Here is a 72,089-nt window from a genome sequence, read left to right as displayed (position 1 = left end):
TTTATCATGCGATGATAGATTTAGGTGAACTTAAATGAACATAAGGCGTTTGTTAGACAACCTAGTATAGTGAAATTGTTTCATAAACTTAATAATAATATTATGAATACAATCATGAGATTCTTGTGTTTATGAAACACGTAATTGAATATGAATTTTCGATATGAGAGAAAGGATGATTCTGTCAACAACAGATTTCTATCTGTAAGAAAGGGTTATTAAGTGGCGCCTCTTGACAATGCTCCACCCGATCTGGGAATCATCTGATTATTGATTATTGATTTGAAATATTTAATTTAAAAGGAAGAATCTCTTTATAATATGATTATGATTGTAACGTAATATAATGCCTCTAAAATTAAATAATATCAAGTAGTAATTGGCCAATGACACAACGGGCTTGTGTCGGTCATAGTCTTCCAACATGATAGAAAGTAGTTCTTATTTTTAAATCATTGTCATTTCGTGCCACAGCCGAGGGCTTTGATTTTGAAATAAGAAATACTTGTGTATTACATAGAGATGTGTACATTGAATAAGAATCTAAAGGTCGTTACGTGCCACAGCCGTGGGCCTTTGGGGACTGATTCAATTGTACGGAATGTTGGGTTAGACTTGACTTAAAATATTGAGTTTGTCATGCCACAGCCGTGACTCAATTATTCAAGAGGCTAAAGTTTGATTAGGGAATAACATTAGATGTAATTGACAAGAGTTGTCTGCCTATTAAATATTACATGGCGTTTCGTGCCACAACCGGGGTTGTGTAATGGAATATAGGATCCCTATTCCCACTAGCATTATGAATGCTTAATTTTTCACGTAGGGTGTTGAATAAATTAGATAAACTAGTGGGAGCCACTTATGAATAAAGACCCGATTCATATAGTGTTTTGAAATGAAATTGAATATTTGCTAAGTGTTGTTATGTGTTTATCATTTACAGATTTACAATATACATTATGTCTTCTGCACTATCACTAAGGAGCATACTAGATGCTCACAAGTTGACTGATCCTAATTATGGTGACTGGCTTCGAAACTTGAGAATTGTTCTCAGGATTGAGAAGCTGGAATACGTGATTGACTCACCTAAGCCTAGTGAACCTGCTAGCGATGCGCATAATGATGAACATGTTGTGTATCATAAGTGGATAGATGATGCAAATGTTGCTCAATGCATCATGCTAGCTTCCATGAACATTGAGCTACAGAAGCAACCTGAGCATATGGATGCTCACACTATCCTCATGCATCTACAAGAGTTGTATGATGTGGCGGGGAGGACAGCTCGATATGAGATATCGAAGGAGTTGTTCGATTGTAGGATGTCTGAGGGATCATCTGTGAATGACCATGTACTTAAGATGATCAATTTGATTGAACGTCTTGGATAACTTGGTTTTGCCATGGATGGGGAGCTGAGCCAAGACCTGGTCTTGCAATCGCTTCTGAGTTCGTTCTCGCAGTTTGTTGTGAACTTTCACATGAATAAGTTGGATGTCAGCCTGCCTGAACTCCACAACATGTTGAAGACTGCGGAATCAAATTTTTCCCCTAAGAAGAGTTCTGTTCTTCTAATTGGTGAAGGTTCCAATCCTAAGAAAAGGAAGAGGAACCCTTCCAAGAAGAAGAAAGTAGGTGAGAAAATGCCGGTTCCACCAAAAGCTGAAGACCCCAAGAGCAAAGTTGTTTGCTTTCACAATGTAACAAGGTGGGGCACTGGAAGAGGAACTGCAAGGTTTACCTTGCAGAATTGAAGAAGAAGAAGGGTACTGAGACTGCTGCTTCTGATTCAGGTATGTTCATGATAGAAGTGAATATGTCATTAAGCCAAATTTCTACTTGGGTATTAGATACCGCCTGTGGTTCTCAAATCTGCAATTTGTTGTAGGGACTAAGGAGAAGTAGGACTCTTGAGGAAGAGGAGGTGATTCTACTGATGGGAAATGGAGCAAGAGTTACTGCTGAAGATGTAGAATCATTTCATTACATATGCCTACGGGCAAGACTATTGTTTTTAAATAATTGTTATTTTGTTCCCTCGATTTTGAGGAATATTATTCCCATGTTAGACTTGGCTGGATTTTCATTTATTATTGAGAATAATGAATGTTCTATTCTTAGAGATAATATTCTTTATGGACGTGGTGCTTTAAATAATGGTCTGTATATATGTGACATAATTTACTTCAGATTGAACAAACTAATAAAAGAAAAGGGATGATGAAAATCTCACTTTATAGTGGCACTACAGTCTCCATTTAGAAGACATGGAGAAAGGACTGCAAATTTGCTAGGAATGGTACACACAGATGTATGTGGACCAATGTCTAAGCAAGCCATGGGTGGATTTTCATACTTCATTACTTTCATAGATGATAGATCTAGATTCGGATATGTGTTTGATGAAACACAAGTCTGAAGCCTTTGAAAAGTTCAAAGAGTATAAGTATGAAGTGGAGAAACAAACCAAACATAGTATTATAATTCTTCGATTAGATCGAGGTGGTGAATACTTGAATGGAGAGTTTCTGGATTATCTCAAAGTAAATGGTATAGTCTCCCAGTGGACTCCTCCAGATTGGTATCTGAAAGGAGAAATCGAACTTTGTTAGACATAGTTCGGTCCATGATGAGCTATGCAAATCTTCCAGTATTCCTATGGGGTTATGCATTGGAAACCTCAGCATATTTACTGAATAAGGTGCCTTCCAAATCTGTTCCTCAAACTCCGTATGAGATATGGAAAGAAAGGAAACTGAGTCTTAAACACGTTAAGATTTGGGGATGTCCAGCTTATGTCAAGAAAGTTGACCCAGATAAGCTGGAATATCGATCCGTAAAATGTAGTTTTGTGGGATATCCTAAAGAGACTTTAGGGTATTACTTTTACACCGATCATCGGGAGATTGTCTCCAGACATGCTACTTTCTTGGAAAAGGAGTTTATCCTTGAAGGAAACAGTGGGAGCAAAATTGAACTTGGTAAAGTTCAAGAAGCACAAACTACTACGGATCAAGTGGAAACACCTGTTCTGACTGAACAACCTTTTGTGGAACAGCCCATTCATAGAACATGGAGAGTGTCTCGCCAACCTGAGAGGTAATATGGTCTTGTCATTAAGAATGACAATGAGTTGTCGATCATTGATGATGACGACCCTGTGACCTATAATGAGGCTATGAGTAATGTTGACTCAGAGAAATGGCAAAGTGCCATGAAATCCGGAATGGAATCTATGTATACGGTATATGAAAGAATGATTAGAGCAGATGGCCAGGTGGAGACCTATAAGGCCAGGCTTTTGGGAAAAGGATTTAAACAAAGGCAATGGATTGACTTTGATGAAACCTTTTACCTGTAGCCCTGTTAAAATCAGTTCGGATTTTGCTTGCGATTGCTGCTTACTACGACTATGAGATTTGGCAATTAGCCAGATGGTTTTCTTTCCAAGGGAAATGAAAACCTAGTGTGTAAGCTACTGCGAACCATATATGGTTTAGAGCAAGCTTCTCGAAAGATGGAACATTCGTTTTGATGAGACAATCAAAGAGTTTGATTTTATCAAAAACGTAGATGAACCATGTGTCTACAAAAGGGTTAGTGGGAGCGCGGTAACATTTCTTGTATTGTATTGAAATAGAGTTGACATACATAACAACATAGCAGACCCACTCACAAAGCTACTTTATGAAAGTCACTTTGATCGTCATAAAGACTAGATGGGTATTAGATACCAGAGTGATTGGCTTTAGTACAAGTGGGAGATTGAAAGGAATATATCCTAAGTCCAATCATGTATTAGGATTTAGGAATAACTTTTATGTAATCTGTTTTGATTTCATTGATATTAATAAAAGACTTGTTTTGTTTTTATTACAGGCTCTATCTATTTAAGTGTTTAAATAAGATATACCATAGTTTAGAGTAAAGCTTTTTATGGATTATGATGAGATCATAATAGTGAGACCTAAAAGATGATAACTCTAAACTTAAATTGTTTCTGATTATAGGATTACTAACTGGTAATTAATAATCCGCAAAGATCGGTACATACTATGTTTGCTTCATTATGAAGGATGTCTGTTCTCATAGACATTTGTGTGGTGACATTATAGCTAGTATGTAGGTGCTTATTATAGAATAAGTTCACTGAACATGACTCGCACAGCTAAACAACTGATGGAGTTCACTCACGTGTCAGCAGTTGTTCACATAGTGATAGTTGTACAAGTATCCTTAGACTTGAGGTCATCATAGTCATCTTGTGTACACTGAACTATGCTTTGGTTTAGTTCTTAGTCTCCAGGGACAATTATTAGGGCTCTACTGGGTATAGAAATTTGTACACGAAGATAGTGTATGATCAATAAAGGATCTACCCCTTCCAGTGAAGGAAGTGAATGTTCAAGGCTGATCCACTTATGCTAGTTCAGGAATCTCTGGCGAGAGTGAATGAAATTAGAAAGGAGTTTCTAATTTGCATAGAACTAAGCATAGTAAATGGTAAGCAAGTGATTAAATTAGATAGGCTTGACACGAGATCCATACCTTGTATTTAATCGGGACATTGTAGGGTAGAAGGAGTTTATTGTACGGTAACTATTCACTGAATAGTTTCTTGGTATTCTAAGCAGTGAATTCGTATTATCCGGATAGTCGCGATATGGTGAGAAGTATCCCTCACGATGTAGAATAAATGTGATTAATTAATTAATCATATTTAATAAATTAGAGAATTTATATAAATAATGATAAAATAGTTTTATTATTATTTATTTCTACTACCGGCTTAATATTGAACCTACAGGGTCACACCATAAAAAGAGAATCATTTAATGGTGGAGGAATTAATTAATAATGGCTAATAATTATTTATTTGTGAAATAAATAATTAATTGGCAAATTTAATAATTGATTAAATGAGATTTAATTGATTATAAATTAATTAAGAAAAGTTCTTAATATTATTAATTAAGGATTTAATTTTTTGGAAATTAAATCAAGAGAGAGAATTATTTCTAAAGTGTTTAGAAAAAGGATTAATAATTAAAAAGTGTTTTAATTATTAATTAGAATAATAAATGGGATAATAATAATAATATTTATGGGAAAATTTCAGCTGAAAATTTTGCCTATAAATATACTATTATAAACCCTATTTTTATTCAAACCCCAAAATTTTATAAAATCTAATTCTCTCCACCTCCTCCTCCTCCTTAACGTCGTTTTCTTGGTGGATACCGGTGGAGTGCTTCACGTTTGAGGAGCAGCTGCTAAGGATCTCCGATCGTTGCTTTTGGATCACATATTAAAGGTTAGTAATCGATCCCTATGTTTTTACCACGATTTATATGCTTTTATTTGGATTTTATATGTGTAAAAGTGTTTTACCATGCCTCCGCTGCGATTAAAATCCAACAAAACTTGGGATTATGGTATCCTAAGAGAACAGGTTTTGAAGCTGTTGGATACACAGATGCAGATTTTGGTGGATGCAGGGTTGACAGAAAGAGCACTAGTGAAAGATGTCAATTTCTTGGACAAAGACTTGTATCCTGGTATAGCAAGAAATAACAATCTATGTCAACTTCCTTAGCTGAAGCTGAGTACATAGCTGTTGGAAGTTGTTGTGCTCAAGTACTTTGGATTAGAAATCAACTAATGGACTATGGCCTAGGGTTACACAAAATTTCAATTATGTGTGATAATACTAGTGCTATATCCATTGTGGCTAATCCAGTAAATCTTTCTAGAATAAAGCACATTAATATAAGGTACCATTTTATTAGAGAACATGTTGCTAATGGTACCATTGAGCTCAATTTTGTTCCAATAGAAAAATAATTAGCTGACATTTTTACTAAACCTTTGGATGAAGCAATTTGCACTAGACTTGTAGGTGAAATTGGAATGCTAAATTCTTCATCCTAAAGGCAAGAACTCGGCTAATATGTTGCAGCAGATTGATTTCTAATAAATAAAAATTAATTTGATTTAATTGGAAATTAACTGGAATATGAGTTATAAATATTTCAGAATTCTCTTTATATTTATTTTTTAAAATTCAAAATTTAGCTTGGAATTTTTTAATTCTAAGAAAACTTTCTAAATGCTAATTTACATTTCCAATATGTAAAATTAGTATAAGACATAATCAAAAAGAACAAAAGTATATAGAGAACTGAGTTCTCGATAAGTCTAAATGACTTCTCGACAAGTCATTTTAAGACTTCTCGAGTGAGTTCTCGATAAGTCATTTTTCTGACTTCTCGAAGGACTTCTCGACAAGCATTATTATGACTTCTCGATAAGTCATTGTAGAGATCTTGATAAGTGATAAATCACAAAGTTCTCTACATGTATGAATTTTAGACTTACCAACAACTAAGAACTGGGATAATTTAATTTAATAAATTATTTTGGTAAAATACTTTTGATAAAATCACTCTGATTTTTTTTTAATTACTTAAAATAAAATTGGAAAACTTTTAGTCCATTCAGGACAAACTGGGTATTTATTTGACATCTCGATAAGTCATTTTCTAGTTCTCGATAAAAGTAAGGAAAATAACATATCGATATGTATCTATTCTCTCAAAATGACTTCTCGATAAGCAAATCCCAAACATTTATTTTGAGTTATCAATAAGTCATTTACCTTTTACTATAAATACCCGGACATCTCGACATACACCTCTTTACGCCTTCGAGATCTCTAAGTGACCTAATTATTCCAAATCTAAACCGTTTTCTCTCATTTCAAGCTCTTTCTCTCTATTTTTTCTTACCCACTCAAATTCAAACACTTCAAATGGCATCAAACACAGTTACACCTTTTATCCCAAAAGAAGGAACCAACCATATTGCATTTACAGATGCAAACCAAGCTCATGATAACTTCAAGAGCTTTGTAAAGTTTCTTTTTGAAACATACTTTACAGGTGCTCTAAGTGCAAATCCAGTACTGTACTTGGATGTTCTTAGGGATTTCCGGAACATAACTATGATAAGGACAATGGTACATAAGAACCAAGCTATGTCCATGGGGGTTAATTGCTCTATTCAAGGCCAACCTGTGGAGTTTTCAGAAGATGATGTAAATGTGGCTTTGGGCATCCCTACTAACAATTTGGTGGAGGTTCCAACACAAGATGAGTTAGCCGAGTTCATGGACTTCATAAACTACAGTAAAAGAATCAACTTGGCTAGCCTGAACAAGAAGTACTTGAAGAGGGAATGGTCATTCCTTTTTTATTCAATTATGAGGGCATTCACCTGTAGGAAGGCAGGGTGATGAAAATATTTCAAGTGTTGTTCAAAAGATGGTGTTCTCTATGGCTCACAACAGACACCTCAATATAGGACACCTAATAATAGAGACGCTCAACAATAGGCTAATAATGCCTTTGACATCAAGATAAGGAAATCTTTCTTCCTTATAATGTCTATTTTAAATCATAAAGTACATGAAATTCATATGCTTAATGGTATAGATAGAACTAAAATAGGCAACTGTAAACAAATGTCCAAAGTTCTATTTGGCTGACTCACAACAAAGAACAAGGTACCTGTAAGTCTTAGAATCACTCAATTTATGTTAGAGAGATTCAGGGATTACCATTACCTTATTCCTGACAGGAGATCTACAATCACGTATAGTACATTAATGGCTCATGTACCTGTGGAAGAACAAATACAGGAACACCAACATGGGCCTTCCCAAACTGAGACCTCTCTTTCTTTACCAATAGAAGCTAGGAAACCAACCACTTCATCCTCTCAAAAGGGTGAAGTGAGTAAAAAGAAGAGAAAGCAGGCAACCCTAACTATTATCAATGAGAGTGGTGAGGATCAAACTTAAATAGAGTCCACCCTGGTCAAGAAACCAAAGAAGGCCAAGAAATCTGAGTCGACCACTTAAGCTATTCTCTCAACAGGCTGTTTCTATTGAAAAGAGCACTCTCCCTAGTGCACCCTGTAAAGAGTCTGCACCAACACTTGAACACATTTAAGTGTATGAAAGAAGGATTAAGGATGGCACACACACACAGAACACATCTTTTGAAGCTCCCTCATCTATTTATGGGGAGCTACCAACACTCAATCCTAAAATTACTAATCTTATATCTAAAATTTCTTCCTCATAAAATGAAAACATGAATCTAACTCTCAAGTGTTCCAAAATCAAGTGACATGGTTCAAGAAACTATGCTCACCACCCAGGAACCACATCCAGTAGGTGAGAGGCTACAGTCTGGGGTAGACCTTGATGACACCAACATAAACACATGGGTTTCATCAGTTTTTACTGAAGACCTACTCAAGCACCTTCATGTGCTAAACAATCTTCACAGATTGATAGGTTTGAGGGTAGTACTCCTGAGCGGGAGCTATTTAAATCCCTTCAATTCAATTGGAGGTTCCTCATGAAGGGACAACTTCCCTCAAAACCCTAGCTAAAATTGCCTTAACAATTGAAGCTAGGAGTCCAATTGCCAATGAGCCTGTTATAGGAGAGGAAAGTCAGGCACATTCAAGTGCTAGCTCTTTACAAGAAGGGTAAGGGTTTGAGGCCATGGTATATGACAGTAACCTGGTAAAATCCCCTTCAGTTTAATTGAGGATTCCCATAAGTGGTGAACAACACAGTATCATAACCACAGTTCTAACTGTGAGTCAAAGTGTGGCATCTGTCACAGGAAATTTACTGAACATTAACCATCAACCTCAACCCAAACAGACATACCTTCTATATCAAACCTTTCTCAACAACCATCACACCTTATGTGGCGCCCTCCAAACCCCGGTCAGAAGTTTGGGGTCCACAACACACACATACCATATATAAATCTGTTTACGAAAATAATATATGCAATGACCCTACTTAGCATAATTCACGGATCCCAACAGTTTAAAGTATGCCCACAAGTCACAACCTTATTTATATTACAACATACCAAAATCCCAAATTTATTTATCTTATAACTGAAAGTAAAACAGTCTTACAAACTTTCCACATAAACTAGGTCTAATATATCATGCTAGCTTATTCCATTCAACCTGTAAACCTAGCTTGCACACTTGTCTGGGGATCCTCGATATCACTAGTTTTTTTTTACCTGGAAAAGAACATAAACTGATTTGCAAGAGTGAGCTAACTAGCTCAGCAAGTCATAATGACAACATTGAGATTCATAATAATCAATTGGAATGATATAAGGAATTAAGTTTTCGGATAAGCAATGATTAGAATTGGATATTCACTTTTATTTTAAAAACCAAGGTTAGGTTGCTGATCAGTCACGCACTAACCCCGAGCAAGACTCACAGCTCTACTCTTTATACCAGATCCAAGGCACACATTGGCCTATCATGACTACAAATCTGGTCCATATTTGAAAACAATCCAATTCTATAATAGTACATGATAAACAATGTAGATCAATAAGTTGAATCATAAACAACATTTATCTCGGAGCATAGGGTAATTCATAACACTATGAAGGTATAACAAGGTAAACATGAAGATTGGCTATCAGCCAATAAAAGAATCAGAAAATAGAAGACCAAAGGTCTAATGCTTACAAGGAATGGTCTTCTGTTATACAAGGTATACAGGTTTGTATATTAAGCAATTTCATATCAAGGATGAGTATATGGTATATATGTATTTGTGGAGTAGTATCGTATATATGTGGTTCGTATATGAGAATTCAACAATCAATGGTTTACAATGAATAAGGCTTATAGCTCAAGATCAATAGAAAGAATCAGGGTTTAGGGTTAATTACTTCAAATTACTTGCAATATAACAAGAATGAACAGAAATACTTGCAACATATATGAAGAGAGTTCGAAGATACTTGCCTTATTTCAATTCGCTTTCACTTTATTTGTACTCGTCTACTGATTCTCACACACTGACCACTTGATTTCCTTTTCTACGTATCGCTTCCCCTATTAGACATCACATGTATTTATCAATACATATTCTCATCTCATTCTATTCGTTACCAGCTTCTATCTACCCTTCGTTTCACCCAAATCCGACTTACGAATTGAAAGTTACGTTAAAACCATCAAACAATACCCACACAGTCATATTATATGTTAATCTGATCACATATAGCACATAGCACGTAAGATATTCGATCAAGATAATTTTTCAGAGAATATTCGGGGTTAAAATGATTTTCCAAGTATTTAATACGAATTTTTGAACATTTTTCCGAATTATAACAGGTCTCCGAATCATTTTAAAATTAAATAATAGGGTTCGAACACCTAAATATGACTTTAAAATGATTTAATATTATTTATCGAGCCTTGAAAATAATTTAAAATAATATTTTAAATCTCAAAACTATTTTTCAAAAATTTTGAATCCAAATAAACAATTAAATCTAATTAAATAATCAATTAAAATTATTTAATAACTAATTAAGTCAATTAATCAATTAATATTTAAATTAATTGACTAATTAAATTATTAATTATCAAATAAAATTAAATATTTAAATAATTTATATTTATTTTTGAATTAAAAATAATTTTCAGAATAATAGATAATGAATTTTTAAATTTTAAAATAATAAAAAATAATTTCTGAAAATAATTATAAAAAGAAAATACAATTTTTGAAAATAATTCAAACATAAATCTTATTTTTATGAATTTCCAAAACTACAAGGACTGAAATATAGATTTTTGCAAAATAGGGGCGCCAAAATGAAATTTAACCACCCCGTTTCCTCTCCGGCGAGCTGCCGCCGGCCAGTCGCCGAGCTTTTCCGGCCAGTGCAAAACCTGCCCAGAAACGTGCCAAACTTTCAGGAATTAAAGTTCGCGTTCCCAGGAACCAATCTGCAGCAGCAAAACAAACAAGCGACCAACGAATCGAACGAAAAATCCGTCGAAAAATCTCGTCGCCGTTAACTTCGATTTTCCGATCATCCCCTTCCAGTTATCGTTTGTTCACCATATATATCAATACATTCATTTTTCAATGATATATTCAGTGGTACAATCAATTTTAATCAATAACCCCCAACAAACAAACGCCTAAATTTGATTGAAAACATTCAAAAACATATAAACCCTAATTTCAGTATTTCGAAAATTAAACCGACTTTTCTACATGATATTGAACTCCAAATTCATCATATAATATACCAAAATGACCAGGAAAAAATTATCTACAAGATTCAGCCATCAAATCACACAAACAACATCCACATCAAAATTTCTTATTTTAATCATAAATTAATTCGAAATAAAATAATTAAATAACAAAATAACCTTGATTTTTGCACTGAAAGTGATGATTGATTCTGAAAGCGCTTTTCGAGAGCTTCGATTTGGTATATGGCACACTTGATTCCGAGTTCGGTAACGCTTTCGTTTTTGGGTTTGATTCTCAAGAACGCGACGGGTTTTCGGGTTTTTCTCTGTAAATTCTCGGTTTTTACTTTTCAATTATGATTATAAGATTAAAATGAAATAAGAAAAAGATTATTTATATTTATGGAATATTAATACCCGTTGGATCGTGTTGGATCGAAAAATAGGTTACTTAGCCGCTAAGTAACTGCAAAAACGATCCGATTTGATACCCATTTTGGATAATTATCAAAACTGGGTTTCTTATTAAACATTTAATACGAAAATAATTTAATATTATACCGTATTTCGAGAATACGGGTTTTATTGATCTATAAAAATGATTATCATATCAAAAATTTTGCGCCGGGACGCGTACGGGTCAAAACACGGAAAATGTCCGGAATAATCAAATTAGGTTAGCTAAGAGTTTTTCGAAGAGTTTCGGGTTGTAAAAACGCAAAAACGGTTGAAGTTGGATGATTCCCGATTTTATAAAATAGTTTTATAATTATACAGAAAATAATTAATAACTTTATAAATTCTTATAAAATCATATAACAATCCAAAAATTACCAGAAAAATACCATAATTATCTATACTTTATTCTGGACATAGTAAAACTAACATACTCACATTTTATCACACATAAACATCTAAATATCAATATCAATCATCAGACAATTTATCAAAATTCACATAATAATCGCATAATAATTATTTATTCATAAAAATAATTACACGCTATGTCCCGGATATTACATCCTTCCCCCTTAAAAGGATTCCGTCCTCAGAATCTCCTAAGTAAATAACTGAGGGTACTTTTCTCGCATATCACTTTCCAACTTCCAGGTTGACTCTTCAACCTTTGGGTTTCTCCATAGTACTCTTACTAAGTTTACAACTTTATTCCTTAATACATTCTCTTTCCTTTCTAAAATCTCTATTGGATTCTCTATATACGATAAATCTTCCTTAAGTTCTATCGGCTCATACTCGATTACATGTGTAGAGTCTGGATTGCACTTATTAAGCATCAATACGTGAAATATATTATGAATCTGCACCATGTGCGGAAGTAACACTAATTCATATGCTACCTTGCCGACACATTTCAAAATTTCAAAAGGTCCAACGTATCTGATACTCGGCTTTCCTTTCTTTCCAAAGGTAGTCAATCCTTTCCACGATAACACTTTTAGTAACACTAGATCCCCTTCTTTTAATTCCATATCCTTTCTAGATTGATCTGCATATTTCCTCTAACGATCCTGTGCTGCAATTAATCTCTTCTTAATGACTTCAACAACTTCCTTTGTCTGCTACACCAATTCAGGTCCAAGTATCTTACGTTCTCCAACTTCATCCCATTATACTGATGATCGACATTTGCGTCCATAAAGAGCTTCGTAGGGAAGCATTTCGATGCTAGCATGATAACTGTTATTGTAAGCAAACTCCACTAAGGGCAAATGTTCATCCCAATTTCCTTTGAAATCAATGGCACAAACACATAACATATCTTCAGTGGTCTAGATCATTCTCTCACTTTAGTCGTCTGCCTGTGGATGATATGCAATACTCATATTCAATTTAGTTCCCAAGCATTCTTGAAAACTTCTCCAAAATCTTGAATTAAATTGTGGATCTCGATCTGATACAATAGACACATGCACTCCATGACGAACTACTATTTCCTTTAAATACATATGAACCAATTTGTTCAGTGAAAATCTTTCATTAATGGGCAAGAAAGGAGCTGATTTAGTTAGTTTGTCCACTATAACCCAAATGGCATCGTAGTTCGCTTTCGTCCTTGGCAATCCAACTATAAAGTCCATAGCAATGTGCTCCCACTTCCATTCTGGAATCTCTAACGGTTGTAAAAATCCACTCGGTCTCTGGTGCTCCGCCTTAACTCTTTAACACGTGTAACATTTGCTAACCCATTCCGCAATTTCTCTTTTCATATCTGGCCACCAATAATTCTCTTTTAAATATTTGTACATCTTGATCCTTCCTGGATGGATGGAATACCTTGAGTTGTGAGCTTCCTATAGAATTTCATTTTTCAACTCTGCTACTGGTGGAATCCAAATTCTGGAAGAAAATCCGAGGATACCTCGATCATCCTTTTGAGTGCATAACTCTTCTCCTACCAATAGATTAATATCTTAATCCATTATTTCCTCTTGACATTTCTTTATCTTCTCTAACAATTCTGGCTGAAAAGTCATACTATACATCTTTGCTTCATCAGGTTTGCAAATTCTGACTTCCAATTACAACTTCTGAAATTCCTTATATAACTCTTCAGGTACTGTTAATACATTCAATCTTTCCTTTCTATTTAACGCGTCTTCCACCATATTTGCTTTTCCTGGGTGATAGTTAATCTTGCAATCATAGTCCTTGATTAACTTCAACCATCTTCGTTGTGTCATATTAAGTTCCTTTTGCGTGAATATGTACTTCAAACTCTTATGGTCCGTATAGATCTCGCATTTTTCTCCATATAGATAATGTCTCCAAATCTTTAAGGCGAATACTATTGCCGTTAGTTCCAAGTCATGAATATGATACTTCTGCTTATGAAGTTTAGTTGTCTAGACGCATATGCAATAACTTTATTATGTTGCGTCAAAATATAACCTAATCCCTTATGAGAAGCATCACTATAGATTACAAAATTTCCTTGATCATCTAGAAGTAACAAAACAGGTGTCGTGATCGATCTTTTCTTCAATTCTTGAAAAATTTCTTCACATTTCTCATTCCATATAAACTTCTCATTTTTCCTGGTAAGCTTTGTCAAAGGTGTCACGATCTTCGAGAAATCTTGAACAAATCTTCGATAATATCCCGCTAATCCCAAGAAACTTCTCACTTCTGTTGGTGTTTTTGGCCTTTCCCAATTCATAATAGATTCAATCTTTGCTGGGTCTACTTTGATCCCTTCATTACTTACTATGTGCCCTAAAAATTGAACTTCTTGTAACCAAAACTCACACTCTGAAAACTTGGCATACAACTTTTCCTTTCTCAAAATTTTCAAAGATATCCTTAAATGTTCCCGTTAGGAATACGTTGTGCACTTGATGATAACTTAATCAAAACACTAAGTAGATTTCAGTTAAGTGATTTTGTAGCTTTCAACAGATGACCATTTCAACATTCGTTGAAAATGTAGCTTATGTAACAATAAGTTTAGTAGCACATTTCTGCATACTTAAATGGCTTAGTGAACTAAATGTTATAGAATGTTTAAGTCATGTTGACTACTAGATTGATATGCAAGGTAGGTTGGATAATTGTAAATATTAGATGCCTTGTAATCTTGTATAAATGAAATGGAGATAACTGAATAGAAGATAGTCTCAACGGATGATTCACAAAGCTTCAACGAATGATCAACATAAGTCTCGACGGATGATCAAACAGAGTTTCAACGGATGATCAATCTGAGTTTCAACGGATGATCAAATTCAAAAGAGCAGTTAACAGTGACTTGACATTCACATGCGTTGATTGTATGCAAATGGAATATGGCAACCTAATTCAGGTTTTAGAGAATAAAGAAGCATTTCCACTTCCCTGCTAAACTGAAGATTTTCAAAGATGCTGGAAAGAGAAGTGTAGTAGCATGAAATTAGACTATAAATAGTTTGTCTTATTAACTTGTCTTTTTATCATGTAACTTGGTAATATATATAAACCAAGGGTAGCAAGTTGAATAGTATCCAAGTAAGTAAGCAATTACCAGACATGTAACTTGGTAATATATATAAACCAAGGGTAGCAAGTTGAATAGTATCCAAGTAAGTAAGCAATTACCAGAGAAATAGATAACACAAAATTTGTAAAGAATTTCTCTATTCTTGTAGTTCAACTTGTAAGCAGCTGTGTACATTTTTGTAAAACAGAGTTCTCTACTTAATATATATCTCTGGTGGAAAAGTTTAATCCACCAGAAAGTTTTTAATTACTTGTATTTAAATGCTTTCTGTTTTGATTTCTATTTTACTTTCATTCCGCACTATTACAAAATCAAACACGGTTATTTATTTCTAGAAGAATTGTTCTTGAAATCTAAAATGAAGGCAGAATTCCATTCAAACCCCCTTCTGTAATTCTTGTTTAGATTGTTTGGGAATAACAGTTCTGCATGGTCTTCTGTTGACTTGGAGTAGATCAAAATATCATCGATTAATACAATGACAAACTTGTTCAGATATTCCTTGAAAATTCTGTTCATCAAGTCCATAAATGTTGATGGGGCATTGGTCAATCCAAAAGACATCACTAAGAATTCATAATGACAGTACCTTATTCTGAAAGCTGTCTTTGGTATATCTTCGGGCTGAATCTTTAGTTGGTGATATTCAGATCTCAGATCAATCTTGGAGAAATACTTGGCTCCTTTTAACTGATAAAACAAATCATCAATTCGAGCTAATGGATACTTGTTCTTGATCATAAGCTTATTGAGTTATCGATAGTTGATGCATAATCTCATGATTCCGTATTTCTTCCTAAAAAATAGTACCGGTGCACCCCATGGGGATACACTCGGTCTAATCACTCCTTTTTCCAATAACTCTTGTAATTGATTTGCTAACTCCTTCATTTCAACTGGCGCCATTCTGTACGGGGCCTTAGATACTGGTTCCGTTCCAGGTGCTAAGTCGATTGTAAACTCAATTTCTCTATCTGGAGGAAGTCCTGGTAACTCCTCTGGAAACACGTATGGAAATTCATTTACCACTGGAATGTCTTCCAATTTTACTAGCTCCTGACTTCGATCTATCATAAAAGAAATGAAATGCTCACATCCTTGTCGTAGTAATTTCTTAGCTTCAATCATCATCAAGAATTTCTTTGCTTGCCTCTGACCTTTAAACGTTACCACTTTCTCGTTTGGCGTCTTTAAGATTACCTTCTTATTACGATAGTCTATATGAGCATCATGCTTAGCTAGCCATTTCATTCCTAAAATAACGCCAAACTCTCCTAACTTAAATGGTATCAAGTCAGCACCAAACTTATTACCATAAATCTCAATATCACAGTCCATACACACTTGATTAACAAATACAAGCTCTTGATTTGCTAATTCTACCGTCATAATCTCACTTACCAATTCAAATGCACAATTCAACTTATCAACAAAACCTTGAGAAATAAATGATAGAGTTGCTTCCGAATCTACTAGCACTTTAGCACATAAAGAATTCACAGTAAGCGTACCTGCCACAACATCGGTGTCCATGATTGTTAGTCCCTAACAATACAACAAAAATTACAGAAGGGGGGGGGGTTGAATGTAATTCTGACTACTTTTTGAGATTAATGAAAAATGGTTCTAACTTAATAATATATAAGTTTTTGATTTGCAAAGTGCGGAATGAAGAGTTAGATAAATCAAAACATAAGTAATAAAAACACAAGTCTTTAAAAACTTTTTGGTGGTTTTGAATGTATCCACCAGAGATATATATATATATATATATATATATATATATCAAGAGAACCCTGTGAAGCTTGAATAGCTCACAGCTGCTTACAAATATGAACAACTAAACTTATAGAGAAATGCTACAGGATTCAGCTTACAATTGTTTCTCTGAAAATGTATTTGCTTAGTCTTCTGTTGTTCTACTTGCTACTCTTGGTTTATATATCACCAAGATTACATAGTAACAAGACAAGATAATAAAACAAAACCTATCAAGTCTAATACCATGATGCTTCACTACTATTTTCCAACATATTTGAAAATCTTCTTAACTTGCATGGAAATGGTAATGCTTCTTTGTTCTTCATTTCCTGTTATACAGGCTCCCACATTCCTTTTGTAAACACCCAACGCATATGACTGTGTTGTCACTGTCAACAGATGTTTAAATTGATCATCCGTCGGGTACATGCTTGTCATCCGTCGGGTTGCCTTGTTGATCATCCGTCGGGTAGCTTTGTTGATCATCCGTCGGGTAACTATTGGGCACTTGACTTCATTTCACTTATGCAGAATTATAAGATATCTTATATTTATAATTATTCGACCTATTCTGCATATCTAATAGTAGTCAACATTGTAATAACCCCAATTTTTGGGAAATTTTGAAACCCTTAGGAATAGTATTTTTGCTGAATGAGAAAACTTTTAATGCCACACTATGTAGGGGTTCTGATATGGATATTCTGAGATTTTATTAGTACTTTATATGGGATATAAGTGTATGTAAAGATCGTCAGAATCTAAATCCGAACACTTGGATTTTTCCCGGAAACCCACTAGATACGGAGAGAATTGAGTATAAGGTAACAGGATAAAAAGGATTTAAATTAAAGGATTATAATAGAGGATCATAAAAAGGAATATAATGTATTGAGAAAGGTTAAGGGAACCTAAGTAATAAGATCCCGGGTATGATCCTTCAAACGATAAACGAGAACGAAAGTTAAGCGAACCGTATAGCAGATCAGCGGTCATTAGGCAAACAATTAGGAAGTTAATCAAAGGGATTAGAGTGAGTGATGTCACCCAACCAATGAGAGGAGGACAAAGAGGGAAGGATGACATCACAACATGACATAGGCATGACATGGGAAGGAAGGAGGTGTGGTTGAATGAGAACCACACAAATTCAAGGGCAACAAGGTAATTAACTAAATCAAACACAAAAACAAGTCAACCAAGCCAAGCAAAATCATTTTTCATCAAAATCAAAAAGCAATCAAGGCATGGTTCATCTTTGCTCTCGGCTTTTTACTATTGCAATTGGGCAAGACTTTAAAACTCAAGATCCAAGCCTCCTAAATTGGTGAGTTAATTCCCTAATCATCTTCATGCTTAGTTAGGGTTATATCATGAGTTTAAGCCATCAATTCCTTCTCCATCTTCTTCATTTAATCAAAGAAGAAGACAATGAATAGTGTTTTCAAGTTTTTAACTTGATATTTTTCTTGTTTTCCTTGAAGATCCAAGCATTCCTAAGACTTCTCAAAGCTTCTTAAGGCTTCCTAACTACTCCCACCACTTCAAGGAAGGTATACCATCTCCAAACCCTAGATTCCTATGTATTATAAGATGATTTTGATTAGTAGGGTGATATTGTAGCTTGTTGATGTGATTAGAGTTTGGGATTTGAAATGGTAGTGAAATGGAATGGTAAATGTTGTTGTTTTGATTAAAAGAACTTAAGTATGATTAAAGTTAAGCTTAGGCATAAGTATGAATGTTAAAATTGAATTGGTTGGGGTTGTTATGATGTGATAAGGATGGATGTTGGTTGTATGTTGGATTTGAGGTTGAATTGGGTTGGTTTTGAATGGTTTAAAATTGGGAAATCGCGTAAACATAGCCGTCGTAACATCCAATTTTCTTTAGACTGTTTTTATGCATAACATTAGGACCCGAGAACCCCCTGCTAGATTATGACCACTGCCATGTTTAGATAGCTCATGTTACGAGCTTCGTTTTGATATATAGTTCGTTTGATTCCGATGCACGGTTTAGGAGAAACGACCGTTTCAAGTAACGGCGTTTCGCGAATGAAACTTTTCCCCTCGCCTTACTTTGAAACATAGGTTAAAGACCAAAAAGGGTTAATTAATGTATGAAACATTTATGGTAAGTGTGTTAGGCAGTTGGTAAGACACTCGCGAAGGAATCGCCTTAAAACTCGTAAAGGTTAAATTATTAAAAATGGTGGAGCCGAGGGTACTCGAGTGACTTAAGAGAACCAGCGAGCGCAAAACAAGCGTTAGAGTCTAAGTTAGTTAAAGTATAGATTTACGAGTGACTTTGGTTTAATTCCAACTTACTTGTTGTTTATAGGTTACCAGATTCGTCCCGAGCCATTCGTAACCCCCAGTCGCTCAGGCAAGTTTTCTACCCGTTATAACTGTTGTTGTGATGAATATATGTATTTGCATTATCTTGCGATAGATGCATGTTGGTTAATTAGCAAATGTTGCAATATATTGAAGCATGCTGCTATGGTATATATATATATGCATGCCTGTTTCGTATTCTTTCCATATATATCTGTTGATTCAGTTGATAATACCTATGCTAGATGATAGCGGTAATTTGCATATACCCTTAGTATAGGGACCCAAAGGTGAAAATATTTTCTAAAACCGGGAGTCGAGGATCCCGAGTAGATTTTGTATATATGGATATAAATATATATAAATATATATATATACTTATATATATATATATATGGTCATAGTTTTCAAAACTATTAATCGAATAAGGTTTATTCGATAACTTTAACTTTATTTTATTATTGAATATTATTTTGAATATTTATTCGAGGACTTATGACTCCTTTTATTATATTAAATGAATATTATTTTGAATATTCATTCGAGGACTTATGACTCCTTTTATTTTATTATTTGAATATTATTTGAATAATTCATTCGAGGGCTTATGACTCTTTTATATTATTTATTGAATATTATTTGAATATTCATTTGAGGGCTTATGACTCAGTTTATATTATTTAATGAATATTATTTGAATATTCATTTGAGGATCTATGACTCCGATTATTTGCTGAGATATATTCTTTATTTTATTAAAGAATAAGGTGTCAATAATCAAACTTATTTTCGATTATTCAAATAAAGATAGTACTTTCATATAAGTATATCTTTGGTTATTTAATACTCGTTTCAAGTATAAGTTTTAATACTTCTACTTCAATTATTTTTATAAAGATTATTCTTTATGGGAATATTATTTAAATAATAATATTCAGACATTTTCTAAATATTCTGGGGACTGATTTACTTCATTAAATCAGCTTTACTCCAAACACTCTTTAAAGTATTTTCGAGTCTTCAAAATGATTTTTAAAAGTTAGAGCGGATCCCAAAACTCATTTTTATATTTAAGATCTTCCTTTTTAAGGGGATTTAAATACTCGCTCAAAACCTGAGGGATCCGGCTCTGTGGTGTATTTTATATTCGCAACACGGTTGCAGTTTTGGTAAATGAATTGATTACTTACCCAACGTTCGGGAAGTAAGTCCATCTATTGAGTCGGCATAAGCAACATGGGCTCAGTGGGCGTCCATGATAGTGTAAGTGGCTCAGTGGGAGTCCATCAAATGCATAAGTGGCTGAGTGGCAGTCCAGCATAAGGTCCTATTACGACCAGGGTGATGACCAGTGGGGAATTCGTCCATCTACTAGTAGAAAAGGTTACTTATGGGTATCTTTGCCTGATCAGCAAGATACCTGGTTTATGCCAAAATTCTTTTCCTTTCCAAATTTATTGGATATTGCAACTCTGTTCATACTTTACATGACAGAGGTTTTCAGGAAATGTATACAGAAGATGTATATGTGGATATATATATATATCAGAACTTAATGAAGTATATCCTAACTTTATTTCCTTTAATAATATTTCAAAGATTGAATCTATTCAAGTCTTATCTTGTGGTCTCATCAGTGGGATGAACTTTTGAAATTAATTATAACTTGAACGGTGGTAGTTCAAGTAGTATTTGGAAAAGATATAAGTATATTGGGGTATCTTGTAACTTCGTCTTTTAAACTTATATCTAGTTAATAATTGTCTTATGAATAACAAAGATTTTCAGAAAAACGTTGAGACAAGGTTAGATATATGAGATCACCTTGCAACGATATTTTTTTATACAGTTATACACTGGGACTTTGTGTATATTATGCATGGAAGAGGACTTCCAATATTTTGAAAAGTATATATGTATATATATATATACTGAATATTTTGTGACTTCATCGCAGTAAGATATCAAACTTGGTTCATTTCTTTTGACCAAGACTTTCATGAGTATTATGAGTAGGCTCATATATTGTTAATCATTATACATATTATTTTGGTGGGCTTGCTGCTCACCCTTGCTTTCTTCTTTCATCACACAACATCAGATAGATAAGATGAACAGGACCAAGCTCCCAATTCGCAAGCGGATAGGAAACGTTCCGCAGCTTTCAGGAAGCATTGAGGCCGCTGTAGCTGAGGTAGAAATTACCAATAGGCTAAGTTTTCAACTAATAATGTACCAGACTTATGTATATTATGAATTGTAATAATGGCAAAGAAATGTAAATTTATTCAGAAACCTTTTAAGGTGTATTGACATATAATTGTGGAATAAAACGACTTGTGATTATTTTTGGATATTCATCTCTGAGACTATAACTTGTGGTGTGTGTGTTTATTGTGGGGTCACAGTACAGAGTAGTTGATTGTGTAATAAGATTGGGTGTTATTAAGGGAAATGGAACTCGTGACAACCCGGATCCCTGACCCCGGATTTGGGGGTGTTACAAACATGACTCATATGCTACTACAGGATCTATACAAAGTTGTTCACAGAAATGTGTTACAATACTTATTGTTACACAAGCTACTCACTCGATGGATGTTAAATCATCATCCGTCGGGACTATATTGAGTCATCCGTCGGGACTATATCTGATCATCCTTCGAGTGCTACATTTTTCACTAAGTTAAATCTACTAAGGTGTTGTGTTAATGTAATCATCAAGTTCACAACATATTCCCAACAATCTCCCCCAATTTATGTCTACTAGAATTGTAGCCATAAATTAAGAGAAATTTGATGATAACAAAACACCCTAAAAATACAGATTTAAAAGGTAGTGGATAAAACTAAAAAGTGTTGTATAATTTACTAAAAAATTTATAAGACAAAGTGTACAAATATTTGCTCACAATTATTTTCAAGGTGCTCTTTAGTCTGAGAAAATTGATCTATTTCCTTGATTGTCTGGATTTCTTCCCAAGCCTCCTATTGTTTTCTTCTATTTGATTTTGGAGCTGTCTGTGGAATTTAAGTTCATCAAATTCTGAGAGATCTAGCATTCCTTGCATTTCCAGAAGAGTCTCATTGCTAGAGATGCTCAACTGGTCTTCTAATCTGAAGAATCTTCTAACTCCCTTATCATCCATGAATTCCATCAGCCAGTAGGGCCTTAGATGCACTCTACTCCCTGTGTAAGGAATAGTTAAAGTCTTTGGGAGCACATCTTTGGCTCTAATACTCCTCAGTTCTTCAATCTTCTTTAAAACTAATCTTCTAGCTGTCATATTGAATTCAAAGTTCTTTTTGAAGGATGAATAAACTTTTATCAGTACAGATTGGCTCTCTTGAAGAATCCTGTGAAGTGGCCATGATATCTCTTTTCCTCCCTTGTACTTGAATACTAACCTTTCAGGTAGATTCCTGTAAGCATCAATCCCCCTAACTTCTTCCAATTTATCTAGATAGAGGTTTAGATCAGAGAATTCCTTGATGTCACGGATGTACATGATATCTCCCTTGTTGACCCTGGTTTGAGCTTTGGTTAGGGACTTGGATCTGAGACTTGAGGGCTTCACTTTCTTGACTGCTCTGGTCTTTATTTTCTTTGGCTTCATGAAATGAGGTAGATTGAGTTCAGGAATTGGTAGACTATTCCAGTCTATTGGCTCATCATTTGGAATGATAGGTTCACCATGGAAATTCTTGGATGGATCTATCTTGAATTCTTCATGTGCCATATAGGGTATGGATGTTTGAGTTGTTGTAGAAGTAGACTTTTGGGAAACTGATCTTCCAATCCTTCTTCATCAAAGTTCACTTTTCTCTTGGAGTGAAGTTTGTATCTAAACCTTCTTTTCTGCTGTGATTCTTCTTGCATTTTCAGATCCTTGGAACCAGTGGTTTCAGATGGTTATTCAGGAATTTGTTGTGTGGTTTTCACAGCTTGCAACTTGGCCAAGATAGAATTTTGGTCCTTCTTTTGTTTGAGCTTTTTAGCATCTAGAGCAGCTTGCTTCTTTTCTTGCTTCAATCTTGCCTTTTCTTCCCTTTTTGCTTCAGCAAATTGAGGGTGTCCAGCCACCACACAAATTTCCTTACTATTTCTGAAAACTTTGGCAATTCTCATTTTCAATGATGAATCAGTTGGATCCTTGTAGAATGCAATAGATCTTGAAAACAGTTTCTTCTCATCAGGCTTTGGTGTCTCATACACTGTGTCCAAAGGGTTCTTGAGTGAAGACTTTGGGTAGTTCACCTTTGGCTTCATAATTAGATCTACCTTTGGGGATTTGATGCAGGATGTCTGGCCTCTTTCCAGATAGTTCATGCTCATATCATTCACAGAAATTTGTTTGACTTTAGAGTGATGAATGACTGATTTTTATGGCTTCTTTTCTAGACCAAATTTCTTTTGAATATCCTCATCAATTTTCTCTGAGTTGATTATACTAAAATGCTTCTTCTCAGCTGCTCTCAAAGTGGCTGCTGCTTCATTATCAGATCAATGCTATCTTTGGTTGATGGCTTTGTGAAAGCAATTGTTGGCATAATTGCTTTACTCACTTGAATGTTAAGCACCTTTTGCTCCCCCTCACTTCTAGAACTCTCTTTCTCCCCCTTTTCGTTATCATCAAGCTAAGCAGAGGAGGAGGTCTGTGCAACCACCAGTTTCTGAAGAAAGTCTATTTGTTGTGCTTGGTGGAGATGAATTGCTGTGAGAGAGGCTTCCATTGCTGTCATTCTTGTATCCAAGGCATCTATCTTTGTGGAAAGATCAGAATTCTTCCTGAGTTGTCTCTTAATGTCAAGCATTGTAGCTTCTGGAAGTTTAGAGTCCAACCTTTTAGAAATGTCCCTTTTTATTTGATCAATATCACCTTTGATAGTGTTGACATCTTGAGTATGTTGAAGACCTTGCATTTGTTGTAGTTGCAGAGAGGCAAGATGTACTTGAAGGAGCTTCTTGGTGCTGGAATTTGTGGTGGTTTGAAGAGCAGAATGTGTCTGATTTATAAGTTGAATCAGGATTGTCTTGAAGTAATATTCATCATATTGCTTTGAAAATGCCCAAGATGGCATACCTGATCTGGAACTAGGGCCTACTTCTCCCCCTATGTCCAATGTCTCTTCTTCACTATCTCCACTTTCACCTCCAAAGAATTCTTCTGAACCACTAGTCTCATAATCAACATTACCATCTGTTGAAGGCAAAGCTGTGATGGCATCCTTAGCTCTTTGCATGGACTGTATGGTGTGCACCAAGTTTAGCATCCTTTCTGCATTGTCATTGCCCTGTCCAGCTAGAAGTTGACATGCTGGAACAGGATGAGTAAATGTCTCAGCATCTAAGGAGGTAGAATCTATAACAACTTGAGTTTGCTGAGATACTCCCTCCCTGTCTGCATCCTGGACATTCATTGACTCACTTATAACTTTCTTCTTTCTTGTGTAGGTTTATGGTAAACTTGTGTCCCTACCCCTTTTGTTCTGTGCTTCTGGTTGAGAGCTTGTTTCAATAGTTACATCCTTTTGGGAGGATGAAACTAGAATTGAGCTTTTATCCTTATTAACAACCACAGTTTGTTGGGAAACTGTGGTGTGGCTTGGTTTGGGTACACTATGCTCACCATCCTTATCCATAGGTCTTCTTTGATTTTCACCCTATCCCTCACCAGTCTTTCCTACCTTCACACTCCCCTCTTTGTGTTTAGTGGATTGTATAAATGACATCTTTTGAGAGACACCAGATGGGGCTTTCTTTTTCTTTTTTTTTAAAACTTTGGTTTTGGTAGCTTGGGTAGGCATCTATCTGGTCATTGACACAAATGCCACTGCTACACTAGAAGGCAAAGAAATGGTTGAGGTTGGAAGAGTAGAGACATTTGAAATTACCTCACTTACCTGAGGTGCCTCCATTACTGGAAAATAGAAGAGTGGCACCCCTTTGTGGTGATCTGCTCTATTGAGATCTGCAATGATTCTTCTTTCTTGAACCCAACAATCTAACTTGTTGGTTGGATTCTCAAGCACAATATCCTCAGAGAGGTGGTTAGCAAGCATAATAAAAAATCTAGCATAATAAACATTCTTACCCCTCTTATTAAGCTCCCCTAACTTAAACCCCAACTCAAACAAGACTAGATCACTAAAATTGAAGTATTTATCAGTTACTAGCATGTAGAGCATATTGAGCATGGAGATATTAACAGAATCAAAGTTGCTAATTTTACCAGAAAATACTTTAGTAACTACATCACACAGGCAACTCCATTCTTTCCTAAGACCCAATCTCCTAATTTTACTTAATTTAGAGATGGTAAGTGCATAACCCATGGAGTTTAACATGTTAACAATATCAGTGTATGTGTGTGGAGTAGTGACAGTATTATCAGGATTCTTTTAGCATGCTTTAACAATGTCACTATTAACACATAATTCCTTACCTTTAATAGTGAAAGTGATGGTCTTGTCAGTTGAGTTGTATACTGCAGTCGTCCATATTTCCTCCACAACCTCACAGTAGATAGTGGGAGACTCCAACATGGCATATTTGAGCTTACAGCCTTGCACAAAATCCATCATTTTGTGGTAGTCGCCGTACTGTTGAATCCCCTTGTTCACTAGAGCCGTGAAATTGTTCTTGTCATAGATAAATCCAATTTGAGACATTATTTTGATGACTGGTGCCATTGTTAGAGAGTAAAAGTTGCAGAGAGAGAGGGTAATTGCTTTTGAGAAAGAAAGAAGTTTGAGCAGATGAATTGGGAATGATAAAAGAAAAGAAATTAAAATGAATTTTGCTTTTATACTATCTCAAAAGTAACTGTCAAAAATAATAAAGTAAAATAAAGTGACCAATAAAAATTGCCCAAAATAGCCGTTTAAAAATAAACTATAAAAATTCCATCACTTATCCGTCGTGTTATGCTTACAAACTGTAAGTATACTCGATGGATAATGTTCAGAAAATCAACGGCTAGGAATGAGACAATTCGACGGATGAGGATAAATCAGTTATCCGTCAAGATATAAAATATTCCAGAAAAATAATTGATTTTATTAACAAATTGTATATCGATGGATGATCGAACTCGATGGATAATGATCATCCTTCGGGATGTAAGTTTTTACTTGGCCAAAATTTCATCCAAGACTGAAAAATCAATTAAATTTCTGGCTGCTTCTCAACTTGCAAAATATCTGAAAAGATTCAAGAGTAATTAGGCATACCTAACTCACTTACCAACCTTGAAAAGGTGGATTCATCCAGTGGCTTGGTAAATATATATGTGCAAGCTATTTTTCACTTAGAACAAAATGTAGTTCCACAGTATCATTCATTACATGTTCCCTTGTGAAGTGGTACTTGATGTCTATGTGCTTTGTTCTTGAATGCTGAACTGGATTCTCAATGATGGCAATTGCACTTGTGTTATCACATAAAATAGGAATTCTTTCCACTTGCAGACCATAGTCTAGCAATTGGTTTTTCATCCACAAAATCTGTGCACAGCAACTGCCAGCAGTAATATATTCAGCTTATGCTGTAGAAGTAGAAACTAAATTTTGCTTTTTACTGAACCAGGACACAAGCTTGTTTCCTAGAAATTGACAGGTTCATGTTGTACTTTTTCTATCAATTCTACAACCTGCATAATCTGCATCTGAATAACCAGTTAGATCAAAACCATAATCTCTAGGATACCAAATGCCAAGTTTTGGTGTACCTTTGAGATATCTGAAAATTCTCTTAATAGCAATTAAATGAGATTATCTAGGATCAGCCTGAAATCTAGCACAAAGACATGTAGCAATCATTATATCTGGCCTACTAGCTGTTAAGTATAGAAGTGAGCCAGCCATGCCTCTATAACTTGAAATATCCACAGACTTTTCAGTAGCGTTTAATTCAAGTTTAGTGGCAGTGGTCATGGGAGTTTTTGCATATGTGCAATCCATTAGTTCAAACTTCTTTAAAAGATCATAAATTATTTAGTTTGACTAATGAATATTCCATCATTAACTTGCTTAACTTGCAAACCAAGAAAGTAAGTTAGTTCTCCCATCATGCTCATTTCATACTAACTTTGCATCAATTTGGCAAACTTTTTGCAAAGTTTTTCATCTGTAGAGCCAAAAATAATGTCATCTACATAAATTTGAACAAGTATGATAGATCCATTAACATTTCTAAAAATTAAAGTTTTGTCTACAGTACCTCTAGTGAAGTGATTCTCTAAAAGAAACTTTGACAAAGTGTCATACCAGGCTCTAGGTGCTTGCTTCAATCCATAGAGTGCTTTCAAAAGATAATATACATGATCAGGTAGATTTAGATCATCAAAACCAGGAGGCTGACTGACATAGACCTTCCTCCTCCAAATCTCCATTTAGAAAAGCACTCTTGATATCCATTTGATAGACCTTGAAATTGGCATGGGCTGCATAGGCTAAGAAGATTCTGATGGCTTCAAGTCTTGCAACAGGAGCAAAGGTTTCATCAAAATCTATTCCTTCTTGTTGACAATAGCCCTTAGCAACAAATCTAGCTTTGTTCCTGACTACTATGCCATTTTAATCCATCTTGTTTCTGAATACCCATTTGGTGTCTATTGGATTCTTTCCTTTAGGCTTGGGTACCAGCTTCCAAACATTGTTTCTTTCAAATTGGTTTAGCTCCTCCTGTATAGCTAAAATCTAATCAGGATCCAACAAAACTTCTTCTACCTTCTTTGGTTCTTCCTTAGATAGGAAACTTCTATATAGACATTCTTCTTGAGTTGCTCTCCTTGTTTGAACTCTATAAGATATATCACCAATGATGAGCTCAAAGGGGTGATCCTTTGTCCATTTTCTTTGTTGAGGTAGATTAGCTTTAGATGAAGAGGCCTCATTGTTTTCTTGATGTGAGATTGAGTTTTGATTATTGAAAACTCCCCCTGAGTTTGTGAATCTATGATTTGAGAAAGGGGAACTTTCTGTAAGTGATCTATTCTGACTTTCAGCTTCTTTTTATAAGCCGACGGATGGTGAATTTTGAGTTCCGACGGATGAAGCTAATTGTCTCCTGATGGATGATGCAGATTGTCTGTCGACGGATGAAGCATTTTGTAACTCGATGGATGTTGAGTTATTAGCTTCATTGGTTGTAGATTTTTCTGCACTATCCTTAGTTGTAGTTTCTTGATCACTTTCATCATCACTGTCATCACTAACCATCTCCACATTGTCAAATTTGAGACTCTCATGGTAATCTCCATCTTGTAGTCCTTCAATCTTTTTATCATCAAATACAACATGTATTGATTCCATAACAATGTTGGTTCTCAGATTGTAGACTTTGTATGCTTTACCAACAGCATATCCAACAAAAATTCCCTCATCTGCTTTAGCATCAAACTTCCCATTTTGATCAGTTTGATTTCTCAAGATATAACATTTGCAGCCAAAGACATGAAGAAAATTTAGAGTTGGCTTCTTGTTCTTGACCAATTGGTAGGGAGTCATGCATTTTGCTTGATTAACCAAAGAAATATTCAGAGTGTAGCATGCAGTATTTATAGCTTCAGCCCAGAAGTATGTTGGTAACTTTGATTCTTCAAGCATTGTCCTTGCAGCTTCAATAAGTGATCTGTTCTTTCTTTCTACTACTCCATTTTGTTGTGGAGTTCTTGCTGCTGAAAACTCATGCATAATCCCATTATCTTCACAAAGTGCTCTCATGACAGAATTCTTGAACTCAGTTCCATTTTCACTCCTGATCCTTCTTACTTTGAAGTCAGGGTGATTGTTGACTTGCCTTATGTGATTGATGATGATTTCACTAGCCTCATCTTTAGACTTTAGGAAATATGTCCAAGTGAACTTTGGGAAATCATCTACAATTACTAGGCAAAATCTATTCCTTGAGATGGACAACACATTGACTAGTCCAAACAAATCCATGTGTAGCAGTTGAAAAGGTTCTTCAATTGTTGAATCAAGCTTCTTTCTGAATGATGATTTGATTTGTTTTCCCTTTTGGCAAGCATCACACAGTCGATCCTTAAAAAACTCCACTTGAGGAATACCTCTAACCAGTTCTTTCTTTACAAGCTCATTCATGGTCTTGAAGTTTAGATGGGATAACTTCTTGTGCCATAGCCAACTTTCATCTTGACTTGCTTTACTGAAAAGACAAGTAATAGATTCTGCATTTGATGAGTTGAAGTCAGCTAGGTACACATTTCCTTTTCTCACTCCAGTGAGAACCACTTTGTTGCTCCTCTTGTTTGTCAAAACACAGGCTTCTGTATTGAAGGTTACTGAATTGCCTTTATCACAAAATTGGATGATACTCAACAAATTGTGCTTGAGACCATCCACTAAGGCAACCTCCTCAATGATGACATTGTCTTTTGAAATCAAGCCATATCCCACAGTATAACCCTTGATGTCATCTCCAAAAGTAATACTTGGGCCAGCTCTTTCCTTGGACTCTGTGAGCAGGGTAGAATCTCCAGTCATGTGTGTGGCGCCCTCCAAACCCGGGTTAGAAGTTTAGGGTTCACAACACATAATCAATATATAAACCTGTATATATAAAATATTATTTGTAATGACCCTGCTTTACATAACCACGGATCGCAACAGGTTAAAGTATGAAAACAAGCCACAACCTTAACTTTTATTACAACGTACCAAATCCCAACTAATTTAATTTACAACTGATATGAAATTATTCTTACAACCTTACTATCTCACTACTGCATTAAGCTCCTGCTAGCTCGATCAATCATAATCTGGAATCCTAGCTCGAACATTGAACTGGGAAACCTCGCTATCAACTGTATCCTTCTTAACTGTAGAATACATAAAAAGGTTCGCAAGAGTGAGCTAACTAGCTCAGCAAGTCATATTATCAATAACTGAGGTTAAACAATAATAAACGACGTGATTCAAAAGAATCAAGTTTCCTGTTAAACAGTCAATAGAATTGGATATTCCTTTTAAGTTTTTAAAACCAAGGTTAGGCTGCTGATCAGTCACGCACTAACCCTGAGCAAAGCACACAGCATTGCTCTAACTACTGGATCCAAGGCACACATTGGCCTAACTTGACCATCGATATGGTCTGACCACGAATCTGGTCCACACAAAGAAAACTATCCAATTCTAAAGCATTTCAATATGATAAGTAATAGAGTTCAATAAAATCAGATCATAATCAATAACCATAAAACATTTGTAAAAGAGCATGGTAAAAATTCATAGTTACCAAAAAGGGTATGTCAAAATACATAAAAGAAGTGGCCTCCAGCCGGTAGGATAATCGAATATTAGATGATTAGTGTTTTTACAAGGTTTTAGTACTTTGATATCACAAGGTATGTGTAATAACCCCAATTTTTGGAAATTTTTGAAACCCTTATGAATAGTGTTTTTGCTGAATGAGAAAAAATTTCATGCCCCACTATGTAGGGATTCTGTTATGGATATTCTGAGATTTTATTAGTACTCTATATGGTATATAAGTGTATGTAAAGATCGTCAGAATCCAATTCCGAATACTTTGATTTTTCCCGGAAAATCCACTAGATACGGAAAGAATTGAGTATAAGGTAACAGGATAAAAAGGATATAAATTAAAGGATTATAAGAGAGGATCATAAAAAGGAATATAATGTATTGAGAAAGGTTAAGGGAACCTAAGTAGTAATAAGATCCCGGGTATGATCCCTCAAACGATAAACAAAAACGAAAGTTAAGCGAACCGTATAACAGATCAGCGGTCATTAGGCAAACAATTAGGAAGTTAATTAAAGAGATTAGAGGGGATGATGTCATCCAACCAATGAGAATAGGACAAAGAGGGAAGGATGACACCACATGATGACATAAGCATGACAAAGAAAGGAAGGAAATGTGGTTGAATTAGAACCACACAAAGTTTAAGGCTAAAAAGGTAATTAACTAAAACAAAAAAACCAAAACTACATCCACCAAGCCAAGCAAATCATTTTTCATCAAACCAAAATTTTATTTTCATCACCAAGAACATTGCTCTCGGCTTTTCCTAGTTTTCAAAGGGAAAATTTTCAAAATCCAAGATCCAAGCTTCCTAAATTGGTAAGATAATTCCCTAGTGTTCCTTATGGATAGTTATAGCTATATTATGAGTTTAAGCATCCCATTCATTCTCTATCTTCTCCAATAAATCAATGAAGAAGACAATGAATAGTGATTTCAAGGTTTTTAACTTGATTTTCTTGCTTTTCCTTTAAGATCCAAGCATTCCTAAGACTCCTCAAGGCTTACTAAGGCTTCCTAGCTACTCACACCACTTCAAGGAAGGTATATCATCTCCAAACCCTAGCTTTACTTTGTATATTAGGATGATTTTGGTTGTTATGGTATTAGAGTAGCTTAGTGATTGTTGGTTTAGAGTTGGGTTGGAATGGTGGTGAATGGATTGTTGAAATCTTATGATTTGGTTAAAAAATGTAGTATAGTTTAAATTCAAGTTTTAAGACTAAGTAAATTGATTATAATGAGTTGATTTGGGGCTGTTGTAATGTAGTTTGGATGGAGTTTTGATTGGGTTGTGAATTGGGGTTGAATTGTGGTGGATTTGGAATGGTTTAAATTTGGGAAATTGCGTAAACATAGCCGTCTTAATGTCCGATTTACTTTAAACTGCTTTTGTTCATAACATTGGGACCCGAGAACTCCCTGCTAGATTTTGACCATTACCATGTTTAGATAGTTCATGTTACGAGCTTCGTTTTGATATGTAGTTCGTTTGATTCCGATGTACGGTTTAGGAGAAACGACCGTTTTAAGTAACGGCGTTTCGCGAACAAAACATTTCCCCTCGCCTTACTTTGAAACATAGGTTAAAGACCTTAAAGGGTTAATTAATGTATGAAACAATTATGTTAAGTATGTTAGGCAGTTGGTAAGACACTCGCGAAGGAATCGCCTTAAAACTCATAATGGGTAATTTATTAAAAATGGTGGAGCCGAGGGTACTCGAGTGACTTAAGAGAATCAGTAAGCGCAAAACGAGCATTAGAGTCTAATTTGGTTAAAGTATAGATTTACAAGTGACTTTGGTTTAATTCCAACTTACTTGTTGTTTATAGGTTACCAGACTCGTCCCGAGCCATTGTAACCCCCAGTCGCTCAGGCAAGTTTTCTATCCGTTATACTGTTATTGTGATGTATACACTTGTATATTATTTAATGAATATTATTTCGAATATTCATTCGAGGGCTTATGACTCGGCTTATTTTATTTATTGAATATTATTTCGAATATTCATTCGAGGGCTTATGACTCAGCTTATTTATTTATTGAATATTATTTGGAATATTCATTCGAGGGCTTATGACTCAGCTTATTTTATTTATTGAATATTATTTGAATATTCATTTGAGGATCTATGACTCCGATTATTTGCTGAGATATATTCTTTATTTTATTAAAGAATAAGGTGTCAATAATCAAACTTATCTTTGATGATTCAAATAAAGATAGTACTTCGTATAAGTATATCTTTGGTTATTTAATACTCATTTCAAGTATAAGTTTTACAACATCTACTTCAATTATTTTTATAAAGATTATTCTTTATGGGAATATTATTTAAATAATAATATTCAGATATTTCTTTATATTGAGACTGATTTACTTTATTAAATCAGCATTATTCTAAACACTCTTTAAAGTGTTTTCAAGTCTTTAAAATGATTTTCAAAAGTTAGAGCGGATCCCAAAACTCATTTTTATATTTAAGATCTTCCTTTTAAAAAGGGGATTTAAATACTCGCTCAAAACCGGAGGGATCCGGCTCTGTGGTGTATTTTATATTCGCAACAAGGTTGTTGTCTTGATAAAAGAGTTTTTGATTACTTACCCAACACTCGGGAAGTAAAATTCTTGGAACAAGTTAATCCATTAACAGGCATCGCCTGGGAAATATAGGTGAGTTTTCCTTTCCAACTAGATACGACTTCTTGGTGGAGCCGTATCAACAAGTTTCTACTTGGGGAAAGTGGGGACGAGCTTTACGTTTCAGAGTCATGGATTTCATCTGAACTAGGAGTGGCGTAAGTGGTCGAGTAGCGCCGGCCCAGCCTTATTATATTGGCCCAAATGGCCTGGAAGTTCCGCTAAGGCGGTCCATTCCTTAGGAGTTCAGTGTTCGGTTGACAAGTAAATCCGACAGGTTCTCCTCTACATGTAGAAAATGGTGGGGTTGCACTACTACGACTGATCATCGTAAGTGGTCTTCCTGGCACGGCAAACTCCCGTAATGAGTTCATCATCCAATTGGATATTTCTACAACACTACCCAGAGCACTTCGATAGAAAGGCTACGGTTGGGCGATTGTTGAGTGTTGGCAGGGTCAAGTTTTCAAAATGATGTTTGCATCAAATGAAGTATCTCGTAACTTCATTGTATTTTGATGATATTTTAAAAGATTTAATCTATTCAAATCTGGTCTTGTAGTCTCATCTATGTGATGAACTTTTGAAACTAATTATAACTTGAACGGTGGTAGTTCAAGTAGTATTTGGAAAAGATATAAGTATATTGGAGTATCTTGTAACTTCACCGTTTTAAACTTATATCTAGTTAATGGTTGTCTTATGAATGGCAGAGACTTTCAGAAAAACGTTGAGACAAGGTTAGATATATGAGATCACCTTGCAACGATATTTTTTTATACAGTTATAAACTGGAACTTTGTGTAAATATACGTGGAAGAGGACTTCCAAGATTTTGAAAAGTATATATGTATATATACTGAATATTTTGCAACTTCATCGCATTAAGATATCAAACTTGGTTCATTTCTTTTGACCAAGACTTTCATGAGTACTATGAGAAGGCTCATATATTGTTAATCATATTATATATTATTTTGGTGGGCTTGTTGCTCACCCTTGCCTTCTTCTTTCATCACACAACATCAGATAGACAAGATAAACAGGACCAAGCTCCCGATTCGCAAGCGGGTAGAAAACGTTCTGCAGTCTTCGGGAAGCGTTGATGTCGCTGTAGCTGAGGTAGGAACTACCAATAGGCTAGGCTTTCAACTTTTAGTGTACCAGACTCATGTATAATATGAATTGTAATAATGGCAAAGAAAATGTAAATTTATTCAGAAAACCTTTTAAGGTGTATTGGCAGATAATTGTGGAATAAAATGACTTGTGATTATTTTTGGATGTTCATCTCTGAGACTATAACTTGTGGTGTGTGTGTTTATTGTGGGGTCACAGTACAGAGTAGTTGATTAATTATTAAGATTGGGTGTTATTAAGGGAAATGGAACTCGTGACAACCCGGATCCCCGACCCCGGATTTGGGGGTGTTACAGAAGTGGTATCAGAGCTAAGGGTTATAAACCTCAGAGATGATGTGACGTTAAGATAATAACTAAGATAATAAGAACTCTTGCCAAGTTCATAGTCGGGCTACCTAACGTAGTACTCACAGTTAAAACCCTTATGGGAACCCTTATAAATACCGTGATAAAAGCGTAGTTCGTTATCGTATATGGTAGCGGGACACCGAACCCTGAGGTTGAGGAGTAACAACGCGATGATGTTTTATTACTAATTGGAGATCGGATTGTGGATCCGATAGAGCATCCTAACGCAGGACCGGATGATGTTGATATTGAGGATGTAACGGTTGAGGATGTTGTCCTAGAAGGGATTATTGCTGAGGAGGATCCCGTGAAGGATCCTGACAAGAATGAATAAAGGACCATTGAGGAATTGATGACCATGGTTAGGGCAACTCCCAGAGGTAGGATTGGTCGGTCACTACCAGAGGTTCGTTCAAGTTTGTAAAGATAGTAGCCCCTTTAACGCGGCTTACTCGTAAGACTGAGAAGTTCTAATGGACAGAGAAATGCGAGAACAACTTTTAAGAACCGAAGCAAAGGTTGGTGACGTTCCCTATGTTGGCGTTGTCAGATGGAAAATGAGATTTTGTGAAGTGTAGTGACGCTTCACATAAGGAATTAGGGTGCTTCTTATACAGCACAACAAGGTAATCGCGTACGCGTCAAGATAATTAAGGGAATATAAAATTCGATATCCCCACCCATGAGCTTGGGCTCGTGGCAATAGTTTTGCCCTAAAAATTGGAGGCACTACTTGTATGGAGAAAAGTGCGAGATTTACACAAGCCATAAGTGCTCTAGTACATTTTCACGCAGAAAGAGCTCAACATGCGCCAAATGAGGTGGTTAGAGCTAATTAAGAATTATGATTGGGAGATTCTTTATCATTCAGGGAAAGCCAATGTGGTGGCTGATGCCCTTAGTAAAAAGGAGAGACTCAAAATAATAATGTCTTTGGGAGAGTTTATAAGAGATTTTGAGAAAATGGAAATAGAAGTGAAGGTAACTGGAGCCGGTACCGAAAAGCTGTTTGAGATTGCAATACAGACCGAATTTTTGGAAAAGAACATATTGTGCCAGAAAAAGTGATGAATGAAGGCAGAGAGTCAATGACTGGAGAAGAGATCCATACCGAGAAAGATGATAAGGGGATAGTGAGGTGTTCCTACAGAAATTGGGTTCCAAAAGTTCAAGAGCTTAAGGATGAGAACTTAGATGAGAGCCATAGTTTGAGGAATAAGATTTAGGGCAAACCCTGAATGTGATAGTCAGGGAGGTTGCCATCAAGAAAGAAAGAACCCATAACATAATAGAGTGGAAAACAAGATTTTTAATGTATAAGATAACCCCGATTATGGGAGAAGGTTGAAACATTTCATACTAAGGAAACAAAAAGTTGAGTAAGGAAAGGAGACCCGAGACGGTACTCCTATACGACAATTTATGGACCTGTCTAGACAGAACTTAGACTATTATCTCCAACCACCACCTTGAGGAAACAATGCGGTAGGAAATTCTTTCAGGACCTTTAAGTCTCTAAGCTCTCAGAGTTCCAAGGAACAGGTTGACCTAGTCGAGGCAAGAGCCTGGCTAAAGGAAATAGAGGAATCATTTGAGATTCTGAATGATTGATGAATCACAAAAGAGTGTTTTTGTCACTTACCCTCCTAAGAGAGAGACCACCCACTGGTGAAAGACCAAGGAAGGCACGGAGCAAGAGATTATAATAAACTGATTTAAGTTCAGTCAATTGTTTTTAGGAAAGTACTTCCCAAGGTTATGAAGATAGTGTAAAAGCTTTAGAGACAGAACAAAGGCAGAAGAGTATGATGAATTATGAATCTAAGTGGTAAAAGTTGTCAAGATTCGTTCTGAGGACACGAATCCAGAATGACGGGATGTTTGAAATCGATGCTTATGTTCGGTTGGTTCATGAAATAATGATAAGAGAAAGGAAAATAAAAAGAAACTGAAGTGGAAAGGAATATAAAGGCAAGAGAGTTTGAGGAATGATAAGGGAGTTGGGTATGAGGAAACCCTAAAGACTCGTAGTAATAGAAATAGAAAAGTATGTAATCGTCAGGATGAGGGTGATTCACCATGAGTTAAATTGATGGTTGAAGGTATAAGAGATACATATATTTCATCCAAGGATTCGAGGAAACCTTGAGATAATTCGAAGGATAAATAATGAGACGCGGATAGACTGAGGAGACAAGGAAGTAAGAAATTAGGAAAAATTGGATGAAGGAAGTGACCTTCAAGAATGTGAAGTGTAAGACCGGTGGCTTGATACCCAGAAAGGGAGACGCCATGTATGAAAGATATCCCAACATTGAGGTGACTGTTGAGATAAACAACAAAAGTAAATAAGGAATTATTAAGAAGAGGTTCACGTTGAACACGACCAATATCTTCCAGAACATCCTTGTTATCGTTACCAAATTAGGCAAGAAAAGCGGATAACCGTTGTTATCTTTTGGAGGCCATATTGATTGACCTCATTTTGAATACAGATGTTATTGTGAAACTAGGCATATACTATCGAGGTGGGAATGATTGAATAAGACACACTTATCAGGGATATATGACTTGATTTATTTATGAAAGGATGCATGTACCTTTTTGAAGGTGGAATTAAGGATAGAACATCGGTAACTTAAAACGAATCCTAGGGAAATGCATAAAGGCTGGCATTTCACCCTTAATAGGGACATCATGAGTTTTGACAGTATGAATTGGAAAGGATTAAGGTAATAACAACCTTTAAGAACCAGTGGAGAAATTTTTTTCAGAAGTATATAGACAATGATTCTGGTATTAATAAATGGTATCTTGATATGCCCTGTATCTAGGGAATACATGAGGAACGATTCAAGGATAACCTTAGAGGGTTTACAAGGAAAAAGGTAATATTCAAAATTCTCAAAAATAGAAATGTTGATAAAGGAAATATAACGTAATTATAATAATGCCAAGTGGGGCACGTGTTAAACCACGAGAAGGTATGGATCGAACCAGTAATGGTCGAAGTTGTTCAGGGCAATTAGGACTTAAGATAAAAAGATGTTCTAATTATGATTGAGAGTCAGTCGTGACGGTGATTAACCTCTAAAGACTGAGGCAATAACTTATGGAAAAATGGTAATATTTTTTTTTACTCATCAGATTTTAAGGAAACATCTTCACATAAGCTGTGATTGAAATAAGGTAGAAAATTTATTTGGAGTTGGTTAAAATGACATTGACTGTAAGGAAATTTTACTATCAGGAAAGGCCAAAGAAGTGGTCGACACTTTAAAGGTAAGAGGATAATTATAGGCGCTTGTGCCAAAGGAATACAGTGATGATGGTTAAAGCTATGCAGATTGTATTATGGTTTGGAAGATTGACATTCCTTCTGATGACTGTGCAATACCCAACCGTAATAATAGTCGGTAAAGGTTTAATTCATGTAATCGTCATGAGCGGGCTATCTATCTCAGAAGGTACTATCTTGAGAATAATCCAGGACCATATTTCAAAAAAGGACTAAACGAACCTTGAGTTAAGTCTTCTATTGCATACGATTAAGAATGGTATTCACCTGCTATCGTTACTTTGATTGAAACTCTTCTGCAATTTTATCTGCTTCATGTCATATATATACATCAGGAATCTAGAGTGTTCTTCATGAATCATGAATGGAAATTATGTTACCTCCTTAGGAGAATTCTATACGACATGTATGGACTCCGTATGGTTAGATATTAAGATTTCATGGAAAGTGAATTACGACAGTAGGTCAGTGGTAGACCATAGTAATGCAGCAATGATTCTGCGAGTAATGAGTCGATTACAACCATGAGAGTTGTATTGGAATGAATGTTGAGATTGAGTACCACTAATCGGGTCGTGGTGGTGTATAAGTTATCATTGATAGAATAATTAAGTAGATTATCTACCTATTGAATATTTATTCTTTCTTATCAATAGAGAGTCGTATTATTATACGAGGAAGGTTGCGGTGCAAGCATAGAATTCAAGTAACGATGATGTCTAGAACGAGATCCCAGGTTCGATTTTTGATATCAAGGGAGTTTCAAAGGTGATTGTGTATAAGCTCGAGGAAGAGCATGGGTCCATAGAATGATGGACGGAATAGCAAAAATATTTAGGCATGTGAAATACGATGCTACAATACTTGATGTTGATATAAATACATATATGTTTTGTTCTCCTATGACAAACCTCTATAGTTCAGAGGTAGATTCCAAGCCAGATATTTTATGGCAATAAAATTTTTACGGATATACAATTCTCTTCAGTTCGTTCTTTTCTCTTCTTTTCATTTCATGTAAGCTGAGAAGAACAACCCTTCCAGAAGGGGAGGTATTGCCGAATGACTATCTATCTGTGTGATAGAAGCCTAGTAGGATACCAGCTATTGTTTAATTGCTTGTCAAGTACTAAAGGCTGGCCACCTTCTGTACTAACTATGCGAGATAACAAGTGTTCATGATCATAGTGATCTCTCAATAAATTCTTTTACTTCTATATGAAGGATTAAGCTTTCGAAAATAGAAACAGCTGAAAAAGGAGTAATAAAGTGGTGGTAGTATGCGGAATGGAAACACATTCATGATACTAAGGTTGACGTGGTTATTAAAAGGTTATAGAACGCTAACGAGCAAAAGTATAACCAGTATAATATTAGGAATGGAAGGTAGTAGCGATTACGAACTCGAAAATGATGGGTATTGAGAAGCAAAAGCTCTAATACTAAAAGCTATAATGAGAGTCTGTGCAATAAACTTGAAAGAAATTGGAATGATCACTTAACACGGATTGAGTTTTCTTACGACAATAGATCATATGTCAGTATTGAGATATCGCCTTATGAGATCCTTGAGGGAAGACAATATCGATCTCCCTTATGTTAGGATGAAGTTGTAGAGCGCAAGATGCTCGGACCAGCAGTGGTCTAAAGGACCAAGGATATGATAGATCTAATCAGAGGACGGCTGGTAGTAGCCCAAGATGGACATGATAAGTATGTTGATTTGACACGAAAGGATAAAGAGTATGAAATAGGGGACCTAGTAATGTTATAGGTATCCCTTGGAAAGGATTGATGAGGTTCGGAAAGAAAGGAAAGCTAAGTCTACAATTTGTTGGACCCTTGGATATATTAAGACGTTTGGGGAAGTTAGCTTACGAGCTAGCCCTACCCCCTAATTTGCAACAAGTTCATAATGTGTTCCATGTGTCAATGCTAAGGAGGTATCATCGGGATGCCAGGCACATAGTGGAGTACGAGCAGGTGGATATGCAGCCAGATCTAACTTACGTGGAGAAGCCAGTAAGGATTATGGATAAGAAGGAGCAGGTGCTTCGGAACAAAGTGATCAAGCTAGTCAGAGTACTATGGCAGAATCATAATGTGGAAGAATCAACTTGGGAACTAGAGAGCACAATGCTAGAAAAGTACCCCCATTTATTTTCTGTTTGATTCCGGGACGGAATCCTTTTAAGGAGGGGAGACTGTAATAACCCCAAAATTTTCAACTTTTTATAACCCTTGTGAATAGTGTTTTAGCTGAATGAAGAAACTTTTCATGCCACACTATGTAGGGGTTCTGTTATGGATATTCTGGGATATAATTAGTACTCTATGAAGTATATAAGTGTATGTAAAGATCGTCAGAATCCAATTCCGAACACTTTGGTTTTTCCCGGAAATCCACAAGATACGGAGAGAATTGAGTATAAGGTAACAGGATAAAAAGGATTTAAATTAAAGGATTATAATAGAGGATCATAAAAAGGAATATAATGTATTGAGAAAGGTTAAGGGAACCTAAGTAATAAGATCCCGGGTATGATCCTTCAAACGATAAACGAGAACGAAAGTTAAGCGAACCGTATAACAGATCAGCGGTCATTAGGCAAACGATTAGGAAGTTAATCAAAGGGATTAGTGGGAATGATGTCATCCAACCAATAGAAAGAGGACAAGGAAGTGAGGATGACATCATGAGGGTGACATAAGCATGACATGGAAAGGAAGGAGGTGTGGTGGCTTTGTAACCACACAAATCCAAGGGCAAGAAGGTAATTGACTAAAGCAAGCACAAAAACCAATCAACCAAGCCAAGTAAAATCATTTTCATCAAAAATCAAAAGCAACCAAGGCTTTGTTCTTCATTGCTCACGGCTTTTCACTATTCAAAAGGCAAGAGAAATTCAAAATCCAAGATCCAAGCTTCCTAAATTGGTAAGATAATTCCCTAATCATCTTCATGCTTAGTTAGGACTATATCATGAGTTTAAGCCATTAATTCTTTCTCTATCTTCTTCATTTAATCAAAGAAGAAGACAATGAATAGTGTTTTCAAGTTTTTAACTTGAACTTTTTCTTGTTTTTCTTGAAGATCCAAGCATTCTTAAGACTTCTCAAAGCTTCTTAAGGCTTCCTAGCTCCACCCACCACTTCAAGGAAGGTATACCATCTCCAAACCCTAGATTCCTATATATTATAAGATGATTTTGATTAGTGGGTTGATATTGTAGTTTGTTGTTATGATTTAGAGTTTGGGATTTGGAATGGTAGTGAAATGGAATGGTAATTGTTGTGGTTTTGATTTAAAGGAACTTAAGTATGATTAAAGTTAAGTTTAAGCATAAGTATGAATGATTAAATTGAATTGGTTGGGGTTGTTATGATGTGATAAGGATGGATGTTTGTTGTGTGTTGGATTTGAGGTTGGTTTGTGGTTGGTTTTGTATGGTTTAAAATTTGGAAATCGCGTAAACATAGCCGTCGTAACGTCCGATTTTCTTTGGACTGTTTTTGTGCATAGCATTAGAACCCGAGAACCCCCTGCTAGATTATGACCACTGCCATGTTTAGATAGCTCATGTTACGAGCTTCGTTTTGATATGTAGTTCGTTCGATTCCGATGCACGGTTTAGGAGAAACGACCGTTTCAAGTAACGGCGTTTCGCGAACGAAACTTTTTCCCTCGCCTTACTTTGAAATGTAGGTTAAAGACCAAAAAGGGTTAATTAATGTATGAAACATTTATGGTAAGTGTGTTAGGCAGTTGGTAAGACATTCGCGAAGGAATCGCTTTAAAACTCGTAAAGGTCAAATTATTAAAAATGGTGGAGCCGAGGGTACCCGAGTGACTTAAGCGAATCGGTGAGCGCAAAACAAGCGTTAGAGTCTAAGTTAGTTAAAGTATAGATTTACAAGTGATTTTGGTTTAATTCCAACTTACTTATTGTTTATAGGTTACCAGACTCGTCCCGAGCCTTTCTCACCCCCAAGTCGCTCAGGCAAGTATTCTATCCGTTATACTGTTGTTGTGATGTATACATTTGTATATGCATGATCTTGCGATAAATGCATATTGGTTATTTAGCAAATTCTTGCGATATATTGTAGCATGTGATATGGTATATATGCATGCCTGTTTCATATTCTTGAAATATATATCTGTTGGTTCAGTTGATAATACCTATGCTAGAGGATAGAGGTAACTTGCATATACCCTTAGTATAGGGACCCAAAGGTGAAAATATTTTCAAAAAAACCGGGAGTCGAGGATCCCGAGTAGATTTTATATATATGGATATGGATATATATATATATATTTATATATTTATATATATATGGTTATAGTTTTTCCAAACTATTAACCGAATAAGGTTTATTCGATAACCTTATTTTATTTAATGAATATTATTACGAATATTCATTCGAGGACTTATGACTCCTTTTATTTTATTCTTTGAATATTATTCCGAATATTATTCGAAGGCGTATGACTCCTTTGCATTATTTATTGAATATTATTTGGATATTCATTTGAGGATGTATGACTCCTTTATTTTATTTAATGAATATTATCTTGAATATTCATTCGAGGTATTATGACTCAGCTTATTTTATTTATTGAATATTATTTGAATATTCATTTGAGGATCTATGACTCCGATTATTTGCTGAGATATATTCTTTATTTTATTAAAGAATAAGGTGTCGATAATCAAACTTATTTTTGATTATTCAAATAAAGATATTACTTTCGTATGAGTATATCTTTGATTATTTGCTATTCATTTCAAGTATAAGTTTTAATACTTCTACTTCAATTATTTTATAAAGATTATTTTTTTTATGGGAATATTATTTAAATAATAATATTCAGACATTTTCTAAATATTCTGGGGACTGATTTACTTCATTAAATCAGTTTTACTCCAAACACTCTTTAAAGTGTTTTCGAGTCTTTAAAATGATTTTCAAAAGTTAGAGCGGATCCCAAAACTATTTTTATATTTAAGATCTTCCTTTTAAAAAGGGGATTTAAATACTCGCTCAAAACCTGGGGGATCCGGCTCGGTGGTGTGTTTTATATTCGCAACAAGGTTGCTGTCTTGGTAAAAGAATTTTTGATTACTTACCCAATATTCGGGAAGTAAAATTCTTGGAACAAGTTAATCCATTAACAGGCATCGCCTGGGAAATATCGGTGAGTTCTTCTTTCCAAATAGATACGACTTCTTGGTGGAGCCGTATCAACAAGTTTCTACTTGGGGAAAGTGGGGACAAGCTTTACGTTTCAGAGTCATGGATTTCATCTGAACTAGGAGTGGCGTAAGTGGCCGAGTAGCGCCGGCCCAGCCTTATTATATTGGCCCAAATGGCCTGGAAGTTCCGCTAAGGCGGTCCATTCCTTAGGAGTTCAGTGTTCGGTAGACAAGTAAATCCGACAGGTTCTCCTCTACATGTAGAAAATGGTGGGGTTGTACTACTACGACTGATCATCGTAAGTGGTCTTCCTGGCGCGGCAAACTCCCGTAATGAGTTCATCATCCAATTGGATATTTCTGCAACACTACCCAGAGCACTTCGATAGAAAGGCTACGGTTGGGCGATTGTTGAGTGTTGGCAGGGTCAAGTTTTCAAAATGATGTTTGCATCAAATGAAGTATCTCATAACTTTATTTTATTTTGATGATATTTTAAAGGTTGAATCTATTCAAGTATTATCTTGTAGTCTCATCTATGTGATGAACTTTTGAACTAATTATAACTTGAACGGTGGTAGTTCAAGTAGTATTTGGAAAGGATATAAGTATATTGGAGTATCTTGTAACTTCATCTTTTAAACTTATATCTACTTAATAATTGTCTTATGAATGACAAAGATTTTCAGAAAAACGTTGAGACAAGGTTAGATATATGAGATCACCTTGCAACGATATTTTTTATACAGTTATACACTGGGACTTTGTGCATATTATGCATGGAAGAGGACTTCCAATATTTTGAAAAGTATATATGTATATATACTGAATATTTTGCGACTTCATCGCATTAAGATATCAAACTTGGTTCATTTCTTTTGACCAAGACTTTCATGAGTATTATGAGTAGGCTCATATATTGTTAATCATTATACATATTATTTTGGTGGGCTTGCTGCTCACCCTTGCTTTCTTCTTTCATCACACAACATCAGACAGACAAGATGAACAGGACCAAGCTCCCAATTCGCGAGCGGATAGGAAACGTTCCGCAGCTTCCTATAGGCATTGATGTCGCTGTAGCTGAGGTAGGAACTACCAATAGGCTAGGCTTTCAACTTTTGATGTATCAGATTATGTATATTTATGAATTGTAATAATGGCAAAGAAATGTAAATTTATTCAGAAACCTGTTTAAGGTGTATTGGCATATAATTGTGGAATAAAACGACTTGTGATTATTTTTGGATATTCATCTCTGAGACTATAACTTGTGGTGTGTGTGTTTATTGTGGGGTCACAGTACAGAGTAGTTGATTATTTATTAAGAGTGGGTGTTATTAAGGGAAATGGAACTCGTAACAACCCGGATCCCCGACCCCGGATTTGGGGGTGTTACATTGCTTACTCTGCTAGGCATCATAAGTATCTATTAATATTTAACTCATACCATTCTATTCGACATACACTTCTATCTACCCTTCGTTTTACTCAAATCCGATTAACGGATTGAAAGTTACGCTATAAACAAGTAATCACCGAACATATAGACCGACAGTCAACCAACAAGTCACATATAACACATAACACGTTAAATAATAAATGCCATCTCATTTATAAAGAAGTCTCGGGTCATAAACAGGCTTTCGATTACTTAAAATGATTTTTAAAACATTTTTCGGAATTAAAACGGGTCGTTGGATCAATTTTGGAGTAATAAACAGGGTTCGGTTGGCCAATTCTGGCTCCGAAATAATTTTAGAATAATTATCGAGCCTTGAAAATAATTTAGAATAATATTTTAAAGCTCAAAACTATTTTTCGGAATTTTTTTTAAATCATTTCTAAATAATTAAATCTAATTAAATAAGTAATTAAAATCAATTAATAATTAATTAAATCAATTAATCAATTAATTTTCGAATTAATTGACCAATTAATCAATTAAAAATTAACTGAAATTAATTAACTAATTAATTCAGATTTATTTTTGAATTAAAAATAATTTTCGGAATTAAAATACTAATTTTTTTAGAATTTTCAGAAATTAAAATGAATTTTTATAATAAATATAAATAGGAAATATGATTTTTAAACATTTTTAAAACAGGAATCCAACTTTTGCAAACTCTGGAAAGTTCAGGGACTTAACTTCATCGTTTTCAAAAGTTGGGGTAATAAACTGCAATTTTCCAGCCCTTCGCCGGAAAACGGTTGGGTTCGCCGGAGAACTCAACTCCGGCCTCCTCCCACCACCACAAACTCCAGATTTAATCTATACTTCACAAGGAACACAACCATGCCATCAATTCATTCTAATCATCCCGGAATTAGCCGGAAAATGATCAAGAATCTTGCCGGTTTCCGGCGAGTTCGACGAAAACTTTAAAACCTAACTCCCTCTTTTATAGACCTCGTTGATTCATGAAACTTATACGACTAGATTGCAAATTTCACAGAGAACACAACCCACTATAACACAACATCAATCTATCACATAATAAGAAACCCCCAAATTTCAATTAAGAACATTCATACGGGTTATAAACCCTAATTTTAAAATTCGAAAATCATACTCAAATTTGAACATGTTATTGAACTCCAAATCGGACGTATAACATATGAAAATCATCAGGAAAACAAGCTCTACAACATGCAATCATCAAATCATACAAACAATCATCCGAACAAAAATTCATATTTTTAATAATTTTAATTCGAAAATAAATAAATTTTTAGAAAATAAACCTTTGGTTCTACAGTGAAACAAAGCTCAGAATCTGATAGAACACTTCAAATCCTTCGTTTTGGTTACTCAAGCTTTGAAAACAGAGATCGGTAACGCCTTCGTTTTGCTATTTGCTTCTTAGAACAGTTTATGTAAATAGGGTTTTTCTCTGAAACTTATAGAATTAACTATCTGCAAATGATTTTGATACGAAATAAAATACGGTAAAAGGCTATTTATAATTACAAAAAATTAGTATCCCGTTGGATCATTCCAGATATAAAACGGTACGTTTATTTATAAAAACTGATCCAAACGGTATCGGTTTTCGTGATAATTATCCAAATCAGTACAATTTGTACTGCGGTCTTGGTCTCAGCGCCTAGTTACACGTATTACGAGGTGAGAATTGTGATAGTTTAATAAAAAGCTCCTGTTTCTCGAAAATACGAGTTTTATTGATTTACCGAAACGAATATTGTATCGAAAATGTTGCGCCAGGACCCACGCAGGACAAACCGTACGCCGGATCGAAAAAGTCGAAACATGGAATATGCTCGGAATATTACAATTAGGTTAGGAAGGAGTTCTCGGAAAAGTTTCGGGTTCTAAAAACGTAACAACGGATGACGTCGGTTGGTTCCCGTTTTTATAAAATAGATTTTAAATACTCGGAAAAAGATTTTAGAAATTTCAGATGATTCTTATAAATCCATAAACCAACATAAAAATAATTAGGAAGATATGACAATTATCTATATTTTATTTTGGACATATAAAAATTAAAATACTCAATTAATATTATTTTTGAATGTCCAAGTACAGATAACATTTAACAATTAACTCACAGAATAGACACTGTACACACATAATAATTGTATAATAGCAAAAATAATTACACGATATATCCCGGATATTACATCTTTCCCCCCTTAAAAGGATTCTGTCCTCAGAATCTCCTAAGAAAACAAATGAGGGTACTTTTCTCTCATATCACTTTCTAACTCCGAGGTTGACTCTTCAACCTTTGGGTTTCTCCACAATACTCTTACTAACTTTACCACTTTATTCCTCAATATTTTCTCTCTATTTTCTAGAATCTCTACCGGATTCTCTACATATGACAAATCTTCCTGAAGCTCTATTGGCTCATATTCTATTACATGCCTGGAGTCTGGATTATATTTCTTAAGCATTGATATGTGAAAAATATTATGATTGTGCTCCATGTGCGGAGGTAACGTTAACTCGAAAGCTATTTTTCCAACGTGCTTTAAGATTTCAAAAGGTCCGACATATCTTAGGCTCGGTTTTTCTTTCTTTCCAAACCTCGTTAATCCCTTCCACGGCGCTACTTTCAGTAGTACTAAGCTTCCTTCTTCGAATTCCATGTCTTTCCTTGATTGATCTGTTTATTTCCTTTGACGGTCTGGTACGGCTATCAATCTCTTCTGGATAACTTCAATAACTTCCTTTGTCTGCTGTACTAATTCAGGTCCAAGTATTTTATGCTCTACTGCTCCGTCTTAATACACTAGAGATCTGTATTTGCGTCCATAAAGGGCTTCTTAGGGTGACATCCCGATACTAGCGCGATAACTGTTGTTGCAAGCAAATTCTATCAGAGGTAAATGCTCGCCCCAATTTCCTTTGAAATCAATAGCACAAATACGTAATAAGTCTTCTATTGTCTGGATTATTCTTTCACTTTGGCCATCCGTCTCTGGGTGATAATCTGTACTCATATTCGATCTTGTTCCTAAACATTCTTGAAAACTCTTCCAAAATCTCGAATTAAATCTTGGATCTCGATCAGATACGATAGACATAAGAATTTCATAACGAACTACAATTTCTTTCAGGCACCTATGGATCAACTTATCGAGCGAAAATCTTTCGTTTATAAGCAGAAAATGAGCTGGCTTGGTAAATCTATCCACTATAAGCCAAATGGAATCATGATTAGTTTTATTTTTTTTTGTGCATGGTAACTCCAACTATGAAATCCATGGTGATATGCTCCCACTTCCACTCTGGAACTTCCAATGACTGTAACAATCCACTTGATCTCTGATGCTCTACTTTAACTCTGTTGACTTATATAACATCTGCTAATTCATTCTGCAATTCCCCGCTTCATATCTAACCACCTATAATTTCCTTTAAATCTCTATACATCTTGGTACTCCCTGAATGGATTGAATACCTCGAATTATGAGCTGCCTGTAAAATTTCATCCTTCAATTCCATCACTGGTGGAATCCAAGTTCTAGAAGAAAACCTAAGAATACCTTGATCGTCCTTTTTGCGTGCACTATTCTTCCCATACTAAATTATTTATATCCTGATTCATTACCTCTTCCCGACACTTCTTTATCTTTTCTAACAATTCTGATTGAAAAGTTATACTTATACATTCTTACTCTTTTTTGGATTATACACTCTGACTTCCAATTCCAACTTCTAGAATTCCATAGATAATTCTTCTCGTACAGTCTCTATGTTCATTCTCTCTCCTTCTTGCTCATCTCTTGCCACTACATTTGCTTTTCCTCGAGAGTTCATACTTCAACTCTTGTGGTCCGTATATATCTCACATCTTTCTCTATACTTATAATATTTCCCAATCTTTCAAAACGAATATTATTGTTGCTTTTAATCCCTAGTTATGAGTAGGGTACTTCTGCTCATAAGGTTTCAGTTGTCTGGATGCATATGTAATAACTTTATTGTTTTGCGTCAACACACATCCTATTCCCTTACGAGAAGTATCACTATAAACTACCAAATCTCCCTGATGCTTTCAAAGTGATAAAATAGGTGTTGTAACCATTCTTTCATTTAACTTCGCAAAACTTTCTTCACCCTTCTCCATTTCATATAACTTTCTTGCTTTTCCTGGTTAACTTCATCTCGAATATTACAACTTTCAAGAAATCTTGCACAAATTTCCAATAATAACCGGCCCATGATAAAACTTCTTACTTTTGTTGGTGCTTCTGGTCTTTCTTCATTCATACTATCTTTAAATTTTTTGCTGAATCCCCTTTTTTCTCCTCCTTACTGACTGTCTATACTAAGAATTATACCTCCTGCCATTAAAGTTTTCACCTGGTAAACTCTTTTTATACCGCTTCTTTCTTCTTTGACTCCTCAACTATCATTGTATAGGTTGCATGGTTCTTCTTAAGTAACACCATCCAACTAACATTTCTAGCATTTTATAACCACAGTACTGAGTTCTGAAAATTATCTTTGATATGTCCATAAGTTCAATCTTCACTTGGTGATATACCCAGTCTTAAATCAATCTTATAAAAATACCTTGCTTCGCTCATATGATTAAACAAATCATTGGTTCGAGGTAACCGATATTTGCTCTTGAAGGTAAACTCGTTGGGCTTTCGCTAACACATAATCTCATACTTCCATTTTTCTTATTAACACATTATGCCGGTGCACTTTAGGGGGTACGCTATGTCCAGTTGCTTTTTCTTCTAATTATCTCCTACAATTGCTCTGGTAACTCCTTTATTTTATCTGGTGCCATTCTGTGTGAGGCTTTGGACACTGGCTTCATTTCAGGTGCTAAATCAATCATAAACGCATTTTCTTTATCTAAAGGAAATATTGGTAACTCATCTGGAAACATATCTTGAGACTGTAAAATCTTCAAGTTCGGTTTGCTCCTGACTCTTATTTATAATCGCCATAGCAAGTATATTTCGGTTACTGTAATCCTAAATCATTCTTAACAAGTTCTTTACTTTCCTTTGTCCTTTAAACTTCTTCATGTTCTCATTTGGCGTCTTCAAAACTATCTTCCATCACGACAGTCTACTTGGGCATCACACTTGAATAGTTAATCCACTCCTTAGAATTATGTCAAATCCTCTTATCTCAAATGATATTAATTCTTTGCAACTTATTGCCAGAAATATCGATTCCGCCATTGGTACTTACTTATTCAATAACTGCACGTTCTTAACTTGCTAGTCCTTTGGTCATAAACTTATTGATTCAATAAGATAATTCATCTGATTAATAAAACCTTGAGAGATATACGATCAAGTTGCTCCCACATCTTTCAATACTTTAATGCATAAGGTATTCGTATTAATATTCCACGTCATCACATCCATATTCTAAATATCTTATCGCAAATTCTCGTTCTCGAAGACGTATCTCTTATTAAAGTAGATTCCTTTGACTGTTAATGCATCCCTGGCTAGGGCCAGTGATTTACAATTCTCATCATATGCCCTTGTTTCCTTTCCATGCATGAGAGATAAATGAGACTTTGCCCGCTGGGTGTATAATACGTTGACTTTTGTTTGAAATGCTCTCACAAAGAGCAACGGTACAACGAAACTACTAGAAGGATTCACAATTTTAATAAATTTAGAGTTAAAAAGAAAGAAGAAGTAATGATTTGAATATGAATGAGACAACCACATAGTACTTAAGATGGCCAGTCTTTCATACCGTATGGCATACAGCACATGATTAGGTGGCGTCCCACCCGACTCTTTGTCATTCCGACAAGTGTCTCATCATAATACTGTTTGTCTCAATCAGAAAACAAAACTCAAGGGGAACAATTAAGTTTGAAAGGAATGCAAAATCCTCCGTTTTGATATCGTCAGAAAAGAATTTATTAATAAAAGGAGTTCATACATTTTTAGGAATTAAAAAGGCATATACGCTGTAATGTTGAGGACAAGAATGATACCATTGGTCACCATCCACATTCCACTTGTATTCATCTTTCGAGGTTGATCGATCATATCCCAATTGTATTTGTTAGATATATTTGATAATGTCATGGCTAATATGTTTTATGTTTAGATTTCAGATCTTATTTGAACAGAACAAATCAGTACTTAACTGATCAGTACTTATACTGGAAGTCAGAACTTAAGGGATATCAGTACTTATGTTATCAGGAGATAGATATCAGAACTTAAGTGCTGAAGGACGATCAGATAAGGACAGTAGCTGATTAAAGTTAAGAAGATCAAGATAAACATAAGAAGAGATATGCATGAAGAAGGAATTCCGTGAAGAATGGAATACTTGGAAAAGAAGATATCTGATTGATATATTTTAGGAAGCAGAATTATATTCCATATCAATTAGCGATTATCTTGTAACTGTGTAGTATATAAACACAGACATAGGGTTTACACTATAAGTGTTATCATTATCGAGAATATTATTTATTATAACCCTAGCAGCTCTCGTGATATTTTGTTCATCACTGAGAGATAACAGTTCCAGATTGTAACAGAGTTTATTGTTTAAATAAAGTTTGTTTTCTGTTACATAAGTTCTTGAAGTTTGATTTGATTGTAATAAACACTGTATTCACCCCCTCTACAGTGAAAGTGTGACCTAACAAGTGGTATCAGAGCTATCTATTAACACACATACAGTTAAAGATCCAAACACAATCATGTCTGACACAGAAACTCCAACTAAGCCTACCAAAACTGAGGAATCATCAAAGACATCAACTCAGAGTCGATATGAGACTATCAGAGTTCCCATATTGAGACCATCTGAATATCCCATATGGAAGGTAAGGATGACCATGTTTCTGGAAGCAACAGATCCAGAATACCTTGATAGAATCAAGGAAGGGCCTCACAAACCTACCAAGCTCGCTGTTGTAGTTGCAGGTGAAGCAGCAATGACCGTACCAAAGGAAAAGAATGATTACACTGCTGAAGATATAGCATCTATTGCTAAGGATGCCAAGGTACGTCACTTATTGCATAGTGCCATTGATAATGTAATGTCAAACAGGGTAATCAACTGCAAGACTGCTAAGGAGATATGGGATGCACTGGAGACAAGGTGTCAAGGAACTGAAACAGTTAAGAAGAACAGGAAGACAATACTCACTCAAGAGTATGAACACTTTGACTCTAGGACTAATGAGTCATTGACTGATGTATATGATAGATTTGTCAAACTCTTGAATGACTTGTCATTAGTAAATAAGGAGTATGATCTTGAAGATACAAACCTCAAATTCCTGTTAGCTCTTCCTGAATGTTGGGATTTGAAGGCAACAACAATAAGAGACAACTACAATCTTGATGAAACAACTCTTGATGAAATCTATGGAATGCTCAAGACTCATGAACTTGAGATGGAACAAAGAAGCAAGAGGAAAGGAGGAAAGTCAAGGACAGTTGCTCTCAAGGTTGAAGAGGAATCCCCCAAACCACCTTCCTCAAAGAAAGATAAGGGTAAAGCTCTTATCATAAAATCTGATACTGAGTCATCAAGTTCTGAGAGTGATGATGACTCAGATTCTGAAAGCTTGCCTGAAACTGATGCTGATGAGGAGATGATGAAGCTGTGTGCTCTTATGGTGAAAGGAATCACAAAGATTGCATACAGGAAGTTCAGGAAGGGAAAGAAGTTTTCCAGGAAAGGCATAAGTTCTGATAAGAAGAATTTCAGAAGATCTGAAGGAAGAGGAGGAAAGTCTGACAGAGGAGATTACGCTAATGTTAAATGTTATAATTGTGGTGAGAAAGGCCACATATCTCCTGATTGCAAGAAGACCAAGAATGACAAAGGCAAAGCTCTTGTCACAAAGCAGAAAAGCTGGACAGACACCTCAGACTCTGAAAGTGAGGAGAACTATGCATTGATGGCAAATGCTGATAAATCAAGTTCTGAGAGCAGTTCTGAAGCTGCTGAAACAAAGGTACCTCAGACTACTTATGCTTTTCATACTGATGATATTAATGAGTTGAGAAGATATCTTAAAACCATGTTTGTTAGTTATAGAGATCAAACTTTAACATGTGAAAGATTAACTTCTGAAAATCTTGCTTTTAGGAAAAGAAATGATTTCTTAGAAAAAGAGTTAGTCATGTTTCATCAAACTCAGCAGGATAGAGATGATGCTTTTTATGTTAGGGATGAAGTGCTAAAAATGAATGAATCTCTAAAAACTGAGTTAGAAAAGGAGAGAGAGATTATCAGAACTTGGACTAACTCTGGCAAAACAACTCAAAATTTGCTAAGCAGTGGAAACTGGAAAGAGGGCTTAGGCTATGGAGAAAATAAAAAAGGAACTGTAGAAATTAAGCCTGTTGATAAGCAAAAGCCGAAGTTAAAACCTGTTAAGTTTGTAACTGAAAAATCCGAAAATGAGAAATCAGAAGTTAAAAAGGAATTAGCTTCTGACAAACTAAAACAGGAAAAGACAGCTGAAGTTAACATAGGCTTAATGACAAAGAAGCAGCTTAAGCATAAGCTGAAAGATGTTAAGAATGCAAACAAGGTAAAATCACCTAGGAAAAACAGGAATGGAAAGGAAGGTGTGAATAAAAGCAATAACTATAAATCTGTTCCTGATGCTCCTAGGAAAGCATGTCATAACTGTGGAAGTTCTAACCATCTGGCTTCTTTTTGCAGGAAGAATAAGAATATTAACTCCTTATCTACAAAGTCAGGAGTTAAGAGTCAGTCTGTTAGATACAAACCACAAAATCCTTGTTTTCATTGTGGTAGTTTATGGCATTCCATTTATACTTGTAAGGAATATCATAGTTTGTACTATGATTATTATCAAATAAAACCTTCTTTAAAGAAAGTTTCTGTTGTTCCTTCTAGTATAAGTTCTGATAAGAAAACTGTTAACATAAAATCTGATGTTAAATCCGCTGCAAATGTTAACAAACCTAAAAAGGCCAAAGGATCCAAGCAAGTCTGGGTCCTTAAAACTAATAATTAGTGGTCTTTTTGATTGCAGGGCAACAGGAAAAATATTTTAGTTCTGGACAGTGGATGTTCAGGACATATGACTGGAAATAAGGCCCTGCTATCAGACTTTGTGGAGAAAGCTGGCCCAAGTGTTTCTTATGGAGATGGCAACATCGGAAAAACTTTGGGATATGGCAATATCAATCTTGGGAATGTCATTATTAAAGATGTAGCTCTGGTCTCAGGACTTAAACACAACTTACTGAGTATAAGTCAAATCTGTGACAGAGGTTATCATGTTGATTTCTTTGCAGAACATTGTGAAATAGTTAGTAAATCTAAAGGAAAAATTGTTCTGAAGGGATTCAGGCGTGGTAACATTTATGAAGCTAAGCTTTCAACAAGTTCTGATGGTTCTGCAATCTGTTTAGTGAGTAGAGCCTCAACTGAAGAAAGCTGGAATTGGCACAAGAAACTCTCTCATTTAAACTTCAACAAGATAAATGAACTGATCAAGAAAGATCTTGTGAGAGGACTGCCAAAATCAGTATTTGTTCCTGATGGTCTTTGTGACTCATGTCAGAAGGCTAAACAAAGAAAATCTTCGTTCAAGAGCAAAACTGAATCATCAATTCTTGAGCCTTATTATCTACTTCATGTTGATCTATTTGGTCCAGTGAATGTCATGTCTATTGCAAAGAAGAAATATGCGTTGGTCATAGTAGATGAGTTCACCAGATACACATGGGTGTATTTCTTGCACACAAAAAGTGAAACTGCATCTATCCTGATTGATCATGTCAAACATCTGGATAAATTGATCAAAGATTCTGTGAAAATTTTGAGGAGTGATAATGGCACTGAATTCAAGAATTTGATAATGGAAGAGTTCTGCAAAAATCATGGAATAAAGCAGGAATTTTCTGCTCCTGGAACTCCACAGCAAAATGGAGTTGTTGAAAGGAAGAATAGAACTCTAATTGAAGCTGCACGAACAATGCTTGAAGAAGCAAAGCTTCCAACCTATTTCTGGGCTGAAGCTGTGCAGACTGCTTGTTTTACTCAAAATGCAACACTCATTAACAAGCATGGAAAAACACCATATGAGATGGTGAAGAACAAAAAGCCAAATCTCAAATACTTTCATGTATTTGGATGTAAGTGTTTTGTTCTCAAGACTCATCCTGAACAGCTATCCAAGTTTGATCTAAAAGCTGATGAGGGAATCTTTGTAGGATATCCACTTTCTACAAAAGCCTTCAGAGTCTATAATTTGAGAACAAAAGTGGTCATGGAATCTATCAATGTCTCTTTTGATGACAAGAAGATCACTGGACTTGAAGATTGCATTGATCATGATAAGCTGAGATTTGAAAATGAAGATTCATATTCTGATACCTCAAGTCCTGACAGTCTAAGTCCTGATACTGTAAATTCTGATGGATTAAACTCTGATGTTATTGAAACTGTGGTGACTACGTCAAAGGAAGATGCACCAATGCAGGGGGAGCATACTCAAGATATTATCACATCTCAAGAAGCATCAGAACATACATCTGGCTCTTCAAATTCTGATTCGTCAAGTTCTGATAAGCCAAGTACTGACAGTGCTGAAAATCTAAATACTGAAGGATCCAACTCAGAGAGCATAGTTTCAGGGGGAGCATCAGAAAATGAAACCGAAGACAGCATGAATCATGGGGGAGCATCCAGTTCTAGAGAAAATCTTCCATCTGCAAGGAAGTGGACAAAATCACATACACCTGATTTAATAATTGGAAATCCTGAGGCAGGTGTCAGAACTAGAACAGGTACTTCGAATGAATGTCTTTACAATTCTTTTCTCTCTCAGTCTGAGCCAAAGAAAGTGGAAGAAGCTCTTCAAGATGCTGATTGGGTGCAAGCAATGCAGGAAGAGTTGAATGAATTTGAAAGAAACAAAGTCTGGACCTTAGTGACAAGACCCAAGAATAGATCGGTTGTTGGTACAAAGTGGGTATTCAGAAACAAAACTGACAGTGATGGCATAATTGTAAGGAACAAGGCAAGGCTGGTTGCAAAAGGATATTCTCAACAGGAGGGAATTGACTATGATGAAACATTTGCTCCAGTTGCTAGGTTAGAAGCCATAAGGATATTCATGGCTTATGCTGCTCACAAAAAGTTTACTGTCTTTCAAATGGATGTGAAAAGTGCTTTTCTCAATGGAGAATTGGAAGAGGAAGTATATGTTGAACAACCTCCAGGCTTTGTAGATTCCAAACATCCAGATTATGTCTACAGGCTTGATAAAGCACTTTATGGACTTAAGCAAGCTCCTAGAGCATGGTATGAGACTTTAGCTCAGTTTCTTCTGGAAAGTGGATTCAACAGAGGAACTATTGACAAAACATTGTTCTATCTCAACCATGGCAAGGACTTACTTTTGATCCAGATTTATGTTGATGATATTATTTTTGGGTCTCCAAATGACAAACTTTGCAAAAAGTTTGCCAACCTAATGCAGTCAAGATATCAGATGAGTATGATGGGAGAACTTAGTTATTTTCTGGGCCTTCAAGTCAAGCAGAGTGAAGAAGGAACTTTTATTTGTCAATCTAAGTACACCAGAAACTTGCTGAAAAAAATTTGGAATGCAAGACTGTTCAAGTGCATCCACTCCCATGGCCACTGCAACAAAACTGGATAAGGATACTGGTAATTCAGTAGATATTACTGATTACAGAGGTATGATTGGCTCACTTCTCTATCTAACTGCTAGTAGACCAGATATCATGTTTGCTACCTGTCTTTGTGCAAGATTTCAAGCAGATCCAAGAGAACCTCACTTAACAGCTGTAAAAAGAATCTTTAAGTATCTTAAAGGAACAGCTGATCTAGGATTATGGTATCCTAGAGAATCAGATTTTAAATTAATAGGTTACTCAGATGCAGATTTTGCAGGTTGCAAAATTGACAGGAAAAGCACAAGTGGTAGCTGCCAATTTCTTGGAGGCAGGTTGGTTTCTTGGTATAGCAAGAAACAAAAGTCAATTTCCACATCAACTGCAGAAGCAGAGTATATTGCTGCAGGAAGCTGCTGTGCACAGATTCTCTGGATGAAGAATCAGTTACTAGATTATGGGTTAACGTATTTCAAAATCCCTATTTACTGTGATAATCAAAGTGCTATTGCTATGACAGGTAATCCAGTTCAACACTCTATGACAAAGCACATCAGCATCAGGTACCATTTCATCAGGGAACATGTGGATGAAGGTACAGTGGAATTGCATTTTGTTCCCACAGATCAACAAGTAGCAGATATCTTCACAAAACCACTGTGTGAAGCTACCTTTTCAAAATTGGTAAATGAACTTGGAATGATTTCAGGTTCTTTCTCTAAATCTGCTTAAACTTGTTCTATGTTATCAGACTTTATGATCAGTATTTACAGAATTAATCTCTTTGTATATTCTGTGCATTAATTGATAAATGTCTTTAAGTACTGACTGTTGTCTGATATATGTTTCTAAACTCTGATAAGTGATATGTCTGTTTCAGTAACTATTCAATCCTATGAGGATAACTGTGCTAGATACTGACCTACTAGTCTTTAATAAACAAATGATCCCATGAAAGAAGTAATTATTTCTGTGGAAATCTTATGACACAAGCAAATTCTGATAACTGAGCTTAGTTAAGTTTACTTTGTATATCTTATTACTAAGTCACAAATTAGAATAATGCTACTCATCTGTTTAAGTTCTGATTCTAGTAAAACTGCTGAATGTACTAAGTGCTGATAAACCTCACTTATCAAAAGAAGAAGAACAATAATCAAAGAATAATATCAGGTACTCCTTTGAGATCTAGAGTAAAAATGTGAAAGGGACGACCCAAGTGCATTGCTGGTATTAAGTAAATATGTATTAGAAAAGCAAAATATTTTCTTGGTGACTTTTCACACTCTATGATTACTGGAGAAATACTCTGATAATAGCATAAATTCTGATAAACAGTCGTGACTCACTTACACTGAGAAGCCTCTGTAAAATAGAATTTCAAAAGATGCATAAAATTAGCACAAAAACAGTAGAGGTGAACTCATGCATGAACTCATTTATCTGTAGGTTTCAGGATAATGGCAGCTCTTTAGCAAAATTTTAATTATGACTTATTTCTAAGATGTACTGAAGTAGATCAGACTTTACTCTTTGTCTGTTATTTAGCTTAATGCACACACACATCACTCCATATGAATGATGAAATTTCTGTGGTGGTCTATGTTATTTTAGATCAACAGTCATTGTGTCACTTTTGCACAAATTCTGAGGACAAGTTCTAGTTACACGTTCTGATGATTAAGTTCTGACGTTCATAACTAAGAACTTGTATGAGTATTTACTAAGATAGATATTCCTTGTTCGAGTTAAGACATTATGTTCTGATAACTGTTAAGTTCTGGTATAGGTCTAAGTTCTGATTTCTCAGTCTAACCCTTTACTTGACTTATCTGTGAGTAAAATTTGGTAACAGTCTCAGATTAATTTCGAAATGTTGAAGTGGAAGATTAATAGTCTATGGTTAAAACATAATGGCACTCGTCCTTGAACAGTTCACTCTTGTTACATGTGTACATTCCTTTTCCAATGACTGTTATTCTTTTTCAAAGTCTAGGGAGACGAGGTAGAATTAATTCTACCTGTCTGCATTCAATATCTTTGTGTCTCTTGGCATTCTCATGCCTATATATGCAACCACTTCACATTAGTCTTCTCATCACACTTGTATCACAAATTCAGTCTTATTTTTCATTTACTATCACAAATGGCTGAATTTGGCTGGTTCTACAATTACGGTGATGAGACTGTGCATGTCTTTTTGAATGGAATTTCAACTCCCTACCCTATCACCAACATCCCTCACAATCTCTGGATTCAATTTCCAGAGGTTATCAAACGTGATCTGGTGGCCGTTCGAAGAGACCTTCACCTTCGTCGTATCCGTCAGCAAGAGCGAATCATTCGACTCGCTATCTTGTTTGTCGAAGATAGGAAGAGGAGGATGACTTAATCTCATCTTCTTCCTGTTCTTCTTCATCCTCAGCTTTGTCAGGCTTCTTAGCAAGGACTAAAGCTGTTGACGTTAGGATTAGAAGCTTAGGGAAAATCTTGTATTGATGTAATTTCTATTTCATATATGTATTGACTTGATATATTAATGAAAACTGTTTTTACTTCAAGATTTTGTCTCTGAGTTATTTTATCTGTGTTGTTAAATCCTGCTTGATATTCTGATGACCATTTAAATTTTGTCTTTATTTAAGTTCTGATTCTTTGTCAGCACTTATTCATCGAAATTATCTCGGTCATTTTTAACATGATTCATTTTCAGAATATTAATGTTGCAGTGAAAAACAATTCAATCAGTGCTAACGGTTTCAATTTTGAATTAAACCTGTGTCTCTTGATAACTGAAATGGTTTTTCCTTGAATCAAGGCAACTGGATAAGTAATCATTCCTGTTTTCTCGAGCCCAGTAACTACCCGTTATTACTGCATGTCTGACAGGTGTCCAACGGTAACATTTTTTTTAGAGTATAAGAACAACAGAGAGAAGATTTCTTTAATCTTTTACTTTCTTTATACTTTATCTCTCTTCTTACTTTTACTCTCCCTCTCATTCTACTCAACCTACCCTCAGAACTTATCTCAAATCCTATCTCTCCACTTCACAGACTGCTCAACCTTCTTCTTCAGCACCTACTGTGAAGCCTACATCCTCTAAGCCAAAGAGAACAAAGACTGTTCCTCAAACATCTCAGAAGAAGAGGAGGATTACTTTGAGAGATGAATCAGATTCTGAGGATCAGATTCCCTCTTCAGAACCTATGATAGATGAAGCTGAGAAGGCAACTTCTCAGAAGGATTCTGCAATTGGGGGTTCTAGGCTTCTCAAGAGGCTTAGACGTATGACGGTTCCTGCAACTCCCAAGGAATCCAAATCAACAAGGAAGTACAAGAAACAGAGGGCACAAAGGCCAGTTTCAGATGATGAGGAGGAAGCAGCTAAGGAAGGGGATCAGGAATCTCTGATCTCACAAGACAAGGAATTTGCTCCAGTCACTTCTTCTCCATCAACTCCATCTCAGGAACCTGTATCTGACAAGGCTAATTCACCTTCTATATCTCTTGTTGATCCAGGCACAAGTGCTGAAATTGATATTCAGAACTTGGTTGTGCCTGAAATACTTTTCATAGAAGCTCCAACAGCAAATAATCCTTCCACAACACCTGTTACTGATGCTGTTCAAACTCCTGAGTTATCACTAACACCTTCTCTGCATCAAGATGATGATCAGATTTTAGGTGAGCATCAGGATATGGCTGTTGATCAGAACTTAGTATCAGATCAGCAATTAGAGGATGTTGAAGCCTCCATTGCTACTCATACAGTTATCTTATCAGAAGATACTGATTCTTTAAGTTCTGATGCTGCAAATGTTGGAGATACTGGTGAAGCTGCTACAACTGTAGATGCTGATGAAGCAGGTCCTTCAGGACATACTCCTCCATTGACTCTTCCTAAGTCTGAACTGCTAAAGGAGTTTGTTATCAGGGATGCACCAGTACCTTGGAGTGAAACTCCTGCAGGTCAGGAGTGGACTAAGGAATGGAACTCAGTTTCATGTGTTCCAAATGCTTTACATCTTGCTGAGCACTTGACTAAAGCTGATGACATGTTACATTCTGATGATTTTAAAACCCAGCTTAGAGTCACTGCATTGAGTACTAAACATCTACAAGGTCTTCATTTCAACACTCATGCAGAGCTACACAAGATTCAGGAGAACTTTATTAAACAGGAACAAGTTTGGAAACTTGATAAGAAAAAGTTCTTCCAACCTACCATTGACAGGGTTGCTTATATTGAGAAAACTCAAGAGAAGCAACAAGCTCAGATTGATCAAATTCTGACAAATCAAGCTTCTCAGCAATCGCAACTTACTGAAATCCAGACCTCAGTGGAACTACTTATCTCTCTTTTATTACCTGCTGATGCCAAAAAGGGGGAGAAGGTAATTAAGTCCAAATGCAAAACCAACAAGTCACTGCAAGGAAAGGATGATGGAAAAGATGACCAAGGAAACTCTGGAATGGGTGGTGGTCATAGTCAAGGTAGAAGGTTTACATCAAGACAAGCTAGTCACAGAACAAGTTCTGATACTGGGAAAAGAATAAGTTCTGCTGCTGGTAAAAGGATAAGTTCTGATGAACTTCTAGATCTTGATGAGGAAATGTCAAGACAGTTATTTCTTCAAGAAAATCCAGGGATGGACTTGGAAAGTTTAAAGGAAGAAGAAGCCAGACTTAAATCAGAGAAAGTCACATCTAAATCTGAAGCTTCTGGTAAAAAGTTACTCTCAAAACCTAAAGGCATTGTGATCAAAGAAAGTATACATACTGAAGAAACTTTGGCTAGATCACAACCACAGATAGATCCAAGATCCAAGGGTAAAGAAAAGGTTGGTGAACCTATCAAGCCTTATGTACCTCCTGAGGAAGAAGAAATTACTGATGGAAAAGATAATCTTGCTCTGACTTCAAGAAGAGTTCTTAAAACAACCTCTGACATGGCTCAAGTTGTTCAGAGTCAAGAAATTGTAAGTTCTGATATTCAGAAGAAGCAAGTAACCTCTGACAGTGCTCAAGTTAACTTGATATCAGAAAATAAATCTAAAACACTCCTACCAGGATTCACTAAAGCAAAACAGACTCAATCTTTGAAGACTACTTCAAGTGGTTTTGAAGCAAGAGTAGTTACTGGAAAGGAAGCTAGAGATAAAACTGGATTGGGAAGTGCTGATGAAAGAAGAGTACACAACACTACCGATGATCCAACTTCCTTGAGTGAACCAGGTATTGGAGCAACTCCTGAGAGATTGAATCAACTAGAATCTGTACAGATGGTTTACCATACCTTCTTGAAAGAATACATCATGTTGTATTTCATGACAGATGGTAGGGTTTATCATATAAGACAAAATGCCATTCCATTGAAGTATTTTGAAGAATTGGAGCATGTATTATTCTTACTTCAAGTGGATGACAGAATAACAGAGACTGCTGCAAACTACTTAAAGGAACAGATTCAGAGACAGAAAAGACTTTATTCTGTTAAGTCTGACAGCAGATATGTTCCAAAGTACAGAAATCACAATGGTGATATTGTTGATATGAAGCCTAATACTGCACAGATCAGAACATATCTTGGTATTAAGGGGCTTGAATTCAATCTAGAGTCTAATAAAGCTTATGTCATAAGACTAGATCGGGAGTTGAGAAAAGCAAAGATTAATGATCTCAGAGCTGCAATATTTCAAACTGGTGAAGATACTGCAGAGCTTAAAGATGTCAAACGGAGAATGATTGATGAACTCAGATATGCTGAGAAATGTTTGTTGAAGAATTATCTCAGAACAACTCCTGACATCAGAGAGATCAGAAAATGATGAAGCCAAGTCGAAGATCTACAACTGCTTAAATTCTGATATTTATACAGATTGAAGTTGTTATCAGAAGTTGAATTGGTAAAAACTTTAAGGACTGTAAGTTGTAGTTATCTTGTCTATTTCTCATGCATTTGTACTTAATGTTTTTGACATCATCAAATATCTGTTAAACTTGTATATTTTGTTAATTTACAAGTTGGGGGAGATTGTTAGATATATTTGATAATGTCATGGCTAATATGTTTTATGTTTAGATTTCAGATCTTATTTGAACAGAACAAATCAGTACTTAACTGATCAGTACTTATACTGGAAGTCAGAACTTAAGGGATATCAGTACTTATGTTATCAGGAGATAGATATCAGAACTTAAGTGCTGAAGGACGATCAGATAAGGACAGTAGCTGATTAAAGTTAAGAAGATCAAGATAAACATAAGAAGAGATATGCATGAAGAAGGAATTCCGTGAAGAATGGAATACTTGGAAAAGAAGATATCTGATTGATATATTTTAGGAAGCAGAATTATATTCCATATCAATTAGCGATTATCTTGTAACTGTGTAGTATATAAACACAGACATAGGGTTTACACTATAAGTGTTATCATTATCGAGAATATTATTTATTATAACCCTAGCAGCTCTCGTGATATTTTGTTCATCACTGAGAGATAACAGTTCAAGATTGTAACAGAGTTTATTGTTTAAATAAAGTTTGTTTTCTGTTACATAAGTTCTTGAAGTTTGATTTGATTGTAATAAACACTGTATTCACCCCCTCTACAGTGAAAGTGTGACCTAACAGTATTGTATAACAACTTTAGAAGTATGCTAAAATGCCTTCGCAACTAAGCATTATGGTAGATTCTTACTTGTAACGTCGCGCCTACACAGGTAATACTTTAACAATTCGATCGTAATGGTGTTCTTATCAAATAACCTTGAATTTCCTCTTTTTAATTTGGAATAACCGTAAATCATTCAACATAACGATCATTTTATTAATAATATTCTTCCTTTAGAAAAGTCTGGAAATTTTCCCAATCTTCTTCGGTCATGCTCAGGCTTCCGTTTAATCAATGAATTCTTCGAACTCTGATAATCCCAGTAATTGGATGAATAGTTATTCCGTACGCTGGTTCTGTTGTTAATCCTATCAGACAATACTTGCACTCACTTCTTCATAATCGCAGGTTACCTCGTTCTCCGAATTAACAATACTGAGTCTGAAACAACATCCTTCCAGATAATCCGGGTCTTTTAACAAATAAGAAACTCAAGTAGTAACTTGACAACCAAGGTTTAAAACTTATTTTATTCAAAAAGGCTTTTAGAAATTTTGTGAGGAAAAATCTTTTTCGAAAACTTGTTAAAAATTTTGAAAATTTTGAAAATCACACCTCCGGTTGTCCTTACTGTATGAGTTGGTTGTTTTCCTTCTTATGACCAGATACCAAGTTAAAGAAATGATCGCCCAAAGATCCATTCACTTTCATTTATCTCCTTTCCTTCATTAGGTCTATTACTTTCCGTAATCAATGAAAACTTCCGCTGTTGTTGCACGTTATCTTATTCGTAGCTTCACATTATGGCTCCCATACTGGTAGTACTCCCGTTAACCACTTTGCAATCATTGAGTGGAACAGATTATCCAATAGTCAACAAGTCAGCTAATGTCACATCATCTTGTTAAAATGTTTATCACATCATTACAACACCATTTTCTAATCTCAAGAAATCTTCAGATCCCTAATCTCCTCTAATTCTCTCTTTTCAACTCTTTTCTACTTCATTTCACAAGCTAGTCATGAGTGGCCTAATTACTAATAGCTTCTTTTAACCGGATACAGCCATCCTCCAGAACACTTGAATCTTCTTTCTAAACTCCTTCTCACCTTAATTTATATCTCAATACTCACCGTTTACTGCCGCTATCGCGTCCCTTCTCGCAAACGCTGTTGTTTCGTTGGAAAGGTTTTTAAACTAAGGATGTAGAATATGGTGTATAATAGACAGAAAAGATACATTCATAGCTGAATGTTCAAAAGAACAAGAATAAGCAAATGAAGGTTCTTGAATAGGTAGTCTCAAATCGAGAGATGATAGAATAGCGTTGAATAACTTGGAGAGGCGCAACTATCGTAACAGAAGGTAATACCGCTAATACTGATGGAAGATCAAGGCGCAAATCGAATCTGAGAGAAGATGACGATCCTTAAATGGAAGGTTCGAAACGATCAGTTGATGCAGGGAAATCAGGATATGCATTGCCGTTGCCTAGATATCACGTCGCTAGTCAAGAATCCCGAATCGCAACACGAACCGTGCCGGAGACCTACTATACAGTCGCACTCAACCTCACAATGACCTATCTTTCTATTTCCTATTCCTAATCCTAACCCTCTACCCAATCCCGACAATCTAGGCTTGTTTCAGTGACTTATAACCTGTAGCTCTGATACCAACCTGTGGCGCCCTCCAAACCTGGGTCAGAAGTTTGGGGTCCACAACACATAATCAATATATAAACCTGTATATATAAAATATTATTTGTAATGACCCTGCTTTACATAACCACGGATCGCAACAGGTTAAAGTATGAAAACAAGCCACAACCTTTACTTTTATTACAACGTACCAAATCCCAACTAATTTAATTTACAACTGATATGAAATTATTCTTACAACCTTACTATCTCACTACTGCATTAAGCTCCTGCTAGCTCGATCAATCATAATCTGGAATCCTAGCTCGAACATTGAACTGGGAAACCTCGCTATCAACCGTATCCTTCTTAACTGTAGAATACATAAAAAGGTTCGCAAGAGTGAGCTAACTAGCTCAACAAGTCATATTATCAATAACTGAGGTTAAACAATAATGAACGAGGTGATTCAAAAGAATCAAGTTTCCTGTTAAACAGTCAATAGAATTGGATATTCCTTTTAAGTTTTTAAAACCAAGGTTAGGCTGCTGATCAGTCACGCACTAACCCCGAGCAAAGCACACAACACTGCTCTAACTACTGGATCCAAGGCACACATTGGCCTAACTTGACCATCGATATGGTCTGACCACGAATCTGGTCCACACAAAGAAAACTATCCAATTCTAAAGCATTTCAATATGATAAGCAATAGAGTTCAATAAAATCAGATCATAATCAATAACCATAAAATATTTGTAAAAGAGCATGGTAAAAATTCATAGTTACCAAAAAGAGTATGTCAAAATACATAAAAGAAGTGACCTCCAGCCGGTAGGATAATCGGATATTAGATGAATAGTGTTTTTACAAGGTTTTAGTACTTTGATATCACAAGGTATGGTTGAGTATACAAGTGTCTGTATGTGTAAACAATTCTGTTCCAGTGTTTGGTATATATATGATGGATATATATTTGTGGAGTAGTATCTTATTTGTGTGGTTTAATATCTGGTAAATCAACAAGAAATGGTTTACAAAGAATAAGGCTTACGGCTCAAAGATCAAATGCTGTGGCTCAGGTTCAAGGCTGAAGGATTCAAAATGTGTACAGTATAAAACAGAACTATTTTGGATATTAACAATATGTCACAAGAGAATTTAAAAATATTTGCATTGTATTTTGAGAAAGGTTTAGAAATACTTGACTTATCATAATCGATTTCAACTTCACTTGTACTTGTCTAATGACCCCATTCAACAATCAGTCGTCTGTTTCTCTTATGCCTCGCTTCTATCCTCTAATCACTTGCGGTATTTTCTATATGTTAATTCTATTTTCTGATCACCTGCTTCTCTTTCTTACGCCTTGCTTACTCTGCTAGGCATCATAAGTATCTATTAATATTTGACTCATACCATTCTATTCGACATACACTTCTATCTACCCTTCGTTTTACTCAAATCCGATTAACGGATTGAAAGTTACTCTATAAACAAGTAATCACCGAACATATAGACCGACAGTCAACCAACAAGTCACATATAACACATAACACGTTAAATAATCAATGCCATCCCATTTATAAAGAAGTCTCGGCTCATAAACAGGCTTTCGGTTACTTAAAATGATTTTTAAAACATTTTTCAGAATTAAAACGGGTCGTTGGATCAATTTGGAGTAATAAACAGGGTTCGGTTTGCCAATTCTGGCTTCGAAATAATTTTAGAATAATTATCGAGCCTTGAAAATAATTTAGAATAATATTTTAAAGCTCGAAACTATTTTTCGGAATTTTTTTTAAATCATTTCTAAATAATTAAATCTAATTAAATAAGTAATTAAAATCAATTAATAATTAATTAAATCAATTAATCAATTAATTTTTGAATTAATTGACCAATTAATCAATTAAAAATTAACTAAAATTAATTAACTAATTAATTCAGATTTATTTTTGAATTAAAAATAATTTTCGGAATTAAAATACTAATTTTTTTTGAATTTTCAGAAATTAAAATGAATTTTTATAATAAATATAAATAGGAAATATGATTTTTAAACATTTTTAAAACAGGAATCCAACTTTTGCAAACTCTGGAAAGTTCAGGGTTTATGTAATTAGGGTTTTTCTCCGAAAATTATAGAATTAACTATCTGCAAATGATTTTGATACGAAATAAAATACGGTAAAAGGCTATTTATAATTACGAAAAATTAGTATCCCGTTGGATCATTCCAGATATAAAACGGTACGTTTATTTATAAAAACTGATCCAAATGGTATCGGTTTTCGTGATAATTATCCAAATCAGTACAATTTGTACTGCGGTCTTGGTCTCAGCGCCTGGTTACACGTATTACGAGGTGATAATTGTGATAGTTTAATAAAAAGCTCCCGTTTCTCGAAAATACGAGTTTTATTGATTTACCGAAACGAATATTGTATCGAAAATGTTGCGCCGGGACCCGCGCAGGACAAACCGTACGCCGGATCGAAAAAGTCGAAACATGGAATATGCTTGGAATATTACAATTAGGTTAGGAAGGAGTTCTCGGAAAAGTTTCGGGTTCTAAAAACGTAACAACGGATGACGTCGGTTGGTTCCCGTTTTTATAAAATAGATTTTAAATACTCGGAAAAAGATTTTAGAAATTTCAGATGATTCTTATAAATCCATAAACCAACATAAAAATAATTAGGAAGATATGACAATTATCTATATTTTATTTTGGACATATAAAAATTAAAATACTCAATTAATATTATTTTTGAATATCCAAGTACAGATAACATTTAACAATTAACTCACAGAATAGATACTGTACACACATAATAATTGTATAATAGCAAAAATAATTACACGATATATCCCGGATATTACAATGTGTCTTGAACAACCACTATCAAAGTACCACATATTCTTTCTGTTTCCCTGCACACATTAAAATCAAATCAAGTTAATTTTGGTACCCATGTTTCCTTGGGTCCTGCCTTGTTAGCTTTCTTCTTTTGTTTCTTAGGTTTGATCTTATTTGACTTGGGGATATCAGATTCATCCTTAGTCATCTGAGTTGGACCTTTGAAACCATTCATTAAAACAGAATTATCATGCATATTTTGATTAACAGGAAATGGCATGCTATTTGCAAACATGTTATTCCAGCAAGGCATGCTAAATGGCATTTGAGGCATACTAAATGCAGCATAGTAAGGATTAGGTGCAAATGGCATATTAGCAAATTGTGCATTCATATTCTATGTAGGCATAACATTCAAAGGCATAGAAGGCATAACACTCATGTTGGGAAAAGAAGGTGGTACAGTCATGTAGGTAGGCATGGAAAGTTTGCAATTAACAGACAGATGATTAACACTACCACACTTAACACAGATTTTTCTTGGAGCATCCTTATCAGGTGTGTAGTTTTTATGTTTGTTAATACCTACTTTCCCATTTCTATTGTTTTTCTTTTTAGCCTCTATTTTAACCTCAATCTTTTCTAGTCTGTCATTCAATTTCTTGATGGACAGATGACCAACATTTACTTTTTTCTCTTTCTTCACTTGACTAGATTCTCTTGAAATAAAGTTTTTGGAAACTGATCCATATTTTTCATTTAACTTGGAAAGTATGGCTTTACTCACAGGTTTGCTTACAGCCAACGGATAAGGATTTATGTCACTTGATGGATAATCTCTTTGATTATCCGATGGATGACTCTCATCATCCGTCGAGTCTACATCTGTTAGCAATCCTTCAACCAAATTGGATTCCAGCTTCTTTTTACTCTTTTTCCAGGCTGCATCACAGAAGGACTCAATACCTTGAACTTTGGTGATTTGAGCATGAATATCTCTAGATGATTTCCATGCCTTAATCACCTCCTGTTCACGATCAAGCTGCTTCTTCAAAATTTCTTCTTTCTTCAAGGACTCAGTTAATTCCTCCTTAGCAATCTTACATTATATTCTCAATTTTTCAAATTCAATAAACTGAGACTCTAGCACATTATTCCTTTCACTTAAAAATAGATTGTTTTCTTTGATTTTAGCATTTTTCTTAGTGAGGGAATTAAGTGTAGCACGCAAATGATATAATTCTGTAGACATGTCATTTATTACATCATTACACTCAGCTTATAGATAAATGTGCAAGGTTAGTGGTGATTACCTGATTACTTGAAGAACTTGTCTCTGTTTCATCAGACTAGGCCATTAGGGCTAGATTGACATAGCTGACATCTTCATCCTCATCCAAACCATTTGCTGCCCAGTCACTTTCTCGTGTAATAAAAGCTCTTTCCTTTTGTTTGAGCAACTCAAAATACTTCTGTTTATAATAAACAGGCTCAAACTTCTTCTTGTTGGAATCTGACTTTTTACACTCACTGGCAAAGTGCCCTGCCAAGCCACATTTGAAACACTTGAATTTTGATTTATCCACCATGGATCTATTTGGCTTAGCTGCTCCAAAGTTCTACTTTAACTTGAGCTTGGCAAATCTTCTGGAAAGAAATGCTAGATGTTCATCAATATAATCCATATCATCTTGGCTCAAGGAATCTTCATTTTCTGCTACCAGCCCCTTGCCCTTGTTTTCACAGACCTTTGAAGTAGACTCAAAAACTTCAATCTTCATCTCCTTCTCTTTCTCTAACTCAGCAACCAGTGTAATGGACCCTCCTTTCTTTCTCCCTTTATCCATTCTTTCATCTTGCTCTATTTCAAGCTCATAAGTCTTTAGAATGCCATACGGTCTTTCTAGTGTAAACTCCTTGTATTCTTGTGAATTTCTCAAAGAGACTATCATTGGTTTCTGTTACGACCGGCATTTTATGTAATATTATTTGTGAATAATATTAAGTTAAATAAAAATATATTCAATGCTTGTACGTTTGTGTGAGTGAAAATTTCTGCATTTTAAATTTGCTTTGGGTAGTATATGATTTTTCAAAGCAAGAATTTATTTAATTTCTTTATTTTTTGATTTATAAGGAATATTCTAAGCTTTGGAAAAATTCTCTTTTAAAAGACATTTTGTACACAAATTTTGAAAATGATTTTTAAAAAGTCTCTAAAAATCCAAGTTATTTTATGGTATAAATTTTATAATTTTTGAACTTGTACTTTATTATATAAAAATAAATCTTTGGAAATTAGTTGCTTAATAATTATCAAATTACATGAATAACCTTGCATGCAAACTCTCTTCTATTTAACCAAAGGGCAAAGAAGACATTCTCCACCCCACTAACTCACATTTTGCTAGCCAAATTACCTCCTTGACCTTGCATGCAAACTTGCCTAACTTTAGCTAGAGGGTTACTCTTGTCATTTCCTAAATCCACTCACATTTAGTCTAGTCAAAGACATAAAAACAAAACTAAAGTGATGATCACTCCATTTTCACTCCACCCTTCCCTTTTCTCCTCCCTCCCTCTCGGCTCAACCCTCACTCTCGGCCATCCCATAGCCGAGGCCCTCCATCCCCTTCATTTCTTCATTCTTTCACCCAAACAATCATCTTATATTCAAGTAATTTTACTCCCTATATGTTATTCTTATATATTTCAAAAGTATAGAGTGAAAAACCTATGTTTTGACCTTGCATGGTGATGTTTTTGTTAAACTCAAAGTGAACCTCCTTGATTCTTGTGAATCTAAGGCTTTCACCATGAGTTATAGTATCATAGGGTCAAGAATGGCTAGACATAAGAGTGTTACACCTATGCGAATGCTGTTTTTACCCTAATCCATTCGGCCATGACTTGATAGGAGCCGAATGGATGGTGTTTTGTTGCCTTGTTAACATTTTTGTGTATTTTGTGATGATAACATGAATTTTGTAGTAAAGTCTTGATAAAATCCTTTTGCATGCTAGTTGATCATTTAGTTGTAATCCATGTTAGGCTTGCATGTTGAATTATGATAAAAATTTATTTGGAAATCATGTTGTTTTGGTTTGAAAAACCCGAAGGCATGCATGCATGTGGAATTCTCTTAGTTTGTTGTGAAATTTTGATTATTTGGAAAGATTTTGTTAGTGAGCCTTAATTTCAGTAGGAATAATGTGATAATATTGATTTATGCTTCTTGTTGCATGGTAATAATTTGTGGTTATCTTTTATAAAAATATATATCTTGTTGTTTCAAAGGCATGAAGATTTGCGATTTGTTAAGAGTAGTCTCTTTTGTTTTGCCATAGTTGCACCTTAGGTAAGGATGATCTCACCAAGGGTATTTTAAGAAAAAGGGAGTTAGTTCAGTAGAATACCAAGTATAGGTCTTGGTTTAAGTATTTAGTTGTTGTTAGTTGGGTTTGTCAAGTCAAAACCTTGGAAAATGAGAAGTTATAGTTTCTGCAGAAAAATCAGTTTAGTACCCTGAGGTTTAGAGTGAGTTTTGACCATGTCATTGATGTGCACTTTGAGGCCCAAGCCACCAGAAGTTAGTATGGGGAGTATATAATAGGTTTTAGGAGTTGGTTGGAGGTTTGCATGTCATTTGGTTAGGTGCACAAGTAGAATAACAAAACCTGTCCAGCAGGGGACAGTTTTGTTGCAACTTAGAAATAGGGAGATTTGGCCATGTCATGGGTAGGCCATCATTAGGCCCAATTGGGCCTTAGTTAGAGGGTATGTCAGAGAAGTTTTTCCAACCATAGTTCATAGGATATGAGCTAGAACCATGTGTCACAAGTTAATTCAAGTCAGGGCATTTTCTGCCCAGAAAAAACAGGGGAACCTTGGACTTTTAGCTTAGGCCCAAGAAGGCCCAAGCCAGGCCTTTGAGCCACATCAAGCTTGTGAGATGCCCTTAGGTCAGGAGAGTCTTGTGTAAAAATTTTGAAGAAAAACTTGTAGTTTAAGAGTGTCTAATGCACTCAAGAAACCTTAGTTACCATTCTGAAATTTGCACCAGTAAGCACTTTCACTTATCACATAGTTTTAGGACACTTAGAAGTGAGTATTAGGTCGACCACCATAGTTGTAAGATAGTATAAGGTCAGTAGAGCAAAAGACACAAGTGAGGGTCAATAGGTTTTGGATAATTTAGGAAAGGCACATTGAGTTAGGAAGCCCAAATTCGAAGACTTCGTTTAGTTAGCGACCAAGTAATTTAAGTGGTGAGTCGAGATCATCCGAGCCTAGTGTGGCGTTATGGTGTATGTGATGTTATTTGGTATTAATATACGATATGTGATTATGTGGCTACGTGTGTACATTTAAAAATATAAATGTTGGATATGAATTAAGTGTGTATAGGCCTAAGTGCCATCCATGTTTAATTTCGGGTTGTAAATAGGTTAAGATGGAAAGAATATATTATAATGAGGATTATTATTATTTATGTAGGATCTCGAGACGAGGGAAAACTTGCCTTAAAAGTCGAGTGAAGCTCCAGTTGTTGCTCCTACCAGTCAGACCAGACCAGTCTATCTCAAGGCAAGTGATTCAACTTGACCTTCGCATTTACTGTAAACAGTTCATATATATATCGATGCAATTATCCTGAGTCATTTTGATATATTTAAATCAAGAGTATCTTTTGTTTATCTTTGAG

This window comes from Apium graveolens, chromosome 2 (assembly GCF_009905375.1).
Source record: "Apium graveolens cultivar Ventura chromosome 2, ASM990537v1, whole genome shotgun sequence".
In the NCBI taxonomy this organism is placed as follows: domain Eukaryota; kingdom Viridiplantae; phylum Streptophyta; class Magnoliopsida; order Apiales; family Apiaceae; genus Apium; species Apium graveolens.
The sequence above is the reverse complement of the archived record's forward strand: the minus strand, read 5'-3'. Positions refer to the sequence as shown.